This window comes from Dama dama, chromosome 5, assembly GCF_033118175.1.
Source record: "Dama dama isolate Ldn47 chromosome 5, ASM3311817v1, whole genome shotgun sequence".
Classification (NCBI taxonomy): Eukaryota; Metazoa; Chordata; class Mammalia; order Artiodactyla; family Cervidae; genus Dama; species Dama dama.
The window spans coordinates 123,305,176-123,375,892 of NC_083685.1; the positions used below are offsets into that span (position 1 = coordinate 123,305,176).

The 70,717-nt window shown below is 52.1% G+C and overlaps 2 long non-coding RNA genes across 2 annotated transcripts; one reads left to right on the forward strand and one right to left on the reverse strand.

Annotated features, from left to right (window-relative positions):
* The first annotated feature begins 12,097 nt into the window (after positions 1-12,097).
* LOC133056164 (uncharacterized) lies at positions 12,098-18,076 on the forward strand. Its single transcript, XR_009692746.1, has 3 exons — positions 12,098-12,117; positions 12,840-12,953; positions 17,932-18,076. It is a non-coding gene; the product is annotated as an uncharacterized LOC133056164 (long non-coding RNA).
* An 11,519-nt stretch (positions 18,077-29,595) lies between these two features.
* Positions 29,596-32,066, reverse strand: LOC133056165 (uncharacterized). Its single transcript, XR_009692747.1, has 3 exons — positions 31,572-32,066; positions 31,331-31,476; positions 29,596-30,195 (listed from the first exon to the last, which is right to left on the reverse strand). It is a non-coding gene; the product is annotated as an uncharacterized LOC133056165 (long non-coding RNA).
* Positions 32,067-70,717: the final 38,651 nt, after the last annotated feature.

The following is a 70,717-nucleotide window of genomic DNA, read 5'->3' on the forward strand; positions in this document are numbered from 1 at the left end:
AGAGCTGCCTCGACAGGCCTGGAGTTTCAGAGGGGCTGGGGTGGTGTGGCTGGAAAGAGACTTTGGTGAGGGGCATCTTAGGTGGTCACGCAATGGGTGAGAAGCTGCCCGGTCTCCCCCGAGACCTGCTGCAGCCGTGGTGGTGGCTCCGGGGTTACTCGTGGGGCCTCTCACAGCCCCACGTGCTCTTCTTTCTTCTTGTCTCCCAGTCTGCCTCAGTGCATGGAAGCCCCCCTGCACCCTGCTCTCCAGGTGGTCTGCCTGGCCCTCTCCTTAGGGATGGGCGTGTGGCCCAGATTCGGGTCTGCCAGGTGGGTCGAGATGCTAGGGACCTGTTGAAGGCCAGCTTGCAGGTCTTCCCTGCCTTCCCCTTGTACTGACCTGCCCAGGCCCCTGGAATGTCACATCTGCCCCCGCAGCTCACCGCCAGCCATCACCCCAGGGCTTCGTCCTGTGCTGTCCCGCTCTGCGCTCTCCTGCCCCCCTGGTCCTCTGTGGCCCTCTGCCTTGTCCCCAGTTTTTTCCTAGGCTTCTACCTGGCCTTGCTCTCAGGCTCCAAGCCACTTCTTCAGGTTCTACTCAGCTCCCCCAAACCCTTGGACTCAGGGCTGCTCCTGGAGGCTCCCACCTGCCTCACCCCAGCCACCAGGGCAGTCCCAAAGCTCCCCCTGTGGCCAGGTCACTTCCATGGTCTCACCTTAGAGGGTGGGTCTCCACCTGGCCCCAGCTCTGGCCTCGCCCACTCCCCAGCAGAGACTTGCCATGCCCCCGGGCTGCAGGTCCCCGAGGTCTGATGGGAGGAGCTGAGCGGGGAGAATGCACGCCCACCGGTACCCTGTCGTGGGGACAATTCATCCCACAGGGACTGGTGTCACTGCGCTTGTTGTGTTAGAACACCAGGGGACCAAACACCTCCCTCTCTATGCACAAATAAAGACAGCCAGGCAGGCCAAAATAAGTGAACAACATACCGTGTGTCTTATTTAATGAACCCTGGCAATAACAATTTGCTCATAATAAACAAAGGGACAAGTGCAATTCACCAACCACTCCAAGCAGGGTATTGGGTTAGCGCTCCACCAGAGGCACCGGGATGTTTATGAAAATTGCTTGGGAGGGTGAATGGAATTAATGGATAAACTCAAGCACTCTAAGGCAAATAAATTAATTTGTCTCCAACCTTGAGTTTCTCAGACAGGGATCTAGAGAGAAGATGAAGAGGAGGTGAGCTCTGCTTCTCCGGGTTTCCCACCTTGAGGGCCCAGGTACCTCTATCTCCTGGCCCAGGTACCTCTATCTCCTGGCCCAGGTAACTCAGTGGGCTGGTCCTCCTGGAGCAGGGAGTGCACGGCGGCCAGGCAAGCTATGAGTTGGACCCATGTGTGTATGTATGTTTGTGGGTTCCAGGAGTCTGTTAAATCAGCAGTGGTTTGAGATATTCTGAGCGCCAATGTCTTGGTTCCCTTCCTGAAGAGTTGGGACATGTCCTTCTGCATCTTTTAAAAGAGATGTTTTATTTATTTGGCTGTGCTCAGTCTTAGCTGCGGCACATGGGATCTTTTTTTTCTTTTTTATTTACGGCAGGGGAACTGTTAGTTGTGGCATATGGGATCTAAGTTCCCTGATCAGGGTTTGAACCTTGGCTCCCTGCGTCAGGAGCACAGAGTCTTAGTCCCTGGACCACCAGAGGAGTCTCTTTCTGCATCTTCTGTGTGCACTACGGTGAAAGTGAAGTCGCTCAGTCGTGTCTGACTCTTTGCAACCCCATGAACTGTAGCCCACCAGGCTCCTCCGTCCATGGGATTTTCCAGGCAAGAGTACTGGAGTGGGGTGCCATTTCTTTCTTTAGGAGATCTTCTCAACCCAGGGATCGAACCCAGGTCTCCCTCATTGCAGGCAGACGCTTTACCATCTGAGCCACCAGGAAAGCCCGTGTCACTGTAGCCTTGCATGTTAGTTCCATCCCTGGCAGTTCCACTCTTGACCTTACAGTGTTGCTTTAGGACATACTCCTCCATCATACGGTAATGTCCTTCTCAAACAGTGTCGTGGTTTAGGAACCTGGGGGACGTGGAGGACACGGCTTCACAAGCTGCCCCCCTCGGAAGCCTCTGATCCTCCCTGTTCTCCATGGAGGGTGTTTTAGCAGCAGAGTGAGTCTTGATGGTGAAATTGGAATGAGTTCATGTTTCCTGTTGGTCGGGAGCTTTTCTTTCTGATCTGGTTTGTTTTTGTTTAGTTGCTAAGTCATATCTGACTCTTAGTGGCCCCATGGATTGTAGCCAACCAGGCTCCTCTGGCCATGGGATTTCCCAGGCAAGAATGCTGGAGTGGGTTGCCATTTCCTTCTCCAGGGGATCTTCCTCACACCCAGGATCGAACCCAAGTCTCCGGCATTGGCAGGCGAATTCTTCACCACTGAGCCGTCAGGGAAGCTTGATCTGGTTTACTGACCACTTATTTCTAAATTGCAGCCCTCCCTTCACCGTTTGCTTGTATTGTGTGTTTGGTTTCCTGGGAGTGCTGAGCCCGAGGGAAGTTCATTAGAGAATGAAGGGAGGGAAGAAGCGGAGTGTGCAGAGGGAGAGCCTGGCCCTTAAAGCTGTGCTGGGCAGGGTGGATGGAGCCAGCTAGTCCTTTATCCACAGGCCTTCACCCGCAGACTCCAGGATGTGGCACCCCTGGGAGGGGTGTGTCTCTACAGCTGAGGCCACTCCTGAGCGTGCTGCCAGCTGGGGACAATGTGTCCAGCATTAGAGGCGAATCTGGGTGGCAGAGCCCAGTGGCCACCACCTGTGGCAGCAGGCAGGCCCAGGGGCTTGGGGCTGGCTTCATTGGCCCTCCAGTTGTGGCCTAGGATCCCCACTTTGGCCTCTGTCTTATTGCTCCCCATGTCCTAGCCACTCTATTCACGTTCTCTGTGTGTAGAAAACTCCTACTTACGCCGTGAGACCCAGATCAAATTCCCCTCTCCAGCCATCTGTGCTTCTTTCTCCTTTCAGGGCTCCACAGTGCCACCTCCCTACCCTATCCTGGGATTTACTTGCATTCTGGAAATGGTTTCTTGCAAGCCTGTCTCCCCACCCCCACTGACCCTGAGACCCTTGGGGTCGGAAGCTGTCTTTGATTTCTCCTGGCGTCCTTGGCACCTAGTGCCATGCCCAGAACTGGGAAGGTGCTCAGCGGCTTTGCTGGATGAATGATGGAGTGAGGGCAAATGAGGGGTGGCGGGGTGTCCTCTTCCAGCCTAGCAGGCCCTCTGGTGTCAGACCCCAGGCAGAGCCCCGCCCCAGTCCAGGGCCCTCATGGGCACTCATCCCCTTTGGCAGGAAAGGCCCGGTCATCAGCGGGTTTAGCAGCCCCCTGGGGAAAGGAGACAGATAAGCCCTGTTGCTCCCCCTGACATCATTCCTTGCCCTTTGTTCTCCTTGGCAAAACTCCCTGGATTCTTGGCGGCCAGAGCATCGTCAGTTTGATGGATGGGCTAGGTTTACAACGAGCTCTTCCTCCTTGTTTTAAACTCTCTCCCCTTTTATGACTGAGAGAGTCAAGGAGGAGGGAGAAGGTGGGGGCTCCTCCTGGCAGGTGGGGACTTTAGCTCTCCCTCCCCAGGGGCTGCCACCAGCCCTTTAAAGGTTAAGTGTATTTACGTGGTACCTATAGGAGTTTGCAGGGCCTGACAAAACGGGGGACGGATGATTAATGGCTGCTGTCCTGTCATCTTGGGCTGGGCTGCTGCTGCCACGGCCACCTCCCAGGTGCCACCCAGGCAGCGCCCAGTTCTAGCCTTCAACAGTCCTGGGGAACAAGCTCTCCTGGACCAAGAGGAAGGCTGGGATGTCTGGAGTGGGGCTGGAGGGAGCCTGGGGAGCTGTTCTCTTTGAGAAAATAGAGTGCTGGTTTTTTTAAGATTTTTTTTTTTTTTTTGGATGTGGGTCATTTTTAAAGTTCTTACTGAATTTGTTACGATTTAGCTTCTGCTTTATGTTTCGGGTTTTTGGCCCTGAGGCATGTGGGATCTTAGTTTCTCGACCAGGGATTGAACCTGCACCCCCTACTTTGGAAGGCAAAGTCTTAACCACTGCACCTCCAGGGAAGTCCCTGGAGTGCTGGGTTTTGCACGGAGCTCTTTCTAACCCCAAGTTCAGCCTTCTCTGCTGCTCTGATAATGGTATACAGGTGTACAAGGGCTCTAGGACCCAATTCCAAAGTGTGTGTGTATGTGTGGCATCCCCCACGCCCCAAGCAATTCTCTGACACTAACTGGGGGTCCTACAATTCAACTCAATTCTAACATGACCTACCTAGAAGCCGGATCGGATTCCAAAGTTACAGGCTTCATCCTAGAAGACTGTCCCCAACTTCAGATGGCATCCCAAGCCCTGGTTGCCCCCTGCACTTGTCATTGACCTCACACAATTGAGGTTCCAATGACGACCTCACACAATTGAGGTTCCAATGACGCTCGCCTTGGGTTCGGTTAATTTGCTAGAATGACTCACAGAACCCAGGAAATCATTTCACTCACTGGTTTATTATAAAAGGATGCAACTCAGGAGCTGCCCGATGGAAGAGATGCACAGGGCAAGGTCTGAGGAAAGGGAATGGAGTTTCTGTGCCCTCTCTGAGTGTCCTCGCCAAATCTCCATGTGTTCACTAACCCGGAAGTCGGTTCTTTTGTGTTTCATGGAGGCTTCAGGACATAGGCACAGTTGATGAAATCATTGGCCATTTGTGATTGATTCAACTTCCAGCCCCTCTGCCCTCCTGGAGGTCAGGGGAGTGGGACTGAAAATTCTAACCCTCTGGATTTCCCTGGTGGTCCAGTGGTTAAGAATCCACACTTCCAATGTAGGGGGCATGGGTTCCATCCCTGGCCAGGAAAGTTTCGTGGTGCAGCCAAAAAAGAAAAAAAAAGAAAATTCCAACCCTCTAATCACAGGGTTGGCTCTGTTGGCAACCAGCCCTCACCCACCCTAAAGGACAGTTCAAAAGTCACTGTAGATCTGGGGCTTAAATGAACAGACATTTATTCTCTCGCAGTGTGGAGGCCGGAAGTCTGAAATCAAGGTTTCGGTGAAGTTGGCTCCTTCTGAGGTTCTAAGGGAGGAACTGCCCCAGGCCTCTCTCCCAGCTTCCTGGGCGGTCCCTGGTTTGTAGACACATCAATCCAATCTCCGCCTCTGTCGTCCCTTGGCCTTCTCTCCTGTGTGTGTCTGGGTCCAAATTTCGCTTTACTTCTCCTTATAAGGGTAAGAAGTCATTGAATTCAAGGCCACACTCATCAGTGTGATCTCATCTGAACTGATGATATCTGAAAAGACCCTACTCCCAAAGAAGTTCCCGTTCACAGGTACTTGTGGTTAGAACTTGACCGTGACCTTTTGGGGGGAATGCAGTTTGGCCCACAATAACACAATCCATGCTGACACTGAGTTCTGCGAGCATCACACGCTGTCCTGCCCTCTCCCATGTTTGACCCCTGCGCCCAACACTGTAGGATAAAGTCGAGTCGACTGGGTCCTGCTGGCAGCAGTGTGGCTGATGAGATGGTGAGCCTTGGTGAGATGACTGATCTGAAATTTCCAACCCTCCTGGGGACCATGGGATTGTCCATTTAAGCCCACGAGGACTACAGAGCAATGGGACACCTTGGGGAGAGGACGTTGGACTGAACCCCCAGGGCTCTGTGGGCACCTCACATGTCTAGCATTGGTATTTGGTCTCCAGGGTGACGTGTTAGCATCTCCTTATATCATCCAGTGGTGGGTGTGGACCCAGGCTGACCTGCATGTCCAAGGCCCTGGAGCTTAGAGCTTGAGCCAGATTCTAAGGGAGACCCCAGGAAGGCAACTAACACTAAGGGATGCCAGCCAGCCAGTTGGGCACCCTCATCCTGGCCATCCTGTGGAACAGGGAAACCAAAAAACCATTTGTGGGGTAGCTTTACACAGTGGCTGGTTCTTCCCAGTGATCGTTTCTCAGGCTCATTGTCCTCATTCTTTGGAAGAGGCTCCCAGCAGGAGCGTCCCCAGGTGTCCAGGTGCAGCCAGCTCGCCCTTTATACTTGCTCCTTCTTCCCTGTTTCACCCCCCAACCCCCGCCACTCCATCATCCTGGGGTCACTGCCCAGAGAGCCTGCTATCTCTGACTTAGGGAAACTTGAGCCGACACAGCAGTGAGGGCATCTGTGTGTTTGCAGGAAGGGGCCCTCCATGGAGAGCAAGCTGTTTGGGGGGATGAGGCATGAACACATCTGTGCACGGAGGCTGGATGGCAGCCATGCAGAAGGAAAAGCAGGAGACATGGAGGAGTCGGAGAGACGGTGGGTCGGGCCAGAGCCTGGGGGGCGGGGTGGCACCCCTAGGGCCAGACATGGTCTGGGGAGTGAGGGGAGAACCTGAAGTCTCAGGGCAGGAAAGAGAGGTGAGAGAGTCCTGAGCTGCTGAAAAGGAAGCCTGCATCTCCCCATGGCCTGGCGGCCAGTGGGCTATGAGGACGGGAGTGGCGAGAAGGCTGCCGAGTTCTGATCCCTCCTGGCACATGCCCCATTCCCCAGTTGGCAAGCAGCCTGACTTTTTTTGTTTGTTTGTTTTTTGACCACACCTTGCAGCATGTGGGATCTTAGTTCCCTGACCAGGGCTCTAACCCTCGCTCCCTGCAGTGGAGTCTTAACCACTGCGCAGCCAGGCAAGTCCTGGCCTGACCCTTCTTGATCCCGTTATCCTATCACCCTACTTGGGAGACTAACTCCTCCCCTTTGAGACAACAAGCGAGAAAGTGCTTGGAAAAGAAAAGCCTCGTTGGCTGTTTACGGTTTTACGACGTATTGCGTGCTGCGTGATTACAATGTCAAACATTAATAACTGGGCTACTCCCAGATTCATAATAATGATCAATGGCTCCGGGACGATTAAAATGCCATCGTAAGTGTTTACGTTATTCTCTTGGGTGAGTGGAGCTTGGGAAAGGGGGGAAGAAAAGGAAACTAGGAAGCAGACTAACTTCTGAAAACAAGCAGAGCTGGCAGGAGTGTCCTTCCGTCCCCTGGAGCAGAAGTGGGATCCGGGTGTGTCCTGGTCTGAGGTCGCTGTCCCGGGTGTTTTCTTATCTGACACTCACAGCAGCCTGGAGACAGGTGGACTCAATGCATTTATACCTCTGAAATGAGTCTCTTTAGGGGAGAGGCAGGGAGAGGGTGTGTGTGCATGTGTGTGCATGCCAGTCACGTGTACCCGAAGTCCAGGGATACACTGACACAGGGCCTGATGGGTTAATTTTGCCCCCCTATTTCCTTTCTCGGAAAAGGCTGTGTAGACCCAGCTGCCCCTGGGGGGCTTGTTGCTGCTGCTGCAGCTGCTAAGTCGCTTCAGTCATGTCCGACTCTGTGCGACCCCATGGACTGCAGCCTACCAGTCTCCTCCATCCATGGGATTCTCCAGGCAAGAGTACTGGAGTGGGGTGCCATTGCCTTCTCCGGGGGGCTTGTTAGAACCAGGTTAATGAGCCTTGTCTGCAGCTTGTGATGGGTCCCTCTGCCCTGCACCCTCTTCCCTTCTGCAGGTGGCCCTCTTTGTGGTCACTGTGTTGCCCAGCAGTGGGAACGCTTGTCGTGATAGCAGTTGCTCTGAGGCTTTGTACTATGCACACGTCCTGCCAAGATGATTCTGCACAAGACAGATTCTCTTCCCTGTTTCCATTTTGTTGTCTGTGGCAGGTTGGGTTCTTGGCTCCACTTCTTCCTTCCCTCCCTGGATAGAATCTCACACTTTCGTCTTTTGAGTGGGGCCTTGCAGTGCTCCACATTAAGAGGGGGCAGGATTCACCCCCACCATTGATGCTGGGTGTGGTCACATGGATGTTTGTGATTCGGGCAGAGGCTTTTTTTTTTTTTAATGTTTATTTATTTGGCTGCACTGGGTCTTAGTTGTGGCACGCAGGATCTTTATTGCAGCATGGGGGATCTAGTTCCCTGATCAGGGATTGAACCTAGGTGCCTTGCATTGGGAGCACAGAGTCTTGGTCACTGGACCACCAGGGAAGACCCTGGCAGAGGCTTTGAATGAGGTTGCAGGACTGGGCCGTTCGCCAGGAGCGGAATGGGCTGCCTGCAGCTGTCAGTCCCAAAAGGGAGACACTTGATCCTCCTCACCTGTGTCCATGAAAAAGAAAAAGAAGTCAACGCTTATTGTAAGCCACTGAGATTTGAGGAGTTGTCTCTTATGCAGTGTTATAGTAGCAATAGCTACAGCTGATGACTTTGTAGGTCATTCATTCACTCAACAAACACTGATGAGCATTAGGAACTGGCGCTTTTATCACGCCAGTGAGTGTCTGCAAGAGTCTTGGGAAGAATTAAGATGAAAACTTCCAGGACTGTCTACTTTTCAGGAGCTCTAGGCAAACAGCAGATGCAGTCTGTCAATCTCCCAAAAGCTGTCAAGGTTGTGCTCATCATTAGACTGGAAGGTGTCATGGAACAAGATGGAGATGTTGAACTCTGTGAAGTGAAAGTGAAAGTCGCTCAGTTGTGCCCGACTCTTTGCGACCCCATGGACTTAGTCCATGGAATTCTCCAGGCCACAATCCTGGAAGTGGGTAGCTTTTCCCTTCTCCGGGGGATCTTCCCAATGCAGGGATCAAACCCAGGTCTCCCACCTTGCAGGCCATTCTTTAATAGCTGAGCCACAGGGGAAGCCCAAGGGAAGTTGAGCTCTGTAAGGATAACCTAATCATACTTCTCACATGTGGCTTCTCACACACCCTGGGTTACTGGCAAGTCTCTATCACCCACGCCCCAGTGTCCTGCTCTGTGAAATGGGGTGATCCGATGTCGCTAATCCCTCACTGGGGCTTAAATATAGCTCTCAGAAAACCATCAGGTCGCCTAAGAGTTTAGGGCATGCTTTATCTCTATTATCCTCCCCAAAACGTATGTTTAGTCACCTTTTCTCTAAAGTTGCTTCAACTTTCTGTTCAGTACTTTTTTAGATCCATGAAGCACACAAGAAATTCTTAAATACTCTGCCTTTTAAGGCATTTCTTGGCATCATTGAAGTTTGTTCATAGGGAGACCCGTCTAGGACAATCCCTTAGCTACAGTCCTCATTTCATTGTGTCTCATTTGCCCTGGCAGTGAGGTGAGGACATCATTCTGTGTGTTTTGGCACGTAGTGAATTTCTGGGTGGTGTGATGGGTGTGTGGCAGGAGGCTGGCTATGATTCTTGCCTTCATGCCTCATGTTGAAGGGTTTAGTCCTGCCTTGGAGGATGTGAAGAGATCGACAGGAAGGGGGACTGAGGAGCAGAGCTGGGGGTTCCCTCCTTCTTCACCACTACTCCCAAAGCAAACTGGACTCTGGAGGCCCGTGGCCCAGTGATTCTGGCTCTCAGGGCCTCCCCAGGGCCCTTAAGTCTTTGCTCCAAGAAAGACACCTTTATTTGCTACCTTCCTCCCCCACTTCCATCCATCTATCCATTCATCCATCCATTTCTCATTTAACTAAAGGGAGCACTTCCTGTCTGACTATGGAGAACACAGTCAAGTTTGTTTTTTTCCCCCCTCCCCGTAGGGACAAAAGCTCAACAGCTGGGCTGAGTCCCCATTTGGGAGAGAAGCAAATGGGTAGGTTTTATATCAGGGCCCAGGCCTGCCTGAGATGCAGGCGCACAGCTCCAGGCCAGGATCCGGGTGGGCTGTGGAGAGCTGTCTTCCTTGGTGCTCGGGTCTGATTGCTGCATCTCAGCACATTCTTGCCCCCAGGTACCCACTGGGGACAGGGTCATTCAGCAGAAATAAGCACCACTTAAAGCAGTAAGGAGTCGAGTGACTGTCCCCCCACTCCATGGAGACCGGGAGGCTGTAGGTGAGTGTGATGCCACTGTAAGTCCTTTGTGAGCAAAGGCCACGCCCCTAATGGGTTTGCTGTTTACACGTAGTCTCCAGCTTGGTGCCTGTATAAGCAACTTTGTAGGTTTCCTCTTTACCTTCAAATGTCACCTGAAATCTTTTCCTGCTGCCGTGGACCATTTCCTTCCTCCAGCCCCATCAGCGTTGAGGGGGACTGGACACAAACGTCAAAGACAGCAATGCTGGAAACAGCCCCCAGAAAGCCAACGCAGAGCTCGCCACACAAAACAACACAGTGACAGTCCTTGCCCTGTGTGGTTCATCTCATCTCTCGAAACCTGTGTGTCTCAGGAGGTGAGCAGAAGTCACAGTCGTGGGAAGGAGCGTGGGGGTGGGCGGGGCCCGGGCGGGGGTGGGGGCGGGGCCCCCCCAGGCTGGTCTGAGTCCAGGTGCCGCCCTTGTGGGGCGGGCTCTCTGTGTGCACAGCTGGCTGTCCCCTTGGCTCTGCCCGCTCTGAGAAGCAGGAGGGCACCGCGGTGATTGCTGGCCGGTCTCCATGGCAACAGCTGATGAATCTGCACCAGGAGATGGCAGGGCCGCCAGCCTGAGGCTGCCTTGGAGTGGGAGCTGGGCTGCGATGGTGGGGGCTGGCGGGGGAGAGGAGCTGGAGGGCTGGAGATGTGGGTGCCAGATTGGTAGCTCTCCCACTGGCCATCCAGAAGATGCTCCCAGTCTCATCTCAGTCCGATCATTGGTTCCATATATTCATTCCACATATTTTCCATGGACATCTACATGTGCCAGGCAGTGGGCACACAACCAGCTATGGGACCCAGTGGTGCTCTTAGCAGACAATAGGTTGGGGTAGCGGGGACAGGTAGTCAGGTAATTCCAATCCACCATGATTGATGTGGGTGCGCCTCTAACCCAGGCTTGGGGGCAGGGAAGGAATCCAGGAGAGAGGAATATGTGCTTGATTTCCTGAAGGATGAAGGGATCAGCTGTGAAGAAGGGGGGCAGGAGAGCTGTGTGGAAGGAAGGGGGCTCAGGTGGGAGGAAGAGAGGGAGAAGGGGAGAGAGGGACAGAAACAGACTGGGATCTGCAAGGTCCCAAGTATCTAGAGCCTGGAACCGGTGGGCCAGGGAGGACAGCACAGACAGGGATGGGGGGCTTGTCCTGGTCCAGGTTAGGGGGGAGGGGCTGGCTGGTGAAGGCAGGGGGAGGAGCAGAGTTAGGAGATGGTGTGGGGATGGTATTCTGGACTGGGAGGCATCAGTGACCTCTGTGTGATCTCCTGTGTGCCAACTCAGGTTCTGAGATGGGGAGTCAGTGGGGAACGCAGCAAAGATGGAGAAGGTGGAGAAGAATGAGAAGATGGAGAGGACGGGGAAGACGCAGAGGGTGGGGAGCGTGGACAGGATGGGGAGGGTGGGGAGGGTGGAGAGGACAGCTGCTCCTCCCTCCTGGGCTTCCCGAGGGTCGGCGGGCAGTGCTGGCTTTCCCAGCGGGTGTCTTTCTGTTCTGCTCTCCCTCTTTCCCTTTCACCCCAGGACCCTTGCACAGGCACACACACGTGCTCACACACATGAGCATTTGCATATGCACACTCACAGGTACACTTGAACATACCTGCATTTGGATGCACACGTGCGTGAAACACACACATGCATGCATGCACATTTGCACACATAGGCTTTGGCATGCATATACACACCTGCCTGGTCTTCCCAGGTGACGCTAGCAGTAAAGAACCCACCTGCCGATGCAGGAGACATAAGAGATGTGGGTTTGATCCCTGGGTTGGGAAGATTCCCCCAGAGGAGGAAATGGCAACCCACTCCAGTATTCTTGCCTGGAGAATCCCACGAACAGAGGACTCTGGTGGGCTATGGTCCATAGGGTCACACAGAGTCGGACAAGACTGGAGTGACTTAGCATGCATGAGTGCACACACCCCCCCCAACATGCACACCCTTTCTCTTGTATATACCTTTGCATCCGTCATCTCCCTAATCGCCCTTCTCTCCCTGGGAGTCCCCACGTGCTTCCCCTCCATTGGAATAGGCCTGGCCTTGTCGCCCATCTGTCTGCCTGCCTGTCTGTTTGTCTGTCTGTCTCCCCAGCGCAGGGAGGCCTCCTAAGGACAGGCTGCTGCCTCTTTAGCAGCGTCTTGCTGCTGCTGAGCGGAAGTCTCCACGGAGAAGAGGCTGAGGAAACCACACTCTTGCTCAGGGTGCCCGCAGTCAGGGAGTCGCCTGAGAGGCAGGTGTGAGAAGGCCCAGGGGAGGGAGGGTGTGAAGCTGTGTCTCCCAGACCCTGTTCGGTGTCAAGGACAAAACTAGGTCGCAAAGCCCTGTGCTCCCCCAGGCTGGGCTTGGCTGGCAAAGTGGGTCCCAGGCTCTCTGGTGCCCAGCCTCCACCTCCGCCTTCCTGGGCTTGTCCTTGGGTCTTCACACAGCCTTCGGGGGCAAATGGCTCTCAGGTGAGTCTTGACTTGCCTCCTCCAGGGCTGTCCTCAGCCCGGGCCAGGGCCCTCTGGTACTGGGGCCCCCTTGAGTTGTGTGGTGTGGGGTGACCCCTGTCCTGTACTCACTTTGGTTCTTCAGCCCAGCTCTGCCTCTGTCATGGTAGGGGGGTACCTGGAGTGGAGTGGACAGGCCCCCCCCGGAAGGTTGGGCTTCCCATCTCCATACTCCTGTCCGGCCCATGGTGATGGAGGAGGGGTACCAGCCTGGCCGGGAGAGGAGGACCCATTCAGGGCCTGGCTGGGTGATTCAGGGAGAGAATGCCATTGCTGCCCCCAGTTTATAGGCAAGAAATGGGGGTCGGGGTCTTGATCACACTGCTAATAAGTGGGAAGCTCATTTGATTTGATATGAACCCTGGCAGGCTGGTTCTCCAGCCCCTGCTCTAACCACAGGGCCATCCAGACTCTCTCGAGCCTCAGGCCTCATGTCTTACCTGTGACACGCCCTATGTTGCTTCCAGGGAAATAAGGTCCAGAAGTCACCTCACCCTGTGGGCGCTTTGGTCCAGACCTCTGTCTTGCATGGCAGGGAGCCAGCACGCCCCTCCCCAGGACCCCAAGAATGAGGGCCCACGGTGAGTCTTCTCCAGGTGCTCCTTCATAGACATGGGTCCTGCTGCTCTCACGTGGGTGACACAGGGTGGCAGGATGTTCATTTCTGGGGGGTGCCCATGGCCAGTGCCTGCCTGGCTCATCCAGAGGGCATTGGAGCACACAGCCAGGCGCCAGGTAGAAAGGAAAGGGCAAGTGGTCACCTGTGTCCCTGGAATGATCCATTTGGGAGCCTATCTTGCTGGGATGCCATGCCCTGAGTCTAACCCCCTACCCCACATCTTCCGACATCTCTGGATATCAGACTCTTGCCCGGAGTGGGGAACGAAGACACCCATGGAGACTGACTCTCCAGGGCCCAGCATGGCTGCAGCCAATGCCAGCAGGGACCCAGCAGCAGACTTGACTCTGGGCCCCTGTGGTCCTGACTTCACCTGTTGCCATGAGGCTGGCTGCCTGCGATGACCCACCTCCTGCCCCTGCTCTCAGGAGGGGAGAAGCAAGTCTCAGCTCCCAGCTGTGAGGGCCAGTGAGGCCGGACCTCTGGCAGATTAGCAAATTGCACATCTGACCCAGCCTCGCGGAGGCTCACTTTCTCTCCTTTCCATGCTGAATTTCTTACTGTTAAAGAGCATGTTTAAAAAGAAGACAGGAAAGGCAGACAGAAGAAGGAAGAGGGGAGAGGAAAACGCCTGGACAACCTTCCCACTTCCCACCACCACCCGGAGGTTTGAGTGAAGAGCCGAAAAATGCAGACACGTGAAGGGGCCAGATTCAACCTCAGACCTGCCTGCGGGCGAGTCCCGGATGGGCAGGAGAGGTGATGGGCGATGCGTCTGGATGGCACTCTGCCCGCAGCCCAGTCCCGTGCTTGGCCCATGTGGGCACCCAGCAATCATTGAAAGAATGAAAGAAATCAGTGGACGGAGTTGAGACTCTTCTCGGGTGGGGTGGGGGTGTGGCTTCCACACCTTCTTCTCCGAGGGATTCTGATACTGAGAAAGCATCAGGGTTCTGCATTCCTACGTGAGCATCCCCAGCAAGGGCCTCAGATTCCCTTCCCCTGCAGACCCTGTCGTATCTGAGCCCATGGAAGAATTTTGTTTGTTTGTTTGGCTTGCACTGAATCTTCATTGCTGCACTTGGGCTTTCTCTATTGTGGCGAGTAGGGGCTGCTCACGGGCTTCTCACTGCGGTGGCTTCTTTTGTTTCGGAGCATGGGTCGGGAGCGCTGGCTCAGCTGGTGCGGTATACCAACTTAGCTGCCCTGTGGTGTATGAAATCTTCCTGGACCGGGGATCGAAGCCGAGTCCCCTGCATTGGCAGGTGGATTCCTATCCACTGTTCTACCACAGTGGGGGATGGGGGGGAGCGTCCGCGTCCATGGGTTTTTCTAAATTATTTTCATGGGGCTCAGGCTCCAGAAATGCCTTCAGAGCCCCAGGCAGGGACTCAGTCACTTATCCTGGAGGGAAACCCTGACTCTGCCTCTCTCCCCTCTCCCTCTCTCTCCTTCTCTGTCTCCTAGACTCTCTCTCTCTCTCACACATGTGCACTCATGACTTTCTCGAGATCAGCATATTTGTCACACTTACTCCATTTTTCCTCTGGCTCGCTGACGCAAGGTGAGCTGAAGAAGAGCTTGTGGGGTGAGGACTGGGAAGGCACGGGTGCCATGGAAACCACTTGGGAGCCCCGTGAGCTGCTGCTGTCGGCTGCCGCGTGGACCGTCTCCCTAATGTGTCCTGTGATGTTTGATCATCTCCCCCTTTATGTGTCTCACCTGCCCTCCTCCTCTCCCTCCTGGCTCCTCAGGCTCAGCTCAGGAAGCTGCTTGCAGGTCAGGAGAGTAAAGGTGCTAATGATTTTTAAAAAAACCTAATGATATTTTCAACCTCATCCCCCCCATGCTCACACCTCCTCCCCAGGAGGCAGCTACAGATGTTGGAGGCAGAAAACAGTATTAGATACGTAGAGAGGTTCCCAGCTTCTCTGGCAAGTGCTGTTGTTGGTGGCAGGGAGAGTTCTCAGATTCCACCACAGGGGCCAAGGGCTGGGCAGGCCCTTGATAGATAATCGGAGTCACATTGGGGACTTTCTCCTGGCAGGTGGCGAGATTCAAAGCATTGTGGGCAACCTTGATCTTCCTGAGCTTCTTTCATGTAAATGTGTTGCGTAAACTGAAGCAGGCCATGAACTCCTGGGTGGACCTCAATCTCCTCCTTTCTTTGAACCACCGTCATCAACACCATCAGCATCATGTCTTACGCTGGCTTTTGCCCTGAGAGTTTCTAATCCTTCATTTTATCTTTTTCCAGCAATGGCCCTGAAAAGCTGGCAGGTCAAGGGGCATTGGCCCCACTTTACAGGGTGGGAAGCTGAGACCTAAAGGTTTCAGTGGTGAGGCTGGGACGGGAACTGTCTCCACTCCAAGGCTCTGTCTCCAGGGCTGTTGGACCACGTGGGTCAGCATCTCTGGCTGGTCCACTGGCTGAGGCTGTGGGCAGGCTCTCGTAGGGGCTCGTGGCCTGAGGCCTGGTGAGGAAGGAATGTTTTAAGTAGTGTCCATCAACACTGTCCATCGACGGTTAGCAGATCCAATCCTCTCCTCTTTCTATATTCAGTTTCCTTAATTCACGAGTTTCTGAACAGTGTCTCTCCTCCCTGCACACAGCCATGTGCATATACACATGTACAACTGTTCACGTTTTATCTCTCTTGGTCAGAGGTCCATCCCCACCAAGCCATTAGACATGCTCTGGCACTGTCTCCGATGGTATATATATAGATATTTTTTAATCTGAACCTGTGAGCTGACTGGGCTCCGCTGGGGCGTCCTCGCAGCTGGGGTTGTGATCACGTACAAATGTGACCAGATTGGAGCCCCCTAGGTGTCTCATGCACATGACCAGCATTTGGTGCTGACTATGGGCTGGTTGCTGAGCCAGAGCTGCTGATGGCAAGGCTGTGGGTGTCCCAGGCTGGGCTTCTCATGGCTTAGTGGCCTAGTTCTGCCAAGGAGTGTCTCAGGAGAGAGGTCATTTCAAGAAAGAGGAAGTGGAAGCTGCCGATATTAAAGACTAGCTCCAGAACTGACACAGCAGCTATGGGAGATCTGACCATCCTTTAAGTACCAAGTCCAGTGGACCGTTGAGGCCTCATCTAAGTGGACGTCTCTGGCCAGGTGACTGGACTATCCCACCCCCTCCCCTGACCACTGAGGCGTTGCTCTCTGTGGGTCCTCCCCCTCCTCTCCATTTCCTTCAGGATTCTCCAATGATTTCTCTTCCCCAGGGACCCTCTTCTTTTTTTCATTCTTGACCCTTTTCTCTCTGCATCCTCCACATTGTCCTGGAAGTCTCATCCAGCCCCAGGGTACTGATGCTTCATTTGGATCTCGAACCTCCAGCCCACACCTGCAAACCGGCCCTGGGTCTCCAACTCTCTCCCAAACTTTCCTGCCCAGAGGCAGAATTAAGAATTCCAAAGTGCGTCCCCACCATCCCATCCAGAGAGGAGCTTGTCATCCTTTCCCCCAGATTCATCTTTCCTTGCCTGATCCCCAACTTGAGGACTGGCACTTTATCCCCGCTCTTCCCTGAAATTTCTGACCCCAACCAGGGCCCCCACAATGTTCCTGGATGACGGAACAGGCGCTGCTTGGTAATCAGAAAAAAAAAAAAAACTCCACAAGTCATTAAATAAAAAAGTAAAAGGAAAGGGTGTCCGTGTCTCGAGGATTTTTGTTTCCTTAAAGGAAAAGCAGATAGATTTTTTTTTTTTTTAAACAGAGACCTGGGAGCGGCCCCAGCTTAATTGGAAAACCGCATTCAAACAGGCTGGAGAGGCTCAGGAATGGCAAATAGCTTCTGCTTGCTCAAAGGAATTTCCTGGAAGCCTTAATGGCCGCTCTGCCCAACCACAGGCTGGTCTTTCTGGCAGAATTAGCACGATCGTGTGGTCAGGGTGGCCAGGCTGCAGTCAGCCTGGATGCTTCTGTAGTCTGGGCTCCCTCAGCACAAACAAGTGGGGGCCAGGGGCCGGGGAAGCTTGTGGAACCCAGGAGCTAGGGGTCAAGTAGGGAACTGCTATGTGGTCAGAAAACTGGTGGGTGGGCTGCAGTCTGGCCTGACCAGGGATAGGGCCTGGACCCCTCAGCAGCTCCCCTGTGTTCCCAGGAGCCGAGGGGCAGCAGAAAGTGCAGGGAGAGAGACAGCTGGTGATTGCTGAGGGCTGACTCTGGTGGGGCGGCTCTTCGGTCCATTTTGTCCTGAGGGATGCTTGGCTATCATCTCCATTTTTCTTTTTTAACAAATTTATTCTTGACTTGCTTAGGATTTTGTTGTTGTTGTTTTGTTTGGCTGTGTAGCATGTGAGATCTTTGTTTCCCCCACCAGGGATCGAACCTGTGCCCCCTGCAGTGCAAATGCCAAGGAATCACTGGACCGCAAGGGAATTCTTTTCATCTTTCTTAAGAGGAAACTAGCTCAGGGGAGTTAAAAATGGGCCCACGATGTCACAGAGGAGGTTCTAGGATCCTGCTAGATTTGTCTGACTCTGACCCAGCACTAGATGGCACATGTCTGGTGCTGGGGGCCCAGTCCTCTGATTCTAGAGAGACAGAGTGACCCAAGCCTCTGAGGGTGGGCTGGGCTCCTCGGGGTCCAGGATGGGGCCCAGCAACATCAGGACAGGGACATCCTCAATCAGTGTGGCTCAGCTGGGTCTCCCCATAACATTGTGTGTCCCCTCCCTTCTACCTATTCCCAGACAGTGGGCCTGGACGGAACACCGCTCTGTTGCTAAGGCCAGGGGTCAGAGAGGAAAGGAGTGGCTGGACTTGGGGTGATGGGGAAGGACAGGGAGGCAGGTGCCTCTCCCCCAGTGGGGCTAGGAGAGTTTTGGAGGCTGGTTGGATCTCTCTAGGAACTCTGCTTTACAAGTGGAGTTACCTATTCTGGGCTATCTATTCTTGACTTATCTATTCTGTTTTTTTCATAGAAATGCAGGCTTTGGTGAAGACAGCCTCATGAAGCACAGGTCAGGGGCTTCTTGGGATGTCTGAACAATCACATATGAATGAGTCACTTACGACATTTACCTGTTGGCTTCACTCACTTACTTATCTTATTAAAGAATGTCTACTTACAAGATAGAAGCAAAAATCACACTCAATTGGGAGCAAAATTTGCAGACTACAACATGAATAATTAAAGACTTTTAAAAATGTGTTTCTCTCCAAAAGATGTGCATGCGTGCTCAGTCACTTCAGTCGTGTCCAACTCTTTGCTGACCCCACGAACTGTAGCCCATCAGGCTCCTCTATCCATGGAGATTCTCCAGGCAAGGACACTGGAGTGGGTTGCCATGCCCTCCTCCAGGTGATCTTCCCAACCCAGGGATCAAACCTGCGTTTCCTGTGTTTCCTGCCTTGGGAAGTGGATTCTTTACTGCTGAGTCACCAGGGAAGCCCTTCCAAAAGATAAAATCCCTTTAAAAAAAACATAGTCACAATCCTTCCCCATCACCAGGCAGGCCTTTAATGCTGCAATTCCACTGTTAAGCTACAGATGGTGTGACTTTGGGTTTGACCCGGGAGGGGTGGAGGGCTGAAGAAACAGCAATTTAGATGAACACCTCCTCCTGTCCTCACCATGTGCCAGGACCTGGATGAAATTCTTTCCTTGGGTTAACTCTCCTGAAGCCTCCAAAAGGACTGCTAAGTAGGCACTGACATTGTATCTGTTTGAAGCCTGGGAACTCCAGGCACAGAGAAGTTAAGTTACTTCTCCAGGGCAGCACAGTGTGGTTCCCTGGCTGGCTCAGAGAACGTGAGGGTGGGGCAGCAGGAGAAAAATGGGTCCAGGTTGGCCTCTCTCTTGCAGGTGTGGGTGGGATTTTTCTGGGACCATCATGAAGCCCTGGGAGGAATCCAGCAAAGAGTTCGCCTGTCATAGGGTTTAATAAAAACCCTGTGCAAGGATGATACTCTTCTGCTCTTTTCTTAAAGGGTCCCTGCATAAGGATTAGCACAAATCTCCCCAAATCCTGAATCTTCCCTTTGCAAACTCAGCTGTTTCGGAATAAGCAGCCTGTAACCCCCCGACCCTGCTACTGCCCCCATCCCTTGGGCGGGAGTCTGATAAGCAAGCCAGGGGGAGAGGGGAGGTCTCTTCGTTTCCCGGTCATCCACGGCGTTCCAGAGCTCTCTGCGTGTCATCCTGGCTTCCGAGCTGGCAAGAGGAGGTGCCAAGGCCCCCCATAGTAGGCAGAGGATGGGGTCTTGTTGTCACTGCTCCTTATTTTATACCTCATGGTGGCTCCAATCCCTTGAGATATCACCGCTGCTATTTCCCCCGTGCTTCTCCTAGATGTGGAAAAACCATTCACTCGTTTATTCAACAAAGCTGTGTCGGTGCCCACCTGACACATAGCTGAGCAAGAAGGATTGGGTGGTGAGCAAGGGACGGGCACCCCCACCTCCAGGAGCTCACACTCTACTGGGGGGCGGGGGGACGGAAATTGAGCGACATGGAAAGTTCTCGAAGAAGACGGAGGTACAGGATCCCGTGCGTGGTGGGGCTTCAAACACACCTCGGGGCGTGGTGAGCCTGGACGATGGCTCCCCACGCTTTGGGGTGTTGCCGGCCTGTTCTGTCCATCTTGGATGTGTAGACTGGGGGTGGAACAGCTGGATACAGAAGTGGTGTTTCTTTAATTCCTGGTGATCATAAATGAGGCCCACAGTCTCTTTCTGCAGCCGAGTATCCATCACCACTTTCCAAAGGAAAGCTCCATCTGCCTTTTAGGTCTTAGCGCCCGTGCTGGGAAAAAGATGAGGGTCTCGGTCCCCTGGCCCCAGCACTGACGGCTTCCCAGCTGGCTCCAGTCAGCACCCTTTGCCCCTCCTCCTCTCCCCTAGCTTAGCCCTGGCTTATTAAAGCAACTTTCCTTTTACAATCTGGTTCTCTAAAAAATGTCTGCCCTAACCTGCTTCTTAAAGGGTCTGTGACTCTTCCCCATCCCTCTAATTATTGAAAGATGTGTTTGAACAAGGAAGAGCTAGACTCATTTCCCAAAAGGCCTTTTACCCCTTGGGGATTGCAGGCAAACAGGACGCTGGTGGAGGAGACGCCCTTCAGAGAGTCGGTTGGCAACACAGAATCACTCAGCAGTGTTTACATCAAGGGATGCAGGGGATGACAGCCCAGGCAGGGAATGAGCCTCTTTTCTCACTGAGGTCTTCCAGACCCACCAGGTCACATGACCCGGTGGCAGCCATTCATCCCAAAGTGATGCCCTGCTGTGGGGGTAGGAGGTGGAGAGATGGTTACTGAGCCCAGGAGATGCGGAGCCTTCTGGGTCTCTGAAGATGTGCTGGAAACTCCCACCACTCTTAGACTGGCTCAACTTTAAGCAGCCAAGTCTTTAAATTAACTAGTTCCTCGAGCATTTATTCAACTGTTCTTGGTGCAGGAGGGCATGCAGAGTGAGAAAGACACTGTCTTCCTGGAGCCCTTAAGCTGATGGGGAGGCTCGACGGGGGTGGAGGTGGGTGGTGGGGTTTTGCAGGCGGAGAGGAGTTGGATGGGGGAGGAAATCAGTGTTGATGGTGGAGGGGAGTATTTAAGACTCAATGCTAAGTCAATATTTTATAATAATTCTAAATGGAGTATAACCTTAAAAAGAAAGACTCAAGGCCAAAGGAGCTGCCCTGAATGGAGTCGGGGAGAGGGCGACATGGCAGGTGTGACCTTCAGCGGAGCCAAGAGCCTGGCAGGGTGACGGCCGTGAGCAGGGGCCTTATGTTATTACGTGAGTGAGGGGTTTCAGAGGGGGTGGTCTCTGAAGGCTTAGGGATTGGCTTCCGGGGTCAAGGGGTACGGAGAACTTGAAGGGGTCCCTGGTTTCTGGTTTGAGCAGGGCTTAGGGGCAGCCAACCAGCTGGTCCTGGGAAAATGTGCTTCTCCAGGGGAACATCTTTTCAGGGATGTCCTTTAAAACAGGCTGGAATGACATAGGCACAGCCTTGGACATATTGACAACGTGTGGAGACAGGGCTCCTGCGAGGTGGTGGGTATGGGGAGGAGTAAGCTGGGGGGCTGGTCTCTGCGTTATTGGAGGCCCTTTGTTTCTGGGCTTCAGTTGCAGGAGCAGAACCAGCACGCATGGCACTTCCCTGGGCATCCTTTTTCCCTCCCCCCTCCCTCGTTCCCCCTCCCCCCATTCTCTTCCATCCAGCTTGCAAAATGATGAAGGCTTGGGGCAGTCTGAGCCAGGAATGCCAAATCAGGTACAGACTCTCAGAGACCAAATCCTGTTTTGAAGTCTGTTTACTCTAACAAATTAATCTCTTTGATGCCTGGAGAAGAAAGATGCATATTAAACAAAGACTCAGCTCTGAATTCCGAGCGCTCGCTGTAGCCATCAATCTCTCCTGGTACAAATGCTGGGTTCAGGGCGTGCATCTTCGGCATGGGGAATTTTTCCACCAGGTTTGTGGACACATAATTCATTAGATTTAATTAGCTAATCACACACTTACCACCCAGACGGTAGATCAGGTCCGCCATGAAGTTCTGCCTGGTTGTTGGATGGAGAAGAATTTATAACGGAGAGGGACCTGATTGCGGAAACAAGATGCTGTGTGAATGGATGACTTTGACGGTTCCTGGGACCCTAGCCATGTCTGCAGCCATCCACACTGCTAGATGCAGTCGACATAGAGGAAAATATTTCAATGGAGGATCAGACTGCGTAGGTTCTTGGGCTGCCCTGCTCCCTTCCCCTCTGTGACTTGCACTAGTTTCTCCCTGCCTGCTTCGTCCCATAAATACTGGGACACTGCCAAATTGCGTGTTCCCAGATTTATATGTATGCTCAAGTCCTAACCCCCAGCACCTCAGAATGTGACTGTATTTTGAGACAGGGCCGTATAAGAGATGGTTAATTTAAACGAGGCCTTTTGGGTTGGCTCTAGTCCCATCTGATTGGTTTCCTTATGGGAAGAGGAAATTTGGACTCAGAAAGAGACAGCAGGGACTCAGATACTCACAGACCAAAGGCTGTGTGATGACCTAGGGAGAGACGGCCACCCCCACGCCAGGGAGAGAGGCCTTGGGGGAGACCAATCTGGCCAGCATCTTGAACTTCCAGCCTCCAGGACAGTGAGAGAGTAAATCTGTGTTGCTTAAGCTTCCATTTTTGTGATACCTTTTTTTTTTTCTTTTGCAACTTTTTATTCTGTATTGGGATATAGCCTATCAACAATGTTGTAAAAGTTTCAGGTGAGCAGCAAAAGGACTAAGCCATACACACACATGTATCCATTCTCCCCATAGACTCCTCCCCTCCAGGCTGTGATACTTCATTAAAAAATTTTTTTTTAATTTAAAAATTCTTTCCTATGTATTTTATTCTTTTTGATGCAATTAAAAGCTATTTATCTGGCTGTGCCAGGTCTTAGTTGTGGCATGTGGGGTCTTTGATCTTAGTTGTGTCCTGTGGGCTCTAGTTCCCTGACCAGGGATTGAACCCAGGCCCCCTGCATTGGGGGTGTGGAGTCTTAGCCACTGGACCACCAGGGAAGTCCCTGTGACACTTTAATATGGCCACCTGAGCTGACTGATACAGACTCTATCACCTTCCTGTCTACAGCCCAAGGTCATCGTGAGGACCCAACAAGATACCGTTGATGAAAGTACCGTGATGATTAGTAGGCAACATGTAATTCTCTTCTCTTCCTCTCCTTTTTATTTGAGAATGAGAAATGAGAAATGCCAAATGAGAAAATCTCATTTGGCAAAGAGACACCTCTACAGCCTTGCTAACACTTGGAAATCTCCCTTTGAAAAAGATGAGGGGAAAACGCGCATAACCTAAAATTAACCATGAACCGTTTTGAAGAGTATACTTCCGTGGCATTTGTTGCGTTCCCAGTGCTGTGCAATGATCACCTCTGTCTGATTCAGAGACATTTCATCACCCTAAAAGGAGCCTGTGCCCAACAAGCAATCACTTTACGTTTCCCTTCCCCCTCCCTTCCCCCATCCCCACCTTTCATTCCTGGCAAACACTCATTTGCTCTCTGTCTCTGTGGAGTTATATATTCTGGATATTTCATGGAAATGCAACTATACCATACGTGACTTTTTGTGTGGGGTTTCTTTCACCTAGCACGATGTTTCAAGGTCCATCTCTGTTGTAGCTTGTGTCAGAGCTTCATTCCTTTTTATGACTGAGAATATTCCATTGTATGGGTGGACTGTGTTTTGTTTATCCATCACCCACTGCTGGACAGTGAGCTGTTTCCACCTTTCAGCTCTTGTGAGCGGTGTTACTGTGAACATTTGTGTACAAGTATTTATCTGAGCTTCCCAGGTGGCTCAGTGGTAAAGAATCTGCCTGCCAATGCAGGAGACGCAGGAGATGCAGGCTCCCTGGGTCAGGAAGATCCCCTGGAGGAGGAAATGGCCACCCACTCCAGTATTCTTGCCTGGGAAATCCCATGGACAGAGGAGCCTGGCGGGCTACAGTCCGTGAGGTTGCAAAGAGTCGGACATGACTGAGCAAGTACACATACACAATTTATTTGAACATTTCTTTTCAAAATTCTTTTGGGGTATATACCTAAGGGTGGGATTCCTGGGTTGTAAAGTAATTCTACATTTGCATTTCTAAAGAATGGAAATCTCCCTTTTTCATCAAACGAGAGCAGGCATTAAGATCCAAACCTCCAGCAAAGAAGAACACTCAGCTAGACTATGGTGACCTTGATTTTTAACGGTTTTCATCCTTATGGGATCAGAAAATACAATACTGAGTTTTGACCTGTGGTAGCAACATCAACTTTTCTTTTATTACTCTGAAAGGTGACTAAAATCATTGAGTAGGAATTCCCTGGCAGTCCAATGGTTAGAACTTCCCGTTTTCACTGCTATGGCATGGGTTCAATCCCTAGTGGGGGAACTAAGATCCCACAAGTTGCTCAGTGAGGCAGAAAAAAAATCTGTTAGGTAAACAGAGGACCATATTAGAAGGTAGATCCCACACGGAAAGTTATTTTTGTCCATTTTGTTCACCGTCTGTCTCTAGTCCCTACATGGTCCCTGGCACATCTTAGATCCTCAATAAAAATGTGTCAAATGAATCAATAAACCGTACAGAATCCACTTACATGCACTGCTGTAGATAACAGTCTGGGTAGGGTATAGACGTGGCAGAATTCCTGAAGGTGGAGGGTAAATGCTCATGGAACCTGGCATAGAAGCCCCGAGACAGACCCGAGGCTGAGGTCCCCCCTCACCACTTGTTTGCACTGACTTTGGACAATTTCTTATCTTCTCTAAGCCTCAGTTTCCTCATCTGAAAAATGGGGCTGCTGGGAGAATGAGACATGCTGATACATACAATGCAAGTCAGCGACTGAGGTTACCAATCTACTGATTCCTGCAGGGAGGGCCCTGAGGCTGGGATAAATGCAAGAGAAGCTGGGAGGACTCCAGCTGTGGAGGAGGCTGGGAACCCAGGGCTGGCAGAGGGGCAGGGCTGGCCCGAGGCTGGCGTGGGAGTGGCTCTGTGCTCAGCACAACCCTTAGGAAGTGACATCATAATAGCAGTATCTTGTATTTCTTCAGTGCTGGATGGCTTATAAAAGTTTACATCTCATTTTCTCACCTGATGGGCTGGCAGAGCCAAAGCTGATTCCCACTGTGCGGAGGAGAAAACCTGAGATGGAGCCGGAGATTGGGATTGCCCAAGTTCATGTGGCAGGTCAAGGCTAAAGCAGGCTGAATCAGGAATCATCTTGGCCTCATGGGCCTGAATCAAATACCCACTTCACTTCTCTTGTGGTTTCCAAACCTGATGACCGGTAGCCTTGCCTGGGCCCAGCCTGGGAATCTGTATTTTAGGTGCCACGTGGGTGTTCCCAGTTGGTGCTAGTGATAAAGAACCCGCCTGCCAATGCAGGAGATATGAGATGCAGTTTCAATCCCTGGGTCAGGAAGATCCCCTGGAGGAGGGAATGGCTACTCACTCCAATATTCTTGCCTGGAGAATCCCACGGACAGAGGAGCCTTGCGGCCTACAGTCCATAGGGTCTCAAAGAGTCAGACACTACTGAAGCAACTTGGCATGTATGCACATGTCACTTCACGCTGCCTCACTCTGCTGAGTGCTTATTCCACTAGATTCCGCAGTATCTGCAAAGCAGACTCATCATCCTGAGCTTGAGAAGACAGAACCGTTCCCCCCCAAGTTGGGAAGCCCTCAGGGGAGGTATCTCTAGAGAAGGAAATGGCAACCCACTCCAGTATGCTTGCCTGGAGAATCCCATGGACAGAGGAGCCTGGCAGACTACTGCCCATGGGGTCGCAAGAGTCGGACATGACTTAGCGACTAAACTACCACTATAGGGGAGGTATGGAGGGGCACGGAACGCAGGGTCTGGAGGCTCGAGTCAGCTGCCGATGGCTGTATGACCCTTGCGTGAAGAAGGACCCTCTTCATCTGTCATTACCTCAGCTCCCTCCCTCCCTTCTGCTATGACACTGGCTTCCAGACAAAGCTCACTCCTCTGGTGTCACCGTGCCAGTGAGCTGGACCCCAGCTCCCCTCCCCATGGACACCGAGCTCTCCCAGCTCCCTGTGGTTTGGGCTGAGTTAAAGGGCACAGCTGGGGACCTGGGCCTGCAGCCACAGGGAGGAGGAAAGCCCCGTCCTGAGTCCAGCGCCACCCATGTTGTCCTATGGAAGTGGCACATGAGATGGTGTCCCTCCCGTCCTGGCGCATCAGAGCCTTATTGTTATTCATCGGCCCAAAGCCTCTTTGAGAGCAGGGATCTTCAGACTGACGTGGGATTTATTACTTCCCATCGCTTGCCAACCTTTCCCCAACAATTTTCCTCTCCAAAAATTGTTCCTGCCCAGTCTTGCTGTTTATGTAAGTGGTTATTTGTTTACTTTTCCTGCTGCTGGTCTGAGAACTTCTTGGTAACTTCACCAGATCTGCTTAAGAATATCCTTCAGGAGAGCCCCACCCACCTCTAGAAACACATGCACACATACACACAGATGCACACACACAGATGCACACATGCGTACACACATAACCTGGAACCAGACTGCCCCTCCACAGGCTCACCGGGGTTCAGGTCACCACCTAATATATCCCATTGCTGCTGTTCAGTGGCTCAGTCGTGTCCGACTCTTTGCAACCCCATGGACTGTAGCCCACCAGGCTCCTCTGTCTGTGGGATTACCCCGTTATTACTGGAGTTGGTTGCCCTTTCCATCTCCAGGGGATCTTCCTAACCCAGGGATCGAACCTGCGTCCCCTGCATTGCAGGCAGATTCTATACCACTGAGCCAGCAGGGAAGTCCACTGCATCCCATTAGCTGATGTAATTGCATTGCAGCCGGGTCCCCTTTTCTGTCTCACCTGGGCTCTGGAGGTTTTCATTTCTGGGGCTGCACACAGCTACCAGAAGCCCCCAGGAGTCAGCCTCCTTCTCATGCTGCCCAGCTGAGAGCGTATCTTGGCTTTGCTGCTTGCCCGGGGTGAGGAGGAAGAGGATGGCTGTGGGTACAGAGGGGTCTCCACGTGTCAGCACTAAGACCCCACCTGCGAGCCTTGGGGACTCCCAAACTCGAGGGCTGGGGCTCTGGGAGGTGCCGAGGCCAGGAGAGGCCAGGACCCTGGGGAGGGGGAAGTGGGCGGTGGGATGCCTGGGACCTGCCTTCTGTTTGGTGGGCAGAGCCTCCAGGAGCTCGACCAGAACCCGGCAGCAGTGCGGCAGAAAGGACCGACCCTCACCCACCAAGGGTTGTGGCGGCCACGGGGACTCACAGCCTCGCTCGGCTTCTGTGGCTTCCCACACAAACCTGAGTGCAGGCTGGGCCACCAGCGAGCGTGGAGACCTTGGGCAAACGCTCCCCAATCTGGGCCTCCGTTTACTCCCCTGGGAAGTGACGGGGCGGGTGGGGGCCTCCATCCCTGCTCCCACCTCCCAGGAGTTCCAGAGAACACGGGTCTTGTTGTTACCCTGCAGGTGAACCCCCCTTCTGTTTAGGGTCTTTCCGCGCTGCCCAAAAAACTGGAGTCTCGGTGGATGCCTCGTCCAGTGCCTCACAGCGTGCAGGTCCCTGGGTTGGCACTGCTTTAAAATGCAGGCTTTCTTAGGACTTCCCTGGTGGTCCAGTGGTTAAGACTCCTTGCTTCCAACGCAGGGGGGCATGAGTTCGATCCCACTTTAGGGAACTAAGATCCCATAGGCCAAAAAATTTTTATTTTCTCTTTTTGCCTTTTTACTTCAAACTGAGGTGCTATTCTTTTTTTAATTGGAGGACAATTACTTTAATGTTGTGTTGGTTTCTGCTGTACAACAACACGAACCAGTCATAACTATATATATACACACACACACACACACATATATATATATGGCTTCCCAGGTGGCACTAGTGATAAACAACACACCAGCCAATGCAGGAGACCTAAGAGATGCAGGTTCGATTCTTGGGTCAGGGAGATCCCATGGAGGAGGTCGCGGCAACCCACTCCAGTATTCTTGCCTGGAGAATCCCGTGCACAGGGGAGCCTGGTGGGCTGCAGCGCATAGGGTCGTAAAGAGTCCAACACGACCAAAGTGACTTGGCACGTGTGCATATATACATCCCCTCCCTCCCAACAACCCCCACCCCCAATTTTTTAAATGTAGTTTTTCTTGTTATTCCAGGATGGCGAGCCCAACAGATCAGGAGTCGACTACCACTTAAAAGAGAGGTTGTTACTCATAGTTCCCAAGAGGAAGGGGCCCTCCAACTGTGTAGGGTCACCTGGGGAATCAGCAAGGTCAGTCATAAGGCCGGGAAAGGAACGATGTGGACGAGACCTCGTCTTGCGGTTTCTGTGGAAAGGAGTGGGTGAGGCCGGGTGAGCAGGGTCAGGGTGGGCTGCTTTGAATAATTGCAGAGGGCCCTGGGCAGAGGTGCTGCCGCGAGGGGGCAGGCAGCTGGCCCTGGGGGAGGTGAAAGCAGCTGAATGGTGGCCCCGTCGTAAGAGCCCAACGGAGGGGGTGTGGGCTCTGGGGTGGTCGGTCTGTCCATGCAAGATGGGCTCCCTGGGAGTTATCTCCAGGAATTGGTCAGCCCTGGGAGGGGGCAGTCCTTCCAGGGTCAGCGAGGTTCCAGATGTCGGAACGTTGCATATAGAAACTAACAAAACCGGTGCTGTGTATAATTTGTTATTATTATTTAATCAAGAGACTTTCTTTTATAGCAGGTTTAGGTTTACAGAAAAATTGAGCTGAAAGGACAAAGACTTCTCATGGACCTCCCCCTCCTGGCACACACACACACATACAAACATAGAGACACACACACATAGACACACACAGACACACACGCACACATAGAGACACACAGACAGACACACACACACAGACACGCATACACACAGAGACACACGCACAGACACATAGACACAGATACTCACAGACAGACACACAGACACACACAGAGACCCACACAGACACATGCACAGTTTCCCTTCTTATTGGCATCTTACACTAGCGTGGTACTAATTAGCTCATTACAAATGAACCAATATTAGAACATCATTATTAACCAGAGTCCAGTGTTTACATTAAGGTTCACCAGCTATCATACTTTCTACAGGTTTTGACACGTATGACATTTGCTTGACAAAAGTACCCACCCGTACAGTATCAAACAGAATAGTTTTACTGTTCTAAAAATCATCCAAGCTCTGCCTATTCATCCCTTCTTCCCTGCTTACCCCTGGCAACCACTGACCTTTCTACTGTCTCCACGCATGCGTGCTAAGTCACTTCAGTCGTGTCTGACTCTTTGTGACCCCATGGACTGTAGGCCATCAGGCTTCTCTGTCCATGGGATTCTCCAGCAAGAATACTGGAGTGGGTCGCCATGCCCTTCTCCAGAAGATCTTGCCGACCCAGGGATCGAACTCACATCTCTTACGTCTCCTGCTTTGGCAGGTGGGTTCTTTATCACTAGCGCCACCTGGGAAGCCCTACTGTCTGCATAGTGTTGCTTTTCCCAGAATATCATATATTTGGAATCAGACAGCCTGTAGCCTTTACAGACTGGCTTCTTTCACTTAGCAACACGAATTTGTTTCTTCCATGTATTTTGATGACTTAATAGGTTATTCTTTTTAATCTCTGAATAATACTCCATTGTTTGGATGGACCGAAAATTAAATATGATGTTTATCCATGACTGTTATTTTTTTTTTTAACTGCATCACCTGGCATGTGGGATCTTAGTTCCGTGACCAGGAGGGAATCTGTACCCCCTGCAAGGGAAGTATAGTTTTAACCACTGGACTGCCAGGAAAGTCCCTACTATTGGTTTTAAAAGAAAGGCAGTACATATAAAGGTTTACATATGGAATCTAGAAAAATGGTACTGATGAACCTCTTTGTAGGACAGGAATAGAGGTGCAGACGGAGAGGATGGACTTGTGGATGCAATGGGGGAAGGAGAGGGTGGGACAAACTGAGAGAGTAGCATTGACACATACACTAAAGAAAGCGTTAGTCGCTCAGTCGTGTCCGACTCTTTGCGACCCCAGGGACTGTAGCCCGCCAGGCTCCTCTGTCCATGGGGAATCTTCCCGATCCAGGGATTGATCCCAGATCTCCGGCATTGCAGGCAGATTCTTTACCATCTGAGCCACCAGGGAAGGCCCATATATGCACTACCATGTGTAAAATAAATAGCAAGCAGGAAGCTGCTGTGTAGCCCAGGGAGCTCAGCTCGGTGCCCTGTGATGAGCGGGTGGGAGGGAGGCTCTAGAAGGAGGGGATATGTGTGTCCGTATGGCTGACTCACGTTGTTTTACAGCAGAGACTAACACAACATTGTAAAGCAATTATATTCCAGTTTAAAGGAAAAAAGAAAGGCAGTGGGCTTTGTTGTCAGGGCTGGACTCACAGCGGTGCAGAATTTCTGAGAGGGGGCCCAGTGGGCCGGTGGCCTCTGCGCTCGGCCCAAGGACAAGTGATGGAGACAGACTGGATTTGCATGATCCGGGAGACGGTGTCCATTCTCGTCGTGCAGACAGCTGGCTGTCCCTGGCTCTTTCTCAGAAAAGCCTTTCGGGGGTGGTGACGCCCTCCTCCATCTATAGGCCTGTGGGCAGGAAATTTCCAAGCTGATGGGGTAGGAGATTTCCCAAGTGGGCCCGTTGGCTTCAAGTCTGAACAGCGTTCCCCTTCCCTGTTAAATAGGAAACAGCTTTGAGAGGCTAAACAACCCAGAGGAAGGTGCTACGGGCTGGGAGGCCCAGGCCTCCCCAGGGCCCTCCTCGCCGGACCGGCTTCCCTGGCAGCTGGGGCCCAGCCTCCAGAGCTTCTTGGTCTATTTGGGGGCCTGCAGCCTGTGGTGAGTTCTGTGGGCTCCAGGCCCGGCAGCTGGCTGCCTGCTCTGGCCCTCATTGGGTCCCTTTTTTCCCCACACTTCAGTGAGGTCCACCCAGCCACAAGGACTTAGTATGCTGTTCTTACGGGGGCTCCTGGCAGATATAACTCCCGGACAGGGCGTCTGCCCATTTCTTTCTCCTCATCCAAGGCATTGTGTTGGCTGGCCCTCCTGCCAGGACTCTTTCTGTATGTGTGTGTGTGTGTGTGTGTGTGTGTGTATTTAAGTGTGTGTGTGTGTGTGTGTGTGTGTGTAGAGGCTGGTGGTGCTGTGGACAGCTTATCCTCTCCCAAGCCATTGATCTGGAACCCAGAGATTATGGGGGAATCCATGCTGCTGGCAAGGGAGGGAGGGGGTGCCCACTCCCAGGACACCCCTGGTTTCCTCCCACGCCCCATTGCTGTAGGCAAGAGGCTGCTCCTGGAGCCTCAATGCTTCCCCAGGGCCACGAGAAGCTCACAACGGGAAAGTAACAGCGAGTCAGTGGAAAAGACTGCCGTTTCATCTTTCTCCCTCGATGCTCAGATATACCCCGAACACAACCCAGCTCGGTTTGTGTAGGACCCCTCGGAGGCGACAGCCACTCTTGGAGGCCGTGGAACAGCACCGACAGGAGGCCCCCCGACTGAGCAAGCAGGCAGGCAGCAGAGCACACCCACTCTAACGCCGGGAGTCAGGTCAGCGATGGAGCCTATATCCTTCCAAACCCGGCTTGCAGTCCTCCTCTTCCAGGAAGGCAGCCCTGATTCCATGCAAACCTGTGTGCATGCTGTCACTCCAGTCGTGTCCGACTGTTTGCGACCCCATGGACTGTAGCCTGCCAGGCTCCTCTGTCCATAGCAGTCTCCAGGCAAGAATACTGGAGTGGGTTGCCGTTTCCTCCTCCAGGGGATCTTCCAGACCCAAGGATCTAGCCCACATCTCTTATGTTTACCTGCATTGGCAAGTGGGTTCTTTACCACCTGAGCGTCGCTTTAACCAATTCCGTCGGTCAGTAAAACAGGACTCCACCTGTTTCTCTAATGCTCTCTCTGTGCGCTTCCAGCACCCCGTCCAGGAGCTTAGATGGCCGACCTTGTCCTGCAGGCAGGAGAGTGAGGAGAGAACAGACACTGCCTCAGCCCCTGGGGTGCGCAGGACAGGCTGCCAGGCCAGCAGCCACGGCTTCACCTCACCTGACAGATGGGATGGGCACACCCGCTCTGGCCTCCCCCACGGGGCTGTGGCAGGGATCGAATTTAAGTCCATTCCTGAAACAGCTTCTGGTCCACGAGCCTGCTGTCTTCTCATGGGTCCGAGGAGAGAAGCGAGGGAATTGGACCAAGTGCCCAAGGTGCTTCTGATCCACCTGTCTCCCCATCTCAGATCTGTGGCCGTGAATTCCTGAGCTTGCCCTGCAGGGCTCGGAACCACAGAAGGTCCTGGGGTGCGGCAGTGGGAAGGGATCCACGCTGTTATTTTTAATCTGTGCATGACAGTCATCTCAGGCTCTGCAGGCTCTCAGACTGCTGAGAGGCTGCCTGCTGGTTGGAGAGGAGCTTGTCCCTGGGACGCCCAAGGGCTCTGCGGCGGTGAAGGCCATGTCAGAGCTCCCGGGGGCCCCGCTTGAGCCTGGGAGAAGCAGACTTGCCCAACACCCCAGGTGCTTGGCTGAGGACCCCAGGCTCTGTGCAGGGTGCAGCCTGACTTCCGTGCTGAGGGTGGAGGTGGCCGCTGGTTTCACAGCTGCTCATCAAGATTGTTAGCTCTCCCAGCGCCCTGTCCCCCTCGCCCTGCCCCCCATCCCCGGCTGGGTTTAATGTCTCCTCCAGCACAGCAGCTTGTCTTCCTGCAGGTGGAGGAGAGAGATGAGCCTTTGACCGCAGCGTGAAGACAGCAGGAAGTGTGTGAGAAGCTCTCAGGAGGCCTCAGGAGGGAGGAGGGGGCCTTTAATATTTTCTGAGGGCTCATCATGTTCCTGGGACATGAAGCAATTAGGTTGCTTCAAGTCTGGTGGAGAAGACCAAAGGCTAGAATGCAGAACCCCGAGAATCTTCTGCCACTGCCTTGCTGTGTGTCTTGGGGCAAGTGGCTTACCCTCTCTGGGCTCAATAGTAAATGGAGACAGAGGAACTGGAAGTCTGGCAAGTGTTTCCCTTCCTCTTCCCAGGGAAGGCCAGCCCAGGGGGATGTGGGCAGCCCCAGAAAGACTTACCCCTTTAGCTTCAATGCTTGTCCCAAGGAAGGCAGGTTTGGACCTGGGGAACTGCAGGTGAGGCTGTGGCAGGGAGCACCCAGCCCAGCGTGCATGAACAATGGCACCTGAGGATCTGGAGAAAGAAGATGAGGGGTGGGTGGGTCCGGCCAGGTTGGAAGCCTTGCGCCTCCTTAGCCCTACTTCAAAGCAGGCTGAACGTGGCTTAGTGCATGGGGCTGGAAGCTGTCATTGGGCCCATGACATCTGTAAGTTGCAGTTTGCTATAAATAGAATCATAGTCCATAGCCCACCAGGCTCCTCCATCCACGTGATTTCACCAGGCAAGAGTCCTGGAGTGGGTTGCCATTTCCTTCTCCAGGGGATCTTCCTGACCCAGGAATTGAACCTGCATCTCCTACATTGGCAGGCAGTTTCTTTACCACTGAGCCACCAGGGAAGCCCAGATAGAATCACATGGCTCACTAAATAATGAGCTGTAAATAAAAAGGGCAATAATATCTTCATCACCGATAACTCACCTGTGTTGGGCAGCGTGCTAGCTGCTTTATGTATGTCCTCCCTTTCACTCCCTTTCAATATCCCAGGGAGGCGATATTAACATTATCATCACTGCATAGACTGAAGATAACGGGGCACAGAGAGGTTAAGTGACTTGCCCCTAGTCACACAGTTAATAAGTGGTAGAGCAGAATTTGAGCCCAGCTCTATCAGAGCCAAAGTCCTGGCTCTTAACCTCTGGACTGAACGATCTTTTATTAAGAACTCCTTTTAAAAAGTGTATTTATTTATTTATACATAAGTAAATATGTAAAAGTACTTGGCTTGTGCTAAGTCTTAGTTGCAGCAGGTGGGATCTTCAGTTGCAGCATGTGGGATCTAGTTCTCTAACCAAGGATTGAAGCTGGTTCTGCACTGGGACTGTGGAGTCTTAGCCACTGTACCACCAGGGAAGTCCTCATATCATCTTTTAATAATAATAGTAAAAGGCCTGGAGAGACGTTCACGGGACAGGTCTCCTTCAGGGCCCTTAGTTGGAGGCTAAGCTGCTAGGTCTGCCTGGTCCCTGAAGATGCCTCTTGGAATTTCATAGCTGGAAAAAGAAGTCTTCCCCCAGAGCACTAGCTGCTAGGTCTGCAGGGTCCAGCCTGGGCCTGCCTGTCCGGCTGGCAGAGACCACCTCCAGGGAGTGGGGTGGGGGCCCTGGGGGACTTGGGTGGGTGGTAGGTGGGGGACAGCTGCTCTCTGGGCCTCTCACTGTTTGAGTGGGAATTCTGGCCAGAGGGGCCGAGTTTGGATGGCTGTTTATCTTACTTCTCTTCTCTGCAGAGAAAGAAATGATCAAAAGCACGTAGACGGCATACACATGCACACACAGAACTGTGGATCTTAGTAAGAGGACCCAAGGGAAAAAAACCTGGGCACCCTGGGTCGCTCACCCCTGCCCACTGCTCTCACCATGGCCCCTACTTGATATAGACATTTTAGGTCCAACCTCAGCTTCTCAGCTGGTAGTGTTTCCCACCTAGCCCCCCTGGTCCAGTACTAATGAAGGATATTGTGATGTTTCTAAAACATTGGCAACTTTTTAGTTTATTCTGCCAACAGCCAGATCTGGTCTGGGTCTGTCTGGTGGAGGCAAGAGTGTCTTCCAAGGTGCCCACCTCAGCACTCACTCACACCCAGGGTCCCTGGGGGACCTTAGTGGCCTGCCCCTCCCCCACACTCCCTACTAATGGGTGGCAGGGTCCCTTCTTTGCTCTTCCTTCCACAAAGGAGTGACAGCCCCAGGCTGGTGGGTCCAGGTCTTGCCCAGGCACCACTGAAGTATGGAGAGCCTGTGCTGGGTCAGGCCAAACTGCCCAGAAACCCACTCTGAGGCGACCAGGGGAGAGAGACGGGGGCTGGCTCCAGGCATCCCAATGAACCCAGATACTAATCCTTAGAATTGATCCCTTTGGACTGACAGTAAAAACTTGGGATCCCAAGCCCATTTGCTCACAAAATGGACTGTTTCTAAGAGTTGAAGTTGAAACTCTGAGTTTCTATTCGGGTTCCCAGCTGATTACTGATGGTCAGGCCTTTGCTTACAAAAAGAATTTCTCATTTTACTCCAAGACCTGCTCCAGAGTTTCCTCTGCAGAAGGATCTGAATATTCAATCCTTAAAGATATTTGATTTTCAAAATTAGACATGAATGTGAACACTCCAGAGATGAGTTTTTGTGTAAAACAAGGTTTGCCTTGGTCAGCAGAGATGGGTGGGGGGCTGGGACTGGGACCAGTGGGGCGGGCTTGAGGCGGAGGGAGGGCAAGGAGGCCCTGACCCAGAGCGTGGTCACCCTGTGGGTGTGCACACGTGAATGCTTGTGTGTCTGTGGGAGGCTTTCTGTTGTCACATCAAGGTGGGGGTCCTAGTGGGAGGCAGCATCCAAGGCCATGCAGCTGTGTTCCTTCCAGCAGAACAAAGCATACAGGATCTTGGGATGCAGGAGCCAAAAAACAAATAAATAAAACAAGCAGCCAGGGCTATAAATAGATGAAGGCAAGAGGAGCTTACAGGCAGCCACCCACTCCCTCCCCAGTGGGAGCAACAGCGTGAGGCCAGTTCCACAGCCCTAGATGCTCGTCCTTGGCCTTGGGCTGGGAGTGGGAGAGGCCCAGTCCCCTGATCTTCCACCTTCTTCCAGGGCCAGAGACTGGAGTCCTCAGAGGAAACCCTTCTTGCAGCTGCTGTATCAATTCAGTCGCCATTCAACTCCCTCCTTCCTTCCCTGGTCTAGTAGACCTGGCCTCCTCTGCATGTACCTTCTTCTGCTCAGGGCAGAAGGTGGTTCGCTCCTGGGACAGGGATGAGGATCCATGGGTTTTTTCTATTTCCCACCTGGCCTCCTATCCTCATCTCCAAGGCAGTGCTGACCTGTGAAGGGTGGGCACAGATGCTGGAATCCAGGGAAGCTCTTTGTGGTGTTCCATAGCTCTGGAAATGTCATCTGGAGTCCATCTGAAGTATTGAGCCTGGCCTCTTCACCCTCTTGTTTAATACTTTCCTCTCTGAAGTTTTAGAAAGTATCTTGAGAAAATGGTTCATCCATCCACCCATCCACCTACCCATTCATCCATCCGTGCACCCATCTTTCCATCCATCATCTACCATCCTTCCATCCATCTCACACATTCACCTACTCATCCATCCATCCATCTTTCCATCCATCATCTACCATCCTTCCATCAATTGACCTACCCATCCATCCATCTGTCTGTCCATTTTTCCAACATCTATCCATCAACTGATTAGCTGATTACTCTGTTAAGCACTAGTGGTAACCAGTGAACTCTTCACCTGGTTCTCAATCCCACTTTGCTTGCTCTTTGATGTGGGACTCAGACTTTTCCCCAGGTGAAGGCAATTCAGAAAGATCAGAGCTGTGGTAGGAAAAATACTGGTTGCTATGGGAGCTCACAAGCAGGGCTCCATGCCAAGGGATGTTTATTTCTCAGCTCTCACATGCAGGTAGGGATGGGAAGCTTTAAAGGGGACTGTACTACCTGACCACATTGCAACCAGCTCTAATGTGTGTGCGTGTGTGGTCAGTGATTCCCAGGGTCAGTGTGGCTTAGAAGCAGATAGAGAATGCACAGGGCTGCAGGCTATCATTGCGACAATGGTAACAATAGTAATAATCTCCATCACTCGTTGAGTACCTCCTATGAGTTGGGCATCGTGTCAACTCCTGTGCCTGGATCCTTCCATTGAATCCTTTCAACAATTCCATTGTACAGAAGAGGACTGCAGAGTCAGAGGGATTAAAGTCCCCTGGCCTGAGGTCAGAACCTGGGTCGGTCCAGGCATCATGACCCTAATAAGCTGTGTGACCCTGGCGAGGGCTCTCAACCTCTCTGAACTTCATTTTCTTCTGCAAAAAGAAAGGATCTGCTATGGAGAGGAGGTGCCCCATCGTTTTGAGTCTCTGAGCGGCATTTTAATGTCAGACTCTTTGAGGATCTCTTCACTTGCTGCTGCTTTTATTTTTAGGATTCATTGGTTGTGAAAACTCACAATGACAAAAAGCTACTTTGAATTCTGTCGTGGTTTAAAATGAATTTGTATCTGATTACTCATCACCACATGTACACGCATCTGACAAATAACCCTGAGGTAGGCGTTATTTATTCTGTCTACCCAGGCAGGTTGGATGTGTGGATCTTGGTCTCTGCATTAAGGCTGAGGCGCCCCAGGGGTCAGGCTGCATGCTGCCCCTTCTGGATCTATGTTCCATATTCAACAAACCCAACAACTGCTACTTCCTCATCCCTCTGGGGTGACAGCGAGATAAGGCAGAAGCAGACGGGACAGGGGGCAGAGAGACCTGATGGAAACTGCTGACCAGACAGAAGTGGAAGGGGTGAGGGTCTGCAAGGAGCCCCCTCGGTGTGGTCAGTGCCTGGCCCACCACGGCTCCCTCTCTCACAGCAGCACGTGGTCCGTTCAGCAGGAACCCCTGGCCTGGGGCTCAGGAGGGGGTCTCCTCCATAAGTGCCTTTAACACACGAAGGACTGTAATTGGTCCTGTTAGACCCCGAGGGGCCCATCCAGAGGTGGGACCAGGGAGCCAGCTGGGAGAAGCCCGTGACTTCTTCTGGGGCAGGAGGTGGGCAGAAAGAATCGAGGAGGGGCCTGGGGAGTCTGGCCAATTTTGCTCAGGCCTGGCTGGTTTCGGGGGCCTCCCTGGGTGGGAGCTTCTTCCTGGAGTCTACTTAGGACCCCAGAGCAAGCAGTGGTCTTGGCACAGGCTTCCACCTTGGGACCACTCCTCAAATACCTGGATTCCTCCCTGATCTCAAGGCAGAAAAGGCAAAAGCCTGGGAGTCAGGTCGGCTCCCTTTTTTTTCATTGTTCTTTTCTGAGATTAGATTTGGGTTGACTGCATGCATCAGCCTCAGGGCCTCACTGGGGAATGAGAAGCAGTGCTCCCCCGCCCCACTTCCCTGCCTCCCTCCTTCCGTCTTCGGCGTCCTCCCGCATCTCTGACCCTCCTCCCTCCGGCACCCAGGGCTCAGTCATGATGCCACTGCAGGCAAAGGAAACCCGGCAGGGTCCCTGCTGTCTCTCCCTTCTCTGGACAGTACGCAGCCGCCTGCTTGGGGTTATGCTGGTTACATGGGGGACTCGGTCTTCTGAAAACTGCTCAGGAGCTGGAGTTGGACTTGGGGTCTTGCAGTCTGTTGACTGACTGGTTTCAGGGTCATGTAACATGTTGATAAAGGAGGACTGAAATGTGGCTTAGATTTTCTTGGATGCTGTGTTCACCCCCAGTGCTTTGAGGGAACCGGCCCTCCTGCGATGTCTAGACCCTCCCCACCCCCTCTCCCGGGGGTTTCCTTCACAGCTCCCAGTTCCCTTCCGTCATCACAGTTTGCAAATCGCCCTGAGAGCTGAGTATGACCAAGGAAGGGCGATCCCTGACCCTATCAGAGAGGCTCTCTGGAAGAGATGATTGCTATTGTTCAGTCGCTAAGTCTTGTCCAGCTCTTTGCGACCCCATGGACTGCAGCACGCCAGGCTTCCCTGTCCTTCACTATCTCCTGGAGTTTGCTCAAAGTCATGTCCGTTGAGTCAGTGATGCCATTCAACCATCTGACCTTCCATTGTCTCCTTCTCCTCTTGCCTTCAGTCTTTCCCAGAATCAGGGTCTTTTCCAGTGAGTCAGCTCTTTGCATCGGGTGACCAAGTTTGGAGCTTCAGCATCAGCGTCTGTCCTTCCAATGGATATCAGTGTTGATTTCCTTTAGCATTGACTGGTTTGATCTCCTTGCAGTCCAAGGGACTCTCAAGAGTCTTCTCCAGAGGTGATGCTTATGATGAAAAGTAGAGGGTGCATAGGAGAGACACGGAGGGACCAGCAGGAGCCCAGCCTGGAAGGTGGATAATGTGGCCCTGAGGGACCCTGGGGGCCCTTCAGGGAGGATTAGGGAGGGATGAACAGGAGCCTGGTCACGTGGGGTTTTGAGGACCACGAGGGACCCGGGGTTGCCATGGGGCAGGGCTCTGATGGCTGACTGTATGTGTCAACTGGACTGCCTCACGGGGCACCTGGGGAGCTGGTGAAAAGTTCTTTCCAGGGGTTTCTGTGAGGGTGTTTCTAGAAGAGATTAGCCTGTGAACTGGGGGGGCCAGATAAAGCAAACCACCTTCCCCAGAGTGGGTGGGCATTATCCAATCCATTGAGGGCTTGAGCAGGGCAGAAAGGTTGGAGGGAGGGAGAGTTCTCTCTGGTTGACTGTTGAGCTGGGATACGTGTCTCCTCCCGCCCTCAGGTTGGAACTTACACCACGGGCTTTTCCGGTTTATAAATGGCAGATGGTGGGACTTCCCAGTGTCTGTAATTGTGGGAGCCAATGCCTTAGAGTAAATAAGCCTCTTTTTCTCTTGTGTCTGTCTCTACCCCTCTCTCCTGTTGGTTCTATTTCTCTGGAGGGCCCTGAGCAGTTCAGAGGCCTCAAGGGACCCTGCTGTCCACTGTCCCTGGCGGTTGGGCATGAGTCCACCCAAACGTTTAGGTGGTGTGGAACCCAGATGCCCCAAGGCAGCCCTTCCATGAGAATTGGCTCAGTTCCCCTGGCTACCAGAAGCCTCCTGACATCAAGCCTGCTTCCTTAGTGCCACCGCCCTTCCCTGCCCTGCCCTCCAAGGGTCGCAGGGCCACAGAACTCATCTCATCTTCCCCTGGCTGCCCCTCATGCTTCTAAAGACCCCTCCCTCACGGCCTCCGGCAAGACATCGTTCTGCGTCCGTGGGCTGTACACTCCTGCCACATCTCAGAGGATGCGATAGGACACCATCAAGGATAGCGGCTCAGCTGGTAATGTGCTAAGTCACTTTGGTCCTGTCCGGCTCTTTGCGATCCCATGGACTGTAACCCCCTAGGCTCCTCTGTCCACGGGCTTCTCCAGGCAAGAATACTGGAGTGGGTTGCCATGCCCTCCTCTAGGGATCTTCCTGACCCAGGGATTGAACCCACGTCTCTTATGTCTCCTGCATTCGCAGGCAGGTTCCTTGCCACTAGCGCCACCTGGGAAGCCTGTAATGCCCAGCCTTTAACTGTTTACCCCACGTGGATCCTGTGTGACTCTTCCCTGGCCTCAGGCATCTGAGTTGGCGATGAACTAGACCCAGGTTGCGCCCATCAGCTTTCTCTCCTGGACTCCTGGGTCAGATGTCCCTGTGTCCGGCAAGCCTCTAGGGCAGATCTGCTGAGGGCAGCTCCCTCCTGCCGGGCTGGGTAGCAGGAAGCAGGGACAGGGACCAGGCAGAAGGAGGAGAGACCGGACTACCTGCTGTCTGACACTAGCTAGAGCTGCTCTCACCCTCCCGAGGGCAAGCACAGCTCTGCTGGGGGGTCTTTGAGGCCCTGAAAAGCCAGCCTACTCCCCCCACCAGTGTGGGTTCCCCTCCGGCACCCAGAGTGCTTGGCAGCACCGTTTCTCCAACCTGCCTTCTCTCCCTCACTGTCCTTACCTGCCTTGCTCTCCCGATCACCAAATGGGCAAACTCTCGTGTGTTAGAATCTCCCCTGAAAACAGGTGCAGAGGCCAGCAGGAGGTGTGCTTCCTGGGGGTGCAGGGGGAGGCCTAATCTTGGGGGTCCCATGGCACATGGCGCTTCTAGTAATAAGATTGAGGGCCAGCACACATCCCTGCCTGCTGAGCCCAGACAGGAAGTCCTTCTACCTACTGCGCTGTCACTAGGGCCTCCTGGCACAGGTGCCAACCCATGGCCACCAATTACAGTTCAGGTCTTGGGGTTTGTTTCCTCCCTGGCCACTTCCCCAGCCATCTGGAGCCTGAGGGATGCCTCTTGTTTCTAAGAATATCATCTCTTTGGTGTAAATGACTCCCTTAAGCCTGCCACAATCCTACTCAGCCAGGCTATGATTAGGATGATAACTATTATTCTCGTTATTGCAATTAGCAATAATGGTGAGACAACCCCTGATGAGAGCCCATGAAGCCCCTGGCTTGGGGGAAGTGCAGGGAGACCCTCCTCCAGGGATGCGGGGCAGCGTCCCACTGTCACCTGTGACCCCTGGTGCCATGGGCCTGCTCCGCTGACCCCAGATCGCATGGACTGGGGGACCATCAGGGTGGAAAGGAATGGCTCATGCTACTTGGGGCAACTGTGTCCCTTCACAGAAGGGCCATGGGCTCTACGGTGTGAAAGGATGCTCCAGGAGCATCACGTGACTTAGCAGCAGTGCCCAGGTCAGAACTCGGCGGCTCCAGCCCTGGCCTTCCTCCTGCTCCTCCCTGTTCAGGACCAGTGGCTCAGACCAGCCACATGGGCCAGTAAAAGGGGAGGGACCAGGATGCTTGTCCTCATCAGCCTCTGCCTGGAGGTCAGGCTGAAGATGGGGGAGATAGGAGACTGGGAGGACCACTCTGCAGAACTCTCAGTTGTCATCACAGCCCCCTGGATTTGGCACAGAAGGTGGTAGAACGCGTCTCCTTTCCTACGCTCCCTCTTTCTGGAGCCGCACCCACCCATTCACTTTACCTTTCCACCGTGGGCACATCCCTGAGAGAGCTCCATTTTTAGAGTGACACGCAGGTGTTTGGGTGACTGCACATGCTGGCTCCGTAACCTTTAAGTGGTGTTAAGGGAACAACCCCTTCGAAAGGCAGTGGGCGGCCCAGACACCCCATCCGGCACAGGCGTCAATACCTGGCCCAGGCCTTTCGTGTTTGCACAGGTGGAACCCTTGCACCCTTCGCCCTCCTCCCTTGGCAGTGATGCAATGACTTTGGGGGCAATGCAGTCAGGCACCCTCCTCTGTGGCCAGGGCTCGCTCTCCCTGCCTGCCCTCCAGCCGAGAGCCCAGTGCCAGCCTTTATAACCCCTGCCCGCCTCCGCACTCTCGCCCTCATGAATCTTTCACAGCGCTCCGAAGGCTGTTTCATGGCATTCTGAAGTGCCATGGGGCACTGCGGGGTTGCAGCTCCAGCAAAGAGCAAGACAGAGGAGGCGGGGGCATCAGCCAGGGTTGGGGGACTGTGGAGGTGTGGGAGGGGTTAGGGGAGGTACAGACCTGAATCTGACCACAGCAGGTGAGTGATTGGTGCGGTCAGCAGCTTCCAGCATCTCCCAGTGGTGGGCGCTGTGGCTGGGCTCATGTGAGTGCATGCACACACACAAACACACACACACACACGTGGCGTTGAGGAGGGGTCCATGAGGGGTCTTGAAAGGGAGAGAGAGATGGAGGCAGAGGAAGAGGTAGGAGGAAGAGGACACAGGAGATGGGAGCAGAGAGGGAAGAAAGGATTGGGAAGCAGAGCCTCCGGGGTGCAGCCCCGACTCCCTGTTCATTTCAGGGATGTTTGTCAGGTGAGACCCCTCAAGTTCCCCTCCCCCATACTCCGAAAACAGATGAGGCCACAGACAGGACCCCCAGACACAGTCCCCAGGCCTGGAAAGATGAGCTGTGTGGGCCTTTCCCCAAATCAACAACTAATGTGTGCATCGAACCAACTTTTCACTAATCAGCAGGACGCAGAGTGCGGGAGGGGGCGGTGGGGAATACCGTCTGCCTCGCTGTGTGAGTCAAACACGGACGTCTAAACCTTCCAGAGTCTCGTCCAGAAATCACTGGCTGACCTTGCTCACAAATGTGGGTACAACAGTACAGAACCAAACACCAGGAAACCAGACCCGATGCTGTGTGAAAGGGTGGATGCACCAGAACCAAATTGGGTTCATTCCAGGAACGGAGAGATGTTTTCACAGTGGAAATTCTATCAGAGTAACTCACTGCTTTAATGGAATAAAGGAGAAAGACTTTACAATGGTAGAGTCTGAGAGGGCGTCTGTCACTTGGGTTCATCTCTGTTTCTAGCATTTATAGTCACACCCCTATCTACATTGAGTGCCCAGGATACATAGAGAACGTCTACAAATCAATATGAAAGAGACAAATTACAAGGGTATAAAAAGGTGCTCAACTTCATAATCATCATTGAAACATACATTAAAAATACAATGAGATAGCATTATGGGCTTCCTAGGTGGCTTGGAGGTGAAGAATCCACCTGCCAATTGCAACTTAGTGACTAAACAACAGCGATTATACCCTATGTGTTCTCAGTTGCTCAGTCCTGGCCAACTCTTTGTGACCCCATAGACCGTAGTCTGCCAGGCTCCTCTGTCTATGGGTTTCTCCAGGCAAGAATCCTGGAGTGAGTTTCCATGCCTGCCTCCAGGGGATCTTCCCGGCCCAAGGATCAAACCCACCTGTCTTATGTCTCCTGCATTGGCAGGTGAATTCTTTACCACTAGGGCCACCTGGGAAGCCTTTGAAAAGGAAGAAAGTGAAAAAGGAAGAAAGTCGGTCATGACTAACTCTTCGTGAACCCATGGACTGTATCCTCTGTTCATGGAATTCTCCAGACAAGAATACTGGAGTGAGCAGCCAGGGATTTAAAAGAAGAGTCAAGATCAATCTCTCGCCTGGAAGTCAAGTTGGTGGCTGTCTAGGTGGGGTTGGGGGGTGGTCTGGGACAAGAGAAGGCAGGAGGGCACTTGGGGGGTTGGCGGTATTCTCCTTTGGTGCTGAGCTGGTGTTGCTCACACAGGTGTGCTATTAATACTTCGTGAAAATTCACAGAGTTGGACACAATTTTACGCTTTTCTTTATATTATTGCACTTTAATAAAACAGCTGATGCACCCTCTAGAAGCCTCTAGAGGAAACTTCTGGAACAGGGTCTGGGGTCTGGCCAAGGATGTCCACTTTGGGCTTGTATTCATGCAATGGGAAGCTCTTGACTCACAGAGGTGTGAGATGTGACTTTTTTTTTTTTTATATATTAATCTTATTCCTTTCTAGTTGTCAATTAATAATTTCTTATTTTGTCTTTGTAGTTTACTTGGAGTAGTTTTTTAGTACATCTTGGTAGCTTAGCTGGTAAATAATCTGCCTGCCATGCAGGAGATGCTGGTTCGATTCCTGGGTCTGGAAGATCCCCTGGAGAAGGGATAGACTACCCACTCCAGTATTCTTGGGCTTCCCTGGTGGCTCAGTTGGTAAAATTTCAGCCTGCGATGCGGAGGACCTGGGTTCGATTCCCTGGGTGGAAAGACCACCTGAAGGAGGGCATGGCAATCCACACCAGTATTCTTGCCTGGAGAATCCCCATGGACAGAGGAGCCTGGCGGGCTACAGTCCATGGGGTTGCAAAGAGTTGGACACGACTGAGCGACTAAGCATACGCAGCACAGCAACTTCTAGGTAAGGTTTTTGGTCCATTTATTTTATTCTTCTGGTCCAGGAAGTGTGTTATTTTTCAATTAATTAATTTTTATTTTTGGTTGCACTGGGTCTTTGTGACGGCACACGGGCTTTCTCTAGCTGCGACGAGTAGGGGCTACTCTCTAATTGTGCAGGCTTCTCATTGCGGTAGCTTCCCTTGTTGCAGAGCACGGGCTCGAGGGCACCTGGACTTCAGTCATTGTTGTCTCAGCGCTAATTCATGCATCAGAGAAGCGGGAGGCCTGGCCTGCGGGGAGGAAGTGTCTGAGCTGCCCCGGGGTGCGAGCAGGAAGCCTGGATCGTTCGGCTCAGCTTGGATGTCGGGTCAGGCTGTCTGCGCTCTGTGCACCTTATCGATGAAATATTGGACCTGCCCACTCACAGGTTTCTGCAGGTCGAATGAGCTAATGTGACAGCCTGTTAGGAGGCCCAGGGAGGTAAGGCATTGTTATTATTTGTTGTGAAATGTCACAGGCATTCCTGCTGGGTGACTCACGGGGCTTGGAGACTTGGAGAGTTTCCCTTCCAAATAAGGCTGGTATGGAGCTTCTTGTTGAGAGCCTGCGGGAGCTGGTCTCAAGGCCCTGCTAGTCCTACCTGGCCCCCTCGTCTCTTGATAGAGAGACTGGCCCCAGAGATAGTGATTCTGGGATCTTTATTGAAACTGATGAATTGCCTCCCCGAAGTTAATGAGGGCTGCCCCCCCACCTCCATCCCAGCATCAGGCAGATGGAAGGGGTTAAGAGTCACCTTCATGAACATAGGAGGCTACCAGGGACTGGTTCCTGGGTAAAAAGACAAAGAGAAAGATGGAGAGAGCAGTAACTGAGAGACACAGACTGGTTTTCTTGCCAGGATTTTGGAGGGTGATACCTTCTCCCATTTACTCACCACCCTTTGCAGCAAATCATAGGTAATATCAACACTGCCAGTCCACATTCAGGGCAGATTTGTTTTAAAAGGTGCCTGAACTCTTCTCTGTTCCTAAGTTGAAGTCTTCGTGACTTTTCAGGAGATTGAGGCAGAAGAAGAAGAAGACCTCGGGGAGTAATCAGACGCTTGCTTGTGTGATCCAGGCTGGGTGAGGGGTTGGGACTGCTCTGGTGACCTTTCCCAGGTAAATGGGAGAGATGCATTCGCAGATCTGTGTGATCCGTGGGTGGCAGCTGCCTGGAGGACCTGGCTGTCATCGAGGGTGTCTGCCTCGAGAGATGGGGATGCAATTCTATTTCCACCTCCTCACTTCACAGGAAAGGGGTTGAGACACAGACTCTGAAACTGGGTCTGTTTGGCTGTGTTATTTTCAGGTCTGTGATCTTTACTAAGTTACTTAACCTTTCCTTCACTCCGCTTCCTTATTGCCTTAGCATTTAAGCACTGTGTGTGTGTGTGTGTGTGTGTGTGTGTATACTCTACTTATCTATATTTATCTATATGTTAGCTATGATTTTCTGTTACTTTCTTTAAAATTTTAACAGTTTGTGACTATTTAATTTATCTATTTTTGTTATATCAAGTATCTATTATGTGCCAGGCACTGTCTTGGGATTTAGAGACGCAGCAATGAACAAAATAGAGGCCTTGTGTTGGTGGCATCAATGCTGCAGGGGACGCAGATAACGAAGATGCAGGAGAAGATGAGTAAGTATTCATGTGTCATCACGTGGTGATCACCAAATCAATGGACATAAGTTTGACCAAACTCTGGGAGACAGTGAAGGACAAGGAAGCCTGGCATGCTGCAGTCCATGGGGTTGCAAAGAGTAGGACACGACTGAGAGACTGAACAACATGTGGTGATGGGTAGCAGAGGGAGAGATGAGAGAATGGTGGGGGTTGTTCTTTTAAGACCAGCCTTGGGCCACATCTGGCTCACTGTAGCCCGTGTTTATAAATAAAGTTTTATTTGAACTTATTTGAACTCAGCCACACTCCTTCCCTTGCATGCTGCCTGTGACTGCTTTGGAGTTGAGTGGTTGCCACAAAGATTACGGCTCCCAAAGGAGAAACTATCTGCTATCTGGCCTTTTACGGGAAAAGTTTGCCAACCCCTGTGTAGACATGAGGTTGGGCAGAGCCACTTAGGGAAAGGGAGGAAGTGCACCCCTCTGATGTCTGTGGGAGGAGGGCTCGGGGCCCCGGAGCAGGTACCGTGGCTTTGAGAGCAGATGCGCCAGGTGTGGCCAAGGGCGCCGAGGAGGATGGTGGGAGTAAGTGAGGTGGGGGGGGAGCTGTAAGGGTTTGGCTCTTACTCTGCAGGGTTGGGAGCTACAAAGAGACTGCTGTGCTGACTGCCACATGGGGTGTGTGTGTGTGTGTGTGTGTGTGTGTGTGTTGGGAGCAGGGGCAAGGGGACCTGTTTGGATGCTACTGTGCTGACCTAGTTGTCTCGAACCATAGTGACTGCCTGGGGAAGATGAGAAGTGGTCAGTTTTGGATAAATGTAGAAAGTGACAGTGCCAGGACTGGCTGATGAGATAAGAATATTGGGGCTTGTTTTTTAATTGAGGAATAATTGACATATAACATTATATAAGTTTCAGGTGTATAACACATTGAGTAAGTATTTGTATACCCTGTGAAATGATCATCATGGTACATCTAGCTCACCTGCATCGCTGTACATGGTTACAGAATTTTTTTCCTGCGATGAGAACTTTTATGATTTACTTTCTTAACAACTTCCAGTATTATTAACTATCTAGTAGTGTTAACCATAGTTGCCATACTGTATATTATATGTGACTTAATTATTTTATAAGTAGACGCTTGTATGTTTTAAGTCCTCTCACTCATCTTGCCCTTCATGACCTCTAGCAACCTCCAGTCTGTTCTCTGTAACTATAGGCTTTTTTTTCTTTTTTGGTCTTTCTCTTGTCTGATTTATTTCACTTAGCATGATGGCATAATGCCCTCAAGTTCCATCTATGTTGTTGCAAATGACAAGATTACATTCTTTTTAACGGCTGCATAATACTTCATTGTGTGTGTGTATCTCACAATTTCTTTATCCACTCTTCTGTTGGTGGGCACTTAGGTTGTTTACATATTTTGGCTATTATAAATAACATTGCAATGAACATGGGGTACAGGTATCTTTTGGAGTTAATGCCGTTTATTTTTATTTTTTTGGAAAAATACCCAGGAGTAGAATTGCTGGATCATAGGGTAGTTCTATTTTTAGTTTTCTGAGGAGGCTTCACATGGTTTTCCACATTGGTACAGTGGCTGTACCAATTTACATTCCCACAAACAGTGCACAAGGGTTCACCTTTCTCCACATCCTCACCAACTCTCGTTATTTCTTATCTTTTTGATGGTTGTCATCCTAACAGGTGTGAGGTGGTATCTAATTGTGGTTTTGATTTGTGTTTTCCTTGGTTAATAACATCTTGGAGCATCTTTTCATGTACCTGTTGGCCACCTGTATGTCTTCTTTGGACAATGTCTATTCAGATCCTTTGTCCATTTTTTAATCGGTTTGGTTTTTTTGCTGTTGAGTTGTTTTAGTTATTTCTGTATTTTGGATATTAACCCCTTATCAGATGGATGGTTTACAAATATTTTCTTCCATGCAATAGGTTGCCTTTTCTTTTTGCAAATGGCTTCCCTTGCTGTGTAGAAGCTTTTTAGCAGGATGTAGTCCCACCTGCTGATTTTTGCTTTTGCTGCCTTTGCTTTTACTGTCAACTGAGAATCTCTGTTTTTAATGCCTTGGGGAATTTGCTAAGTGAATGAATGAAGTGACTTTCTAGGGCTACTGAGCTGGTCAGTATCCCAGCAGAACTCAGAAACCATGGGCTCCCATGACCCGCTCTGCCCCACGGCTGTCCTTCTGGAGGCTCCAAGGATGAGGATCTTCCCTGGCACCAGTTGAGTGCTGACATGTGGACACTCTGGAGGCCATAGATTGCCTGGACACCCAGGGACCATCACAAACGGGTCTGCATCTCTCGCCTCCCATAGTGCAGGCCAAGATTTCCTCTTGAGAATCCACGGTCGTCGAGTCTGCTGGAGGGGACAGAAGGAGCTACTGTTTCTCACCCACTCGAAATCTACCTCATTATGCTCTTCTCAGCCCTGAGATCAGACTTGCAGGGGAAAAAGTTGGAGCTGAGTCCTGGAGGAGTGCTCAGGGAGGGTTTTCATCACCTTTAATGATCTAATACCAACAGCAACCTGTTAATAGGTAATCTCCGCATTCCTGTATTTACACTAATTAGTTAATATCCATGGAGGGCTTTGAAGGTGCCTGAGCCCAAGATATATGCCAAGGAGAGTGACTCATAAGAAAAGGAGAGACAGCCCAAGTCTTGAAGCCATCACCCACCTTGTGCGTCACGCGGGGGCGTCACGAGGGGGCTGCAGGCTCTGACAAGCGGCATGATGGGTGAGACATCTTTGGAGAGGGAGCAGAGCCCTCTGGGGCTTGTCTCGCCCGGACGCCTGGTACTGGGGGAGCCCATCCCCCACGGCTCTGCTCCACATTCAAGCCATCTCTGTGGAGCCCTTGGGGCACCAGGGAGAGGAGAGGATGTAGGATGTCTGCCACCCAGCGTACCCCAGCATCCCACCCATACTCATGGTGTGGGGCACAGCCAGCCTTTCAGGCTTGTGTGGGGAGGTGCTGGCCAGGTTGTGAGCTGTCTGAGGTCAGGGCTGAACCCCCCTTGGTGCCCCCATTGGGTGGGGCTCTGGTAGCTGACTTGCTATATTTTCTTCTCCTGTACTTCCCACGTGAAAAAAAGTGAAATTGTTAGTCTCTCAGTTGTGTCCAGTTCTTTGTGACCCCAGGGATTGTAGCCCGCCAAGCTCCTCTGTCCATGAAATTCTCTAGGCATGGACACTGGAGTGGCTTGCCATGCCTTCCTCCAGGGGATCTTCCCGACCCAGGGATAGAATCTGGGTTTCCTGCATTGCAGGCAGATTCTTTACTGTATTAGCCACCAGGGAAGCCCCGAATGTTCAGTAAACATCAACAGGCTTGATTAGCTCTTCTGTGGATGTTTGGAGAGACACCTGTCACCTTGCCATGGGCTGTGACTTCTGGAGATGTTCCAGCCCCACCGGATCCCCCTGCCCCACTGGGTTGAAGATCTGTTGGTTAGATTCCTGCCTGCCACCTGGTCTGCCTGCTGTGGGGTAGGGCAGCTGAGAGTCACCCTGTGATTCAGCATCTAGAGAAATAAGGAGGGGGTTCAATGGTGGCCTCCCTTGGAGAGAAGTCGGATCCCCTTCTTTGGCAAAGGCTGTAGGGTACCTTCACTCCTAAAGAAAAACAGCTTTCTGGAGATAAAATTCACAGACCATATGTTATGAGCTGAATTGTGTCTCCCCCCAAAAGCCAGTTACAGGTTTTTTTTTTTTTTTTTTTTGGTAAAAGGTAAGACCATGACTCTCACACCAATTCACAAGGGATACGTGCCAAAGATTTTGTTTAACTCATTAATGAATGAAAACACCGTATGATGTCTGACGTTAGAACTGGTATGATATTAGAACTGATTCCAAGAACCTCACATCAGGAAGGCTAAAGCAAATGTGGAAATATGCAAAACTGGTCACCATCCACACGGCAGTGGTCAGCTGCATTCCACTAGATGTGCTGTGCTTCGTCGCTCAGTCACGTCTGACTGTTCGCGACCCCCATGGACTGCAGCCCACCAGGCTCCTTCAGGCAAGAATACTGGAATGGGTTGTCATGCTCTCCTCCAGGATTCCACTAGATATTCAGCCATTTCACTGGACACAATTTTTTGTGTTTCTGTGCCCAAGGATGACTGCAATGTTACGAGCTTTCTCAGGCAGCCTACTGCACTGTTGACTCGGGCTGCACTGACCACTGGCCTGTACCCTTATTTGTGTGACATGTGCGACTAAGAACAGGGAAAGGGGTGCTTGTGGCTTTGCCTGTGCCCCCAACTTATTTTGGAGCCCTCCATGCAGACCCTGAAGCAAGGACTTGAGTCCAGGGGTATAAAAGAGGGGTGGCCCTTGGGAGCACCGGTAGGGTGGTGGGCTCTTGAGAGACAGTGTGGAACAGAGGTCACCTCCCCACAGAGCAAGGGGCCTGGGCTGTGTCCCCACCAAAACTTTCTGGGTTTTCATTGCAGCTGCTTTGGTGGGGAGAAGGTGTGAACTCCCTGGTCTTTTGGCTCTGTGGTCCTAGGGCTGGGAAGGAGACCCCGGTGCTGGCGGTGGGATGTTAGGTCAGTGAGCCCAGAGATGGAAAGGGCTGCAGGGATGCCAGCAGACCTCCATGGACCCTTCCCACCTCCATTGCCCTCAGGTAAAGCCATGCCAGCCTCTGTCTCTCTCATCCTTGGAGTTCTCCGGAGGAGGCGGGAAGTGGTGGAGGTCTTCTGTTCTCTCCTGTCGTGTATGAAGGCAGCATTATTTCCATGCCTGCTGGCCCAGGTGCCTTTCACCTGACCTCCCTGATTCATTGTTTAAAGACATTGCCTGCCTGGGACAGACGACAGAGTACCTGACTGTTAGGGGCTGGGAGGCCCGGGCTCTGGCTGGGGCAGGAACGCAGACCTGGCTACCCTTGGACTTCCTCAGGTGGGGAGGAGGGGCAGAAGAGGGCCTGCCTCTGAGAGCAGGGTGCCCCCCTCAACCCAAGACTGTGTGAGTCAGAGGAACCGGGAAAGGGAATATAAGCTGCCCATAGCTCAGCGGGCTTGAAGGTGAGCTGGTGGCTGAGCGGGTGGCCTCTGGGAGTCAGGATCTGGTGGATCTCAACAAGGAGTGAGAGGAAGACTTTCGGAAGGAGAGAGCTGTGCTTCATGATCAGGGCTGGGGAGCTACAGAAACTCACAGATGCGCTTTTGAAATTGGAACCCTGACTTGTGCCTCCAGAGTGGCAGTGGTCTCCCTGAGATGGCCAGGGTCTGCAGGGGTCCCTGCCTGCCTGTTGCTCTCTCTGCCAGTGGTGCTCCCGCCCCGCCCACTCAGGACCCTCCCGATGGTCCTGCTTCTTTTCTTTTTTTTTTTGCCTTTGATCCAGACAGCGAAGGGGCCTGGGCCTCCCAGGCAGGGGAAGCCTTCCTCAGTCAGTGAGGAGAGAGAACTCACCAGGCCCAGGATTGGTGGCCGGCCAGACCAGGCCACAGGGTTTCATGAAGAGGATAACGATTCCCAGAGGCTGGGGGTGGGGGTAGGGGCGGAGAAAGTCTGTTCCCATTTTAATTTTTCCCTTTTGGCAGAAACCAACTTTTCTGTAAAAACAATGAAAAATCTGGGTGGAGTTTCCTCCCCAGAGCAGCTCGGCCCTCCTGGGAGGAAAGCTCTGTGGGCAAGGAGAAGGGAGGGGCCTAGCTGAGGGGCGGGGCTTGGCTGGAGGGGAGGGAACCTATCTGGAGGGGCGGGGCCTGGCTGGAGGGGAGGGACCTGTTTGGAGGGGTGGGGCCTGGCTGGAGAGAGAGGTGCCCCCGAGGGCCTCTGGACTAGTCTTTCAGGAGATGGCTTCTGGCCTGCCAACTGCTGCTGCTTCTGCTGTTGGCCTGTGTCCTCTGTTGACCTGGGGCCTGCCCACCACATGAACGGCTACATCGTTACGCCTTAACCATGGTGGTCATTCTCTGAAGGTCACTGTTGTCTCCCAGGGACTGGCCATCATGGCAAAGGTCCTGGTGACCTGGGGAAGAGGCAGCTGGGCCCATGCTGGTAAGGCAGGGAGCTGAGGTCGCCGGGACAGCCCCTACCCCCCAGTGTTGGGGGAGAAACATTTGTTTGAGTGGGAACTTGACATCCCACTGTCCTCGCTGCGTTTGGCACATTTAGGACCTCAGATCCGTGGGTGGTACACATGTAAGGTATGTCCTACAGCTCGTTCCTGACCACGTCCCTGGAACCTGCTGGGGCTGCCTGTCCCGTGGACCAATGTCCTCTCTCTGACCTTCCCGAGCATTTACTTTATGCCTTTGCACAGTTGCTCTCAACTGTCACTCGAAAGACCCGTGTAGATGTCTGGCCTGGGAAGTCCTCAGAGATGTGGGCCAGACCTCCTGCCCGGGAGCCACCCAGACAGGTCTGCGGGAACACTTCCAAACACCCCACATCCCTGCGTTTGCCAGAGGAAGAGACTGGAGCAGTCCAAGGGGTGTCAGGGAAAGTTCAGGGTCCTGTCCATTGAATGGAAGATGCCTCCAAGAATCGGGGGCCCGTGAGCAGCTTGGGGGTTGGGGCAGAAACCCAGAGGTCAGGGCCTTGAGGGAAGCGGAGTCGGCAGCGTGGGAGCTGTGGTCAGGAACTCGGGCGATGAGACCTGGGCCGCTGCCCAGTCAGAATCAAGTGGCCAAGTGTTAGGAGCCGCCTGGAGGCAGAGGACTGGCTCTTGCCCAGAGTAAGGTGGGCGGGGGCAGAGTCCCAGAACCAGAACTCCTGGCTGCACAGGTCGGGGCTGCGGGGTGGAGGTGGGGGTGGGGGGCCTTTCTTTGTTGTCAACTCACCTTTGCCCCTCTCCTTCGAGGTCTGATGCAAATACTCAGAGGGCGGGACCTGCCTGCAGCCTTCTCTTTCTGGGCTTTGTGCTCAGAGTCACCTCCCTGGGTAATGGTAGTGAGTAGGAATAAAAATCCAGAGCTCTTGGGCTTTTGTGTTTCTGGAAGAAGGGGAATAAATGAATGAAGACAACTAGACATGCAACAGCCTACCTGCCTGCTCAGCTGGCAGACGGAGGGCAGAAGCCACCAGTGGCAGGGGGTGGTCCCCCGGGGGACCTGGAGGTTGCCTGGGGAAAGAGGGTGCTGCTAGCCTTGCGGCTTCCCCAGAATCCAGTTCTCCTGCACACGTTCTTCTTTGTTTTCGTTAGGGAAGATCTCAATTAAGCTAATTACAGTTACAACAAAAAAAATTATCGCAGAGGAAAGGAGGGGGAAAAAAGAGAGTTCAGTTAAAAGTAAATCTATTCAGAATGATGTTATGAACTCGGCTCACCCCTCTAAAATTATCCATTAACTGTTACACGCTAATTACCCACCTTTTTATTGTTTTAGACAGGAAGAGATTTTTTTTCTCTTTGGAAGGGAGTAGATATCCAGATAATGTTGCCACGTACTTCGCAGGGGACCAAAAGAACCCACCTTTTTGATAAAAGCAGGAGGAAATTGGGACGGTTCTGCAGAGCTGAGAGCTTTGCCCTAAAAAAAAACATAGAAAAATGAGCCTTTCTTTTGTGAGGATTCCTCCCACCACTTTTTTTCCCCCAAATAGAGTAATTTGTAACGGATCCCCAGGACCTGCTTGGTGTCAGCCCCTGTGCGGCTCCACCTGGAGGGTCTGGTGAGCATTTGATGGCCTTATTATTTGCATCATTTTGCTTCTGGGATAGGGGTGGGGCCTGGTTCCCCTCCAGGGGCTGTTGTTGGCCTGACTCAGGGCTGAGCCATGACATCCAGGCCAATGGATGTCTCTGTGACAAGGATCAGGTGTTGGGGTCACGGCCCAGGTAACAGGTGAGGCAGGAGGGCTGGCCCCTGGGGTCAGGGTGTCACTGATGCACGTGTCTATCCAAGGAATCAGTCTGGACTCCTTTGTGTGTTGAAACAAGAGGATGACAATCCTTTGTAAAGTCGCATGTTCTAAATTTTGGTTCAGAAGGCGAGCTCTGTAGACCACAGAGCAGGGTGGAAGGGGGCAATGGGGGCGGGGACAGGGAAGCCCCATGTACGGTGCTCCCAGCTTGTCTGCTCCTGATTTCCTTTCCCTGCAGTGGGTATGTTGGGGCTCCGGAGGGCAGATGTCATCTCCTCCACGGAACAGACAGGAAACCTCAGTCCTGGGAGCCTGACTTGTCCAAGGTCACTTGGCTATAGTGGAGGTTTTCAATCATGGTTCTGTAAAGCCCAAAGTTGATGACTTCCTCCTCCCTGCCAGGATAAGTCTCGAGGAGACTGCTGTGTGGTCCGGCAAGTTGGGGTGGGGTGTGCGTGGAGTGTCTGAGGCCCTGGAAGTCCCCTAGCTGGAGAACCAGTGGTCATCCCAGCAGGTGCCACCAAGGAAAGGCCCCAAGAGGCCAGCAATGATGTCCTCGACCTGGGAGGAGGGAGGTGCAGATAGAGAAGGTCCCAGACAGTCTGAGGACTTAGGAACTTCTGGACTGTAGAAGTCAGCTTTTGCTCCCCAGAGGAGCCCAGCTGTACTAGAATCAGGGTGGGGACAGCCCCCACAGAGCTCCAGTCAAATGCTCCCTAGAGCACTGACCAATCGCCCTATGGGAGTGACCCTGGGCCATCTGCCCCAGCTGAAGGGTCCTGCTGCCTCAGCCCCTCCTCTGCTCCTTGGGGTCAAGATTGTGCTTTAATCTTTATGCCGTCTTTCTCCCCAGTTCCTTCCCCCTTCCAGCAGCTGCCAGCCTTGGTTGTGCCTGCTCTCTGGACTCATCCTGCTTGGTCCTGCATGCCGGCTATTCCCCTTTGCTCTGCAATGGCCAGGTGGCCCTATCTGGTCTCAGCTGGGGACTTCATGCTCAGACACACACTCAATTCCTTGCAGATGAACTCTGGCCACTAGGGAGAATGGAGGCTGCCTTAGAGAAGCAGTTGTATGATTATTCATTAACTCATCCGCTAACACATTTACCAAGGGTCTCTGATGGGCGGGCTCTGTCCTAAGAAGGGGGAGACACTTTGGAAAGCCCACCATGCCAGATCCCCTTGTTATTGCTTTGCTTGCGGGGAGCTAGTGGTGTGTCTTGCTGAGAGGTGCTGTGGGTGAAGGTAGTCAAGGTAAGTCATCTTCTTGGACATTTCCAAGACACAAGATCCAGAGGCCTGACTGCTCCATCCCAAGAGCCAGGAGGTCCTCGGTAGAAGGGGCGACACACAAACACACAGCGTCTACCGAGTACGCCTGCTGGGAGACAAGTCACGACCCTCTGGGCAGGTAGGACCCCAAACCCAGGATGAAGGCCCAGTCAGTATGCTCCAAGTGACAAGGTGGGGCTGGAAGGCTGGAAATGGCAGGTCGGTGGGCTTCAGAGGACACTATCTGGGAGGACAGCTGTTTCCAGGTGCAAAGTGTCAGGTGGCTGGGTGAGCAGGGGACCAGCTTCTTTACTGAACTCCGAGGGGGCTGTGCATGGCAGCGTCTGCAGGAGTACCCTGACCCGGAACCCCTGGGGTGACGGGCTCAGAGCTGCTGCATCCTCAGGTACTTAACACCCACCATTGGGGCTGACCTCAGTGAGTCCTCATGAGGACCCAAGGAAGTGGGGGTCATCTTACAGAGACCTAGGGCTAGGGCTGCACAGATGGCCACTAAGCAGAGCCTGGGACTTGAACTCAGGCTGTTGACGCCTCACTGCCTCCGGTTCAGCGTGACCCCATCTGATCTTGTTCCTTCCCCCAGCCCCACCCCTCCACTATTCTCATCTGGTTAAGGCCATCTCCAAACTTTGTCTCCCAGAGCTGAGAACTGGGCGGAGCTCTGGTCCTGGGCTCCACCCTTGCTCCGGGCCCGACCTGCAGATCCTTCTTTGTTCCTTTTGTGCTGACTCCCGTTGGGCCTCCTCCCTGGAGGGGAGACCGCCTTCTGGCTGGTCTTCCAGGCTCCCATCCTCCTCTCTGTCCTGCCTGCCTCTGCCCAATGCGAATCTGACTGAGTTCTTCCAGCTGCACTGCAGGCTGAAGGCCACAGTCCTTGCGGGGGCACATGTGGCTTCCAGCCTCTAATCCTGCCCTCCTCTTCCCCCTTCCCTCCCTATCCGAGCACCCCACTGGGGCAGCCTCAACCACTGGCTCTCAGAATGCACTTTGTTGCTCCAGGAGTCCACTACTTAATCATGTCTCCTCTGCCCAGAGCACACACCCACATACCTAGTCTGTTTGGCAAACTCCTATTCATACATCAAAACCCAGCCTGTCATTTACCTTCCATTCTTTCACCTTCTGGTCTACTCCTGACTACTCTAAACATTCTGTTGTGTCCTGATCACTTGTTGTGATTGATCTGCTCACCAGTCTCTGCCCTCCTCTGGACTCTGAATCCCCACCCACTGAAGGCATAAAGAGATGTTGGAAGCATCCATTTCTGCTCAGCATCTAGCAGAGCCTGGCTCAGAGTGAGTGCTCAGTAATACTGGTTGGTGGTGATCGATGGCCCCAGTCCTTGCCCACCTGCCATCCCTCTGCCTCCAGCTTGTGTACCACCCTGCAGAGCTGGGAGCCTGCCTGTGCTTTACTAAAGGGCCTGCTTCTCTCTCGTACCCTCTGTCTTCTCTGCCCAGAAGACCATCTCTCTTGTGGCCTGAGTCCTCTGGCCTGCTTCTCCATTTCTTTGCTCAAAGAGCTGGTCATGGCGGAGGTGAAAAAACAAGATGCAGGTTTGCTCTGCAGAAAGGAGTATGTTCCAGCCAAGTTGGCTGATGAGTGATTTTCTGCAAGTAGAATAATTGGACATGTGTTCCCATGGCAACAGTGCCTTTCCTGGAAACCATTTGGAGGAGAAGGCAGGAGGCGAGGGACCAGCTCTGGCTTGCTAACTGCTGCAGAGCCCTATGGGGTCGGGCCAGGCAGAGGCTGTGGTGCGGCCTCGCCATCCACCAATCCCTCACACTGCTGCCCTGGTCCCGGGGCCACAGGAATCGCTCTCATGTCCTGCTCAGAGATGTTCTGAGCTCATACCCACAGTTCCCAGAATCTGTTGTTTTGCCCTTCCCATGAACACAAAACATCATTTAAAAAAATACAATATTTTTACAATGCACGCATTCGTGATTTACAAATGCTGTCATGAGCACTGCCCTGGGGTGTTCTGAAAAAAGCCTTGGAAGTTTTATGATGTTACAACTCCCATTTTACAGATGTGGGAACTGAGGCTGGCCCCAAATAATTGACTGGTACACAGAGATGTGTATCAGTCCACTGGGGGAGATGCCAGGCAGGGGTGATCCCTGCATGGGAGCGCAGGACACTCTCCACACTCCTCCGATGTGAGGTGGCCTCGCCTTAACCTCCCTCCTCCAAGTGGGGAATTCCGGTGACTCGTCCCTGGAAGAGAGTGGCTCCCAGGAGTGGGATGTTTCTGGCTGCTGCTTCTATGTGAGATTTCATCAGTGTCTGCCTCCCTCTCCACAGCCTGAAGGATCCTGGGCTCCAATAAAAGTGGGAATTGGATGGGGAAGAATCAAACCCATGCTTTTCATCTCTTGTCATTCGATCTGGGAAAGCTCCCAAGCCTATGGAGTAAGAGCCACCGTCATGTCTGTCTGGAAGAGAGAGAGAGTGTGTGTGTGTGTGTACGTGTGTGCAGGTGAGGGCAGATGGAAGCAAGGGTGAGGATTCTCCCGAGGCTGTAGAGGCTCTGAGGACCTCCAGCTGGGTCCTTACTTCAACAAAGGCAGCGGGATCAGCAGAGGAGGCTCTGCCGAGGTGCTCAGTGTCGGAGCTCAGATGGAGGCCCACCTGCAGACTCTCTGTTCAGTACTTCATCCACATCAGTGAGCCTTCCTTCCCTGTCCCCCCAGCTCTGACTGTAACTTCAAGGACATTCAGTGGGAACAATGGAAAAGGGTCACACCTTAAACTTTCAGAACTCCTTCCCATGTTGTTGATGTTTTTCCATTGCTAAGTCGTGTCCAACTCTTTGTAACCCCATGGATGGCAGCATGCCAGGCCTCCCTGTCCCTCACCATCTCCTGGAGTTTGTCCAAGTCTCCTCCCAACTGGCAGGGAACTGAGAAGTCGGCACAGAGATTGCTGGTCCGGCTGTAGCAGGTGAGCGGGAAGCCTCGCCGCTGGGCGTGTGCTGGCGACACTGTCCACCAGGGGCCTTCCTTCCCTGCCATGCGTCTCCCTATCTCCCACGTGGTTTCTTTCCCTCTGCCCTGCACGACACTCTTCTCATTTTATGTGTCAATTCCATGATTTCAAATCCCACCAGGGGCTGATGACACCTGGGGCCACGTCACCCCAGCCATATCCACATCTCCCCTGCCTCTCCCACGTGTCTCTGGCTGCGTGATCCTGCCCCCCGCTCCACTGAGGGCCAGGGTCTCGTTCCCCTCCCCGCAATGACCCCCGAATGACTCTGGCCTGCGTGACTCCCTTGTTACCAGTAGATCCTGTGGATCACATGACTTGAGACAAGGTCAGAAGAGGCCAAGCAGCCTCCATCTGGTCCCTTGGAATAGTCGCTTTCAGACATTCTCTTGGGGCATCCTTCTTGGAACTCCGTCACCATCTGTGGGAGACCGAAGGCCCATGGAGGCCTGAGAGGTAGGTGCTCAGGTGGACCAGCTCTGCTGAGGCATTCAGTTCAGCTGCCAGGGAAGTACTTTCAGTGAATCTCGGCTCCAATCATTCAGATCGCCCCCATATTCTGAGTCTTTCCAGCTGAGGTTTCAGACCTTGCAGAACAGACACAAGCCATCTGCACTGCTTTCCATCTGAGGTCCTGCCCCACCACTGTGCATGATACAGTGGCTGTTTTATACCACATTTGGAGTGGCTGGTCACAGATAACTGAGATGGTCTCTATGTCTATATCTTGAGGCCAAGCCTTCCTTCTGAGCTTCTGATGTATACATCCTACTGCCTGGTGGACTTTTCTGAGGTTCCAAAGCACCTGGAATCTTCCATAGGTGCATTAGACCAGAACACCCTAGGCTGAAGCATCCACATCTGAAAGCCCTGGTGATAATCTGAGTAAAATTGGACCAAGTGAGGCCCCAAGACCAACAGACAGGAGGAGCAAGCATGGAGTCCAGTTCCACCAGCCCGTTTACAAGCTCACCCTGACCCTTGTGGCCAGCAAGGACATTCGCTGGAGATTGGCCACAGGGAAGTGTTTGGCCATGGAAGGAAGCAACAGACAAGGTTGTACTTGGCTGAAGGCATGATCTTGGCCTGTGGGTACTGCCTTCCCACCACTGGATTAGCCATCTGCTGGGACAGCGTGGAGAAGAGTTCAGCCAGGAGAAGGAGGCTGGGTTTGAAAGGACATGGCTGGGGCAGCTAGAGAGTGCTGAGTTCCTATGGGTCACTAAGGCCTGGAAGCGCTGCTCCCCTCCGCTTCCTGGGTCGTCTGCTTCTCTCTGGCCCATGACTCATTTTTACCTGTGACCTAGTTCCGGCCAACAAGGTTGAATGAAGCCTCAGAAGGGAGCCTCCCTGGACCTGGTGGCAACCAACACCTGGCCAGCAGACCGGGTGGAGTTCTGCTGATTGTAGGAGTCAACTTTACAGATGTGTGTCTCTGTCTCTGACTTTCACACGCACGCGCACGCACGCACGCACGCACGCACAGTAGGACGACCAGCCATGCGGAGGACCCTCTAAGGGGATGGAGGTCTGAGTCAGAAGGATGTGCTCCACGGTGGCCCTCTGCACTCCCTTGTGTCTTACTGTGTGTTCCTCACTGTGTGCGTGTGTGGTAGAGTCATTTCCTTCCGAGTGTGTGGTTGCTGCTCCTCCCAGCCCCTTGAGGTGGTCGAGGCCCTGTGACGTGCTCTGTGAGGAACGTGAGCAGGGTGATGCCTGCCACATCCTGAAGGGGGCGCTGAATTGCCTGTGTGAGCCTCACCAGCGCAGAGGAGGGGCAAGGCTGAGCCACGCCCTGGAAGGCACCCAGTCCTCCCAGGGTAATCTCGTGAGCCAGAAATAAACCTGTCCTGTTTTTCAACCTTTTACTTTCAACACTTTGTGATATTACAGGAAGCGTGTATAGTTTGATTTTTTTTTTAAAGGACAATCTTTGTCTTTTAATTGGAGTAGTTAATTCATTTGCATTTATTCTTATTACTGATTTGTTAGGGTTTAAATCTACCATGGTACCCTGGGTTTTTTACTTGTCCCACCTATTCTGCATTCCCTGTTATTTCCTTTCTTGTTTTCTATTGGATTAATCAAGTAAATGCTATTATTTCATTTCCTTCATCATAAGCTTGTTAGTTAAACTCTCTTACTGTTCTTTTCATAGTTATCCTACTAGAAGTTGCAGCATTCTTCCTTGGTTTATTATACATTAATATAAACGAAATATAATACTTTTCCTACTCCCCAGGTAGTGCCAGCACTTCAGAAAAGTGAGTGCTTTTACTATCCTACTTGCCTTGATAATAACTTTTAATATGATCTATTTCAATTTATAACATTTAATGCAATTACTAACACATAAATGTATTTAAAAATAGGACCTTTCTGTACATCTTGTTCCATAGTGTGCTCTCTTCATTCAGAAATATATTCCAGATGTTCGAGATCTATCATATCCTTTTGAAAGTTTGTGTAGTCTTCCATTGCATAGAGGTGCCTCACTGACGAAGGGAATCCCTCCTTGATAGACATTTATTCTGTGTAATTTAGTATAAAGCAAGAGTTTTTAAACACAGGAATTATGTTGTATTTGATCTATTAGACTTCAATCAATGCTGTTGCAAACAAGACTTTAAATATCAATTTAGAATGCAATACAATAAGAGGTTACCTTGTGAAAACTGGGAATATGCCCGACAGGATGAATGAATCAAACAAAACACAATGAAACACTGTTCTCATATTAAGTGAATGGGCCCCTGTGGCCTGGGATGAAATTTCCAGTGGAATGATGCCTCCTGAAAATTGTTCGATGACCCAGAAGAAGATGCGTGGTGATGACACAGGCTGAAGATGAAGAGGAAGAGACTATTGTACAAAATACATGGATGGGAAAAAAGTCATATTTCTAAATTATTATTTCACAGAACATGTTTCAAAAGATCTAAATTAAGAAAGTAAGGAATTCCTTGGCAGTCCAGTGGTTAGACTTCCACAGTTGTGTCAGATTCGTGATCTCTGAAGAAGATTTAGCTTTGGGACCGGGGACCAGGCTTGATCACTCAATAGCTTTTGAGTAGCAGAGTTTTATTAAAGTAAGAAAAGGGACAGAGGAAGCTTCTGACATGGACATCAGAAGGGGGACGGAGAATGCCCCCCTCACTAGTCTTATCAAGGCTTTATACATTTTTTTCAGACCTACTCCCCCAACATACATCTTAAATTAACAAGATTAGAATGAACAATAGACAGACCTTACCAGACCGGCTCCCATAATATGCATTTTAAGATGACAGGATTAGTAAGAAGGTTCTTGTTAAGGAGAAACATGTCCTCAATTGTTACATTGACTAAGACAAAGCAACATAGAAAAGAACCTTTGTCCTTTTCTCCTTGAGAGTCCCAGGCCCCTTTCTCCTTTTTGAGGGTTCAGGATCCCTTTCTCCTCTTCAGGAACCCTGGACTTCTTATCAACCTACCTAGGAATTGACTCTCTCTAGGATCCTACAAGTCATGTGACAGGACCAGGATATATTCACTGTAGGTGATCAATTTGAATATGCTATTCTAACCCTAAAAAGGAGATATTCTAATTGGCCTCTCTCTTCTCCCCCTCCTCAAAAATAAAATACCTTTTTTTGGTGTGCCTTTGCTTTTGGTTCCCTGAATATTTGAGCTTGTGTTGTATAGATCAGCCACTCACAATTTCTTTAGCTATTACAAATAACCCTGAAATAAGCATTCTTAAATTTTCTATACTTGAGGTTAACTTGGAAAAGTGCTATGTCAACAGATATGGCCACTTGAAAATTTTATGTATGTTGTCAGATTGCCCTCATAAAACTTAAAGCAATTTGTCTTCCTAAAGTGGTCCATGATAGTCCCCGTGGGCAGCACTTTATTAAGCTCAGTGTTTTTGAGCATTTCCCGGGGAATTGGGTTGGGCTTGGGCTGAGAGAGGAGTAGGGTGACTTTTGGTCTGGGTACTCCCAGGGTGGGAGGGAGGTTGCCGTGGGACTGGACAGCAGGCTGGAGGCTGAGGGGTTGGAGTTGCGGCGGAATCCTGGCAGGAGACCCAACTGCAGGCGGGCTCCTGTCTCGCCAGCCTGTCTATGCAAGGCAGCTCTAAGTGCTGGGATGCTCTGAGAACACCTCACCTTGGACCCCATAAACTCTGCTGCTGCTGTTGTTTAGTTGCTCAGTCGTATCCTGCTCTTTGCAGCCTCAAGGACTGTAGCATGCTAGGCTCTTCTGTCCATGGGATTCTCCCGGCAAGAATACTGGAATGGGTTGCCATTTCCTTCTCCAGGGGATCTTCCTGGTCCAGGAATCGAACCTGGTCTCCTGCACTGCAGTCAGATTCTTTACTGACTGAACTACGAGGGAGGTCGTCTATTTCTCAGGCTCAGAGAACAATTTAGATTGTTCAAAAGACTGCTCCCTCTGTAGGGAGAAACTCCAGTCACACCTAAGTGCAACACGGGCTCTTAGGGCAAAACAGTCAGGGGTAAGTCTTAACTTGTGGAAAGTGGTGATCCCCACAGATAGCCTAGGACCCCCTAAATTCTACTCCTGGAAGGGTTGTCAAGGAGTGACTTGGTCTCTTGCCCTGCAAGACCTCAGTCGCCTTCTCCAGGGACTCTCCTGTAGGTCCCACTGCCCAGTTAGTCAAGAACGTGGTGATGAATCTTCACCTGTGATGCTGGAGTACCAGCCGTGGTGGGGGTATGTCCCAGGCAGTGTTGAGAGTGACCAGAGAATGCAGGGCAGCCATGCCCACTGACCTGGCTGCCAGGTGTGGTACCTATAGTGAAAATTTCCACCAGGAAAGTCACAGGAGCAATGCTTGAAATTCACATGTCCACAGTTCATGTAGAAGATAAATGCATGAGACGTGTCTGTCTGTGTGCATGCCTGTTGCATGCGTGTGAGTTGTGTTTGTGTGTATGTGCATTTTCCATGCAACCCCTGTTGCGTTTTCTCCATAATGTACTGTTTCAGGCATGGAAATGCATATTGATCCAAGACATTTTTGCCTTCCAGCACCTCATGATGCTCAGAGTTTGGAAAGTTGTATCCATCATAAACTGTCCCTAAATTAAGTGCCTATGATTTCTTGGGTTTCCATGGGTTAGCTGGTAGTTCTTTTCTGGGCAGGTTTAGCTGACTGAGTGGTCAGCTGATGATTGGAGTGAGGCTGGGGGTTCTAGGACCACCTTACTCACCTTGTGGCAGCTGGCAGGCCGCTTGTCCAGGGATCCCGGCCGAGGCCTCCCATCTCTGCTCCATGTGACCTCTCATCCCCCAGGAGGTGAGTCCCAGCCTCTGCCCTCTGGTCTCAGGGGTCCAAAGTGCACAAGCACCTTCCAAGCCTCCATGGTGTCATGCTTGTTGTCCTCACACTGGTAAAGCCAGTCACATGACCAGGCTCAGAACCAGCAATGCAGGGGCTGGGGGCATAGCTACAGGCAGGCGTGAGCAAGCCAGTGCTGTTCTGGACAATAATCTACCCCAGACGGGCAAGAAGACAAAACTTATCTTGGCCAGGAATATAATGAAGATGAAATTCGAATGGTCTACCATCTTAATAATTAAAAAAAAAAAAATCTCACATTACTCCCAAGGTAGACCAGTAGTAGTCAATTTGGGGACTGATCTGATAGAATCTAATACTTTCTAGTTCAATCGGTGTTCAACATGAAAAGGACTTTTGCCCTCCAAGTTTTCATTATGGGCTTGGCTGCAGGAAAGTTAGCTACCTGTGGATCAGTGTGGCTGCAACCAGAGCTTACAAAGAGGGTACATGTGGTGGTGTTGAGGTGGGGGAGGGTACAAAGTGCCCTCAACCAGATCTCCAGCTGGGTTGTTTTGCTGTTTAATGTGGTTTGCTGCTAACGGCTACATTTAAACTTTTCCCAGTATGTTTGAAAGTGTCGGGCTGTAGAGCCCCGGGGACCAGGCATCTGGCTGTCCTGTTCTGTGTAGATACTGAACACGGTGCAGAATACAGTGGAGCTGGCATGGATGGAGCCCTGGCAGCCAGTTCTCACCTGATGCCAGTCACGTTCACTTCTGCCCACTTGGAGGTGGAGGGTTCCAGGGGGCTGGTGTAGAGGCGGGCCCTAGTATCACCCTTGCCTCAGGGAGAAGGAGGTGGTGGCCGCTGTGAAGGGCTTCAGACGTGGGAAGGGATGTCTGGTTCTTCAACTCCAGCCACGGCAATTCTGATTTCCCTGGGAGCCTGGTAGGGATTGTCAGCCTCTTATTTCTTAGCCCAAACCTGTCTCCTCTCCCCTTTACCTCTCCTGCGTGCCCCTTCCTGCAGGCTCTGTCCCCACCCTGGAGGGGAACGGGAGATGACCCAGAAGGTTGCCTGGAATAAAGTAATCAAAGACCCCTGATTCATCAGAGGTCCTCGGCTGCCAAGGAAATTCTCCTGAAGGCTTTCTTTTCTTCAGCAGCTGCTTCCCAGGGTCAGGGACTGACAGCGTTTGCTTTTCAGCCAACTGTCTGTGACTCAGAGGCCGAGGCACGCAGGAAGGAGAGCCCTGAAGATCCAGATGTGAGGTGAGGATGGGGTAAGTGTGGGCCCTGCATGTGGGAGCAATGAAGATGGTAAGAGTACCACTACCCGCGGATCAGTGGGGATGTGTGTGGAGCCTTTCTCTGGGCCAGGGCTTTGCATATTTGCTCTCCCATAATCCCATCACTTCACCCTTGAGAGTGAGGGTGGGGACATCTGCTAATGCCCTAATTGGATGAGGAGGAAGCAGAAGTTGCTAGAGAGAGAGTGTCTTTGATTCCAAAGTCCCATCTCTTCAAGGTCATGAGATGCTGTCTCTTGGCCCCCCGAGGTCTGTCCCCAAAACAAATGAAGGTCAGCCTCACAGAACATGGAAGACATTCCCAAGGCAGTGCCAGGGGGGCGAGGGCTCGCTCTCTGCTGGTGCAAGCCCATGGAGGCCCGGAGACGGCGGGCACACCTGGTCACGCACATGGGAACCACTCGCTGCCTCTGAAGGGCAGGTGTGAGCAGGTGGGAGGTGGATACAAAAGGCCATGAACAAGAACCAGGATCTTGAGATCTTAACCTTTCTCAAGCTAATGCTCCAAACAGCAGAGTGGATGAAGAGCTCAAAGAAACGAGGCCAAAATTTTCTTAATAGCCGTGATGTCAGGCCCTGAAGACAGAACCACCCAGCTGTGGACAGCTCGGAGCTCCGGGCTGCCTGGACCCCTCCTCTTTCTGCCTTCTGCAGCTGGCGCAAGCGCAGTACTTGTGCTCAGCCCCCTCCGCCCCAGCTGGTACCCTGGCCTGACTCCAAGGCGCAGAAAGGCCATGCAGTGTTCTCTCTCCTTTATGGTCCTCAGAAGCTGTGAGTCATGCGTTTGTATTTTTAGCAACACACAGGAATCTGCTGCATGAGGAGGAATCAGAGGGACACTTGCACGATTACCCTAACAAAGACAATTAATTTGGATCACACACATAGGGAGGGGGCTGGCCAGGCCGTGTTCCTGGAGCCAGAAAAGGTGGGCAGGGCTGGCGGTGCCCCTGGGATGAACGTGCCCCTGGGATGAACGTGCCCTGAGGATTTCCCTGGCCAGTGACGTGGCGCGGCCTCTCCTGGAGGGTGGTGGGCAGGGTCCTGGAGCCCTGGGCATTGTGGACACCGGCCTGGCTCAGAGCAAGCCTGCCCCACCTGGAAAGGCTGGAGAGTTGATGCCTTCCTATTGAGTACTCAAGCCGCCAAACAAGCTGCATGGCCTCCTGGGAGTGCTGCCCACTCTCATCACATGGTTTTGTTCCCCATCCCCATCTCCACCCCCAACCTCATGCCATGCCCATCACCCAGGAAGATCTTGACTTGCCCAGGCATCTCACTGAACACATGGCACATATTTTCTCATCAACTTAATCCTTCCTAATAGCCCTGGGAAGTAGTCACTAAAACCATCCCATTTTGCAGATGAGTAAACTGAAGACCAGAGAGATTTGGGTCTGACCTCCTCAGAGGGTAACCTGAGGATGAGAGCAATCCTTGAGGGCTCCCCAGACCCGCCCTGGGGCTCAGTCGTGGCCTCTGAGGGGCGACCAGTCACCACGGCCAGAGAAAAGGAGGTCTGTTCCTACAGTTTGGGGTCTGTCTCCCAACTCACCCTGCTTTTTTTTTTTTTAAGTGGATTCTGAGTTAAGGCGAGATTTCTTTTAAGTCTTTATTGAACTGATTCAAAAAGCAGGTGGAAATATCTTTAGGTCCCCAGGAGTGGGGTCTGTGTTAAGGAGCAAAAGCAGGTGGGGGCACAGTCCTGAGTTAGGGTGCCGGGCCTTCTGGAGCTTGGCGAGGGAGACCTGCGATAGGGGAGGACACCTGGGCCCTGGCCGAGCCTCTGTGCTCACCAACGGCAGGAACCGGGGCACGGCCCCCACGGGCCTGCTCTCCGGTCCTAGCCTAGCTGACAAGCCACTCCCGACCGGCCTGTGAAGGGAACGGAGAATTAAATGGAGCCCGTCTCCCTGGGTGTGGCATGGGGCACCGCATATCAATCCCCTGTGGCCGCTGTGACAGCCTAGCACAGGCTTGGGGGCATAAATAGCAGAGATTTATTCTCTGTTGGTTCTGGAGGCCTGGAGTCTGGCATTGGCTGGGCTGTGCTCTCTCTCTCAGGGCCTTGAGAGCACGATCTTTCTTGCTTTTTTTGGTTTCTGATTCCCTGGCCTGTGGTTGCATCCCTCCAGTTTCTGTCTCCGTCATCACATGGCCTCATCTTCTGTCTCTCTCATCTCTCTCAGCCCCCCTTTTATAGGACACTTGTGATTGCATTTAGGTCCCACCAGAAAAAAAAAAAAAAACAACAAGATTTCAAGTTAATCACATCTGCAAAAACCCTTTATCTGAATGAGGTCACCTTCATAGATTCCCTGGGATTAGGACATGGATGTATCTTTTTTTTTGGGGGGGGGTGCTGGGAGTTGAGGGGGGGAACACCAACACACTCCTTGCTGGAAACAGCCTGGTTCCCCAATTCTTCTGGGAAAAGTTGAAACTCTTAACCTTCGTATCCAAGCTCCTCTTCAGTCTGGTCCCTGATCTCCTCTCTAGTTTCATCATTAATGTTGATTCTAACATATATTGCATGCTTAGTCGCTCAGTCAGTTCTGACTCTGTGATTGCATGGACTATAGCCCAACAGGCTCCTCTGTCCATGGGATTCTCCAGGCAAGAATATTGGAGTGGGTTTCCATGCTCTCTTCCAGGGGATCTTCCCAAACCAGGGATCAAACCTGGGTCTTTTATGTCTCCTGAATTGCAGGCAGACTCTTTACCCAGTGAGTAATCTGGGAAACTCTCATCATTTATTGCAAACTTATAAAACATGAATCTGATACACACCATCATTGTCATCACCGTCATCATATTAGCCGCTGTCTATTAAGCACCTCTTCCAGGAGGCAGTATTGTCTAAGAAATGCCCTGACCTAGAAGATACAAACCACCCATTCAGTGTCTGCTCGGACTCTGGCCCCTTGGGCAGTTTTTCTAACATTCTTGGGCCTCAGTTTTCCTTCACAATGACTTGACAATCTACATAAGGAAGTGGTTGAGGTTTACACACAGAAAGGAAGGTTAAGTCTCTGTCTCTGGTACTTACAGGATTGTAGGGAAGAAGAAATGAAGATGGGGAAGCACTTTGGTAAATTAAAAACCGTGATGCAAATGAGGTGTATGATAATTCTCATCCCCCTGGGATGTGGCCACCTGGATGGTGGGTGGGCCTGAGCTTCCTGAGACAGACTTGTCGTTTATCACACCGGCTCCCTTTGGTCCTGGAAAAAAAATACAGGAGAGATTTCTGAGGGTTGGATCCCATAGAGCGGTGGCTCCTTACAGCCCCTGCTTTAGTTCAGAACTGTTTCACCCTCCCTCTGGTTGTTTTGTACTCTTGGGAGGCCCACAGAACACCCCTGAGCCCCCAGCATGCCCAAAAGGGGAGCAAGCCTTGTGCAGAGATGCCCCACTGTGGACGTCAACGGCATCTGAGCCAGGAGGATGCTCTGGGAACCAGCCCCTGGCAGCCAGCCTTTGCCCGGGGAGTAGACCACCTGGAGAGGCTCTCCCCATCACTCCCAAAGCACCAGTTCAAAACTCATTCACTCTGTTATTCAGCAGTGTTGGGCATTTCAGGAGAAGCTGCCAACTACCTACCACTTGGTAGGCATGATCTGAATCACCAGGAATGAGGAAGCTGGTCATTGAAGGCCACGTCCAACCCACTGGTTCCCGCTCCACCTCCCCCGGCGTCTACCCGGTTGCCTCGACCTGGTGGTCCACTGTTTGCAAAGTCCCCCCTCTCTGTCCGACTAGCATATGCATGTTGGCACCTGAGTCCCTCACCCCGTTCAGGCCTCTCAGTGTCTTGCAGGCTGATCTCACAATGGTTCTATTGAGATTGCCCTCAGTTTTAGTTTTTATTTTTATAAGCATAAAAATAGCACGACAACATCAACTGCATTTCTGAAAGAGTCTCAATCACCCGTGAGTCCTAGTTTCCACCTAGGCCTTCCCCTTCCCCCTCTTACCTGCATCACACACAACATCTTTTTTCTTTTTTTTTAGTATTTATTTGGGTGCATCGGGCCTTCATTGCGGTGTGCGAGCTTAGTCACCCGGTGGCATGTGGGATCTTAGTTCCCTGACCAGGGATCGAACCTTCCTCCCCTGTATTAGAAGGTGGGTTCTTAACCCCTGGACTACCAGGGAAGTCCCACACACAACATCTTATGGTCCCCTTGCTGCGTGTTTTCAGTATTCTCTGATCTGATCAAACTCGTGTGTGCTTCATGCTTAGTTGCTCAGTCGTGGCTGACTCTTTGCACCCTGTGGACTATAGACCACTAGGTTTCTCTGTCCATGGGACTTTTTCCAGGCAAGAATACTGGAGTGGGTTACCTTTTCCTCCTCTCGGGGATCTTCTCAACCCAGGGATCTCCTGCATCTCCTGCGTTGGCAGGTGGATTCTTTACCTCTGAGCCATCTGGGAAGCCCCGTCTGATCCAATTAGATTTTCTCAAATACTGCTGTGTATTTGTCAACTAGCACCTCGCAGACCCTGAATCCTTAGCTCTCAGACCTGCCAGGTCAGTCGCCCTGGGTTGTCCCCTGTCCTCCCTTGTACCCCCTCCTTCCCACCCTCTGGCTAGGACCTCGGCTGCCCTGTGTCTGATGTCCCCTCTCCAGCTGTAGTCCAGCTCACTTACCCTCCTCTGTGGTGCTTCCCAAACAATTCCAGTTCATTTCCTGGACTTCAGGAGATCTGTGCTGTGAATTAGTCTTATACAGGAACCATGTGGTTCTCTATGCTGAAGCTGAAGCTCCAGTACTTTGACCACCTGATGTGAAGAGCTGATTCATTGGAAAAGACCCTGATGCTGGGAAAGATTGAGGGCAGGAGGAGAAGGGGGTGACAGAGGATGAGATGGCTGGATGGCATCACCGACTCAATGGACATGACTTTGAGCAAACTCTGGGAGATGGTGAAGGACGGGGAAGCCTGGTGTGCTGCAGTCCATGGGATCACAAAGAGTTGGACATGACTTAGCGACCGAGCAACAATAACAATGTGGTTCTCTATTACTTTTTAAAAATATTGAAAAGGTTATCTGATGATGAACAATACTTTATTTCTCCCTTTGAGTTGTTACTATTGAAGAAAGTTGAATCTATTTTTAATCTTTTAAAATTTTTCCAACCTTACATCGTGAGGATTTTCAAATGAATCTATTTAAAAGAGGTTTTTCCTCTAAACTGGATGGTTCTTTCTATCAGGCAGGAATGTGGTCCTGCCTGTGATCAGGTGAACCTGCCCTGTAGGTGTGTTTGAGATGCCACTGCTGGGTCCTCTCTATCACAAGGAGATCTGCCTTTTTCCTTGATGGGTCTACCAGGAGGACAAAGAAGTAACATTTATTGAGCACCTGCTGTATGCAATGGACCGTGCCAGGTGTAGGCTGTTTCTTAGCCCTCAGAATCCTCAGATGTGGGAGGGCAAAGGACCTGTAACCAAACCCCAGGTGGGGTGCTCGACAGAGGAGTTGAGAGTAAAATGGAGGAGGAGGACCCATGTGGCCAGGAAGGGCAGTGGCGGTTCTGCTTGGGGTTGACATTTTAACTGGGTTGCGGGTAGCAGGGTGGGGGTAAGGAGGCAGAGGCTTCCAGGTTGAGGAAATGGAGGTATGAAAGAGCCCATGGGGCTTGGGGCTCCATGTGACCCAGTCAGGCTGCAGGATGTAGATGGGAGAAGGAGCGGGAAAGCTAGTCCAGGTCAGATGGTGAAGGTTGTTGGGTGCCAGGCTAAGGATTTGGCAGCAAATGCGCTCAAGTTGGAATCACTGAGGGCTCCACAGGGGAACAGGTCTGTGCAGGGGAACATCACTGGGTGGCAAGATTGTAGGGGAGGTGGAGGGGGTGGGGACTGACTAGGAGGTAAGTCTATAGGCTCGTGGAAAATGGTAGGAGCCCACGTGGGCAGGAGTGGTGAAGATGGGGAATGGGTCAGAAATACTGCAGAGGTAGAATCCAAAGGTGACAGGTGGGCTTACAGACCCGCACGCGAGGAGGGAGCAGCATGGTCCCCGTCACGTCTTGAAGAGCTTCTTTTCAACCCCAAGGTGGTTTCACTCTTAACATCCCCGTTGCAGCTCAGCGGAGCCTGAGTCTCATGTAGTGGTGCTGAGTCTTGCCTACAGAGATTCCTGGTTTTGCCCCGTAGGAGCTGGGGCCCATGGAGGTCTGGGGACCAGGTGTCTGGTATTTCAGCTCATCAGGGAGCAGATTAAAACTTGACTTTTTTCCTCTCCCACTTTACCCTCTTCTGTGCTGTTTCTTTTTTTTTTTAGACCTCTGTGCCGGGTGCCCATTATGGAAAGTGCTGTTTATGTCCAGGGCCCCTTAAAAAAGGCAGCTTACGGCTCCCTGGCTGCAGTCCTCTCTGCTTGTTTCCCTGGCAACCGGAGGCAGGGAAAACAGAACCTGTCAGATGGAAAATGTCAGTTACAGCAGATCTG